The following is a 72,089-nucleotide window of genomic DNA, read 5'->3' as shown; positions in this document are numbered from 1 at the left end:
CAAAAACCTTGCTAAAGAGCTACACAACCTCAGAAACACAAGAATATTCTAATCATTGTTAGAAACTCAGAACCTTTAGGTGGGACACTTTAAATAATAACAAACCCAACATTGCCTTCTAATTAATAATGTGAAACATTTGATTGAAGATTATTAATAAAAAATATATAAGCTGCTTCAAAAATAAATCATTTTTTTATTTGGATTGTGAGTAGCACAAAATTTTCTCATTTCGGTTTATTGGTCACAAGGGCTTGGGCTTAACGAGAGAATGTTATATTGAAGTGGAAATGCATGGGTATTGAATTTTAATCCATGGTTGGTGTCGAAAGGAGAACAAAAGATCAACTATATTCTTAGTACTATTCCTTCATTGAGAACATAACTGGAAGAGACACACACAAAAACTTCAAACATCAAATGAATGAATCCCGAGTAAACCCATTGAGTGAAGAAAACATTGGAAATTAAAAAAATTAAGAAGTAGACCTAGAGGTCGAGTAGGAGAGGAATGTGAAAGGGATAATAGCCTTCAAAAATCAAAACATTGTGCACATCTATTTTTCTGGCCAAATTCTCTATTTACTCCAAGCATAGCAACAAAATTCAAACACAATTATTTTTTTGGCCAAATTCTATGCAAAGCGAACCCAAAATCAATTTAAAATATGTTTTTAGGTATGAGGTGAGGAATTCAGATCCAATTCAGAGGTCTAATGATTCAAAAATTTAATTTTGTTATTTTCAGGCATGATGTGAGGAAATCAGATCCAATCCAGAGATCTGGATGATTCAAATATTTGATTTTGTTTCAAGATTTGGTCTCATTTGATAACTATTCAAAAACACTAGTTTTGTGAGAACCCACTAATTTCATGTGATGATTATGAAAACCAACCCAATTAATTTCATTTGATAACTCGATCATTTCTAATGACAACTGAAAGCTGACAGTTTCACATCAACCCATTAATTGTTTTACGATGTGAGACAGGTTTCAAGCAAAACCCCATACAAAATGTAACCTATCAGCTAATAATGCAGCAATATTTTGATCAATTCAAGCAAATTATTATAACTTGTTAGGGTACTATCCTTCTTAACTATTCCCGATACAGGGATTTGTCTCTAAGTTTCTATCATGGCTTGTGCTCTATCAAATCTCCTCTATTTGAGCTACCTTGAATGCATGCCTACCACTGTTTGAAACTTTGATAGTATATATCCTCTATGTTGTAAACATTGAAAGGCTCCTTTATCACTATGAATATTGGATTAGGTGTATGGCTCTGTAATAAGCATAGGATAGTATTTATATTGATTTGATACAAAAATTCTTACTCACAACTATCTTTGCAATAGTGAATGTCCTTATTGTCATATATAATGAGTATGATGGCATCCTTGTCATCTTTTAAAAATGATCTCTTATCTAAGTGTTTTCAGCTTTTGTAATAAGCATAGGATAGTATTTATATTGATTTGATACAAAAATTCTTACTCACAACTATCTTTGCAATAGTGAATGTCCTTATTGTCACATATAATGAGTATGATGGCATCCTTGTCATCTTTTAAAAATGATCTCTTATCTAAGTGTTTTCTCATATTGTTTTGATTATCTCACCACTAAAAAATGTTCATCAGTGTCATTTACTAACTATCTACACTCATGGAGAGTTATTTGACCGCTCCTTGTATCATCTATGGATCTAGGGCTTTTGGTTTGACTAGAAACTCTTGGTCTCTAACTTTGTATGACTTCTATTGTCACTACTCATTCTCTTCAAGTTGACATATACATTATTGTTGCTATATCATTTTTTACTATATTTTGGAATCGATAAGCTTTTTTTCATATTAAACTTATCATTGAGATCTCATAATGCATTGTGCCTACAACTTCTTGGATATATGCCATGATAAATATTGCCATACTTTTGGTTTCCTATTGTTTACTCTTTCTTTTATCTATCTCAAGCCTTATTGTAAATGCTTGTGTTGCCTCTTTCTTGTGATTAAAAGCTTTGATATCTCAACTATAATGAGATTTTACTGTGAATGAGGATATTTCATGACACCTTTTGTGATAAGTTTCTTTTAGATCAAAAGTTGACCTAGATGATCATCAAATCAGAACTATTGGCTATCATAATCACTATGCATAATGAGTTTTTGTTAGAGAGATCAAGTATTCCTACTTTGATGCATCTTATTCCTACCTCCAGGAGGTAGCAACTTTTTGTTGTGCACTCTTCTAAATATATGTTAATTCAAGCTTCTAATAGATTGAGGTTGTCTAACATGCACATAGATGACTCAAGCATCTTAATTATGTCTCTTGGAGGTTGAGACCTACAAATGGGTCATTGTGAATTTCATTGTATCTTGTTTAGTATTAGAAAGAGTTGTTCCTCCCCCTATTAACAAATGTTGAAAGGTGCCTATGTGCTCAATGGGTCTCTTAACTTGTAAAAATTGCCAACATTCATGAAGAAAAATAAAAAATGTCATTAGTGAAATGATTACTCATTGAGATCATCTTAAGATGACTTAAAACACAACCATCATAGCCCACAAAAATAAATACTAGCCAAATACACCTTAGAAGCCTCTAATTACTTAAAAGTTAATACTATCCTCTAGATGTCAAAGGCAATTTGGTCATGGGCATTGACGACTACAATTTGGAGTGCAAAAGAGGGAATGTACCTGACAATCCGCTAAAATTTCAAGACCAAAGAGACTCTATGGCATTGAGAGGTTGCAATCATAGCCTATGTTGGCCATAATCCCTATTGCAGCAATAACGAGATGTGAGGTAATAGTTATAAAATTTGGATGAACTCAAAGAGATATTTACAAATACATCCTACCCTTTATAATACCTAATTGAAAAAATGGATGCAATGCAAGTCCTTGTATCAATAATGTCTAGTAGATAGTAAAAAACTAGAACAATAAATTCCATATAAAAGTGGTTAGACTTAAAATGATAAGGAAAATTAAAAAAAGCTAAAGAAAATGTCAACTAATATAAAAACTTACAAGGACAAGGCATATTCACAACTTTTGTAGTCATGCCATGGATATCACCACTAGAAGAAACTCATAGTGTTAGTGTACATACAAGACAATATGGGAGTTCATTATACCCAACAACTTGTGGTGTTGTTGTCCGTGTTGGACCCTACAATAAGTGGTTATCTTGTTACAAGTGAATCTTGCAACCATTATATATATCTTCCTTTGATGGTGAGATACCTTCTCTCCTTCACCAACTCACTTCCTTGCTTCTCTTCACCTATTGCTTCTCTATTGGTAAGCCCTACCAGTTTGTCTCTCTTCTATACCGCTCTCACTTAATCTCCTCCTCACTGCTCTGCTCTTCACTAATTCTACTCTTAGTTGGTTCTCTATTTATCTTCTCTACAGTCTCCTTCACTTATGCACTATTAGTATGAATACTACTGGTTCTTCTCTCCAACTAGTTGAATGCTTCAACCAGGCTCTCTCTCACTCCCACTCTCTTCACAGATGCTCGTTGAGCACTTGGCTGATTTTCTCTTACTTGCAAAATTCTTTAACTTTGCAATTGCCCAATATTCTTCTATTCAACAGCCCCAAACATTCTCTTTGGCCCCACACTTATAGCCAAGTTTTCCCTCCAAAAACCAATTCAAAATCTAGGCGATTAGGGTTACCTCACCATCCTCGAGGCAAACCAAATCCAATTAGATCTTGCACGATCTGATCTTTCTAACATCCAATTGCACAACTCCACCATATTCTCATCTCCTAGATCACGCCTTCCATCTCTGACGACTTGCTTTTTACCTAAATAGTTGATCCCTTAGTCAATCATGAAAGAGCTATCATGTTGTTTCCTCCGTCACCTCTATCTTCTCAATCACTCTTAGTTGACTCATAGTTGTCTTTCAGACCTTGAGCCTCAAACCCCTACAATCGCTCTTCAGCATGTCTCGTGATTTGTGTGACATTTCATTAAAGTCGACAAACCCTGCAACAACCTTGTTGATGTACATTCCATCTTTATCCAAACACAGGTTTTCCACGTTGACTCCATGTGGCATCCATATTGACTAACTACCAGCTTGGCACATCATATTGGTCCAAATGGGATCATCGATCAGCCACTCAATCGGTTCCTCTTTCTTGTCGGTTTGCTAACCCTATCGATATCACACACTGTATTGGTAACCTCATCATGTCTGCATTTTGCTGAACTATGGGTGGAACACCTTGACCATTCATCAGACATGCCTTTATTTGAGCAAGCTCAATTTCTAATTTCCCCAAGGTGGAGAGTCATCCGCATCTACACCTTGCTCATATTACTAGTGGGCTTACATACTAGTTATCACTCTTCTTCAGGATGCCTTCATTGTTAGTCCAGTGCATAACCCTGATCTCATGCACTTAAGGAATTCCCTTAATTCACCAGTGGATCTAGTGTGATCCTTCAAGTCCTTGCCTTTACCTCTTCACTCTTATCTCACCAAACTATAATACACTCAATGCATATAGGAGATAAGCCCCACTTACTTGGTGGAGTAACACTTTGTCATCTGCTCATGTGAGTTCCCTGTTTGTGCAGCATATCTTCAAACAAGCACATGTGATCAGATGTGGACACACTCACTGTTTAGTCATTACTCCTTATGATGACTAGCTACTTCTTCAACTAGTGGGAGTCATGTTGTTCTACAACCTTATAGACCCATTCATTGTTCTCTTCCATTGTTTATGTGATTCAGATATCATTCTGCCTCTTCATTACAAACAACCACTCAAACACCTCTCTATCTCATCACACAAGTCAGGAGCTAACTTGTGTATTGGTGACTCCTGAGGTCATCTTCCTTACCTTTACCAGTGTTTTGCAACACAAGGTGATATCCAAGATATCAAATCTTGTACTTCTTCATTGCAAAGTTGCACATAGATCTCATCTACCGGTGGTCATCCCATATCGATTGATGTAAATGACTACCGGTGGTCATCCCATATCGGTTGGCATCAATGGCAACACAATGCCAACAATCTCCCTCTTTGGCATTGATGTCAACACATGTAGTATCCAGCATACTACATAATCCTTCTCCCCCTTTGACAATAATGGCAAAGGGCACTGTCAGGATGTCATTCCTCCTTTTCTTTTTCAATACCAACTGAACACTTTCTCCCCTTTTGTCTTCATTGGATGTAACACTTCCTTTGATACCAGTTGTTATCTTGTCACCAGTTGTTACATCTTCTCAAGTCACAAAAATTGAGTTGGGGAACTTAACCATCAAGTGACACTAATTGATGCACGTCTGATGCAATTTGAACTCAATTTGTAGAAAGAATGATACCAATTGTTAGCATGTCAGTGAATACTAATCACCTGTTGGTTATCCTGCAACACCTCTGCATTTTCCTTCTCCTATAGTTTGGGCAGTCAGTGTCCTTGCAAGTTCAAGCAAGCCATCTCTTTATCATGAGCACTTGAACTCCCCTTGAGTCATATATCTCAGGTTCTTAACTCTGGTCAGGTACAGTACCGAAACTCCAATCTTCTCCATATACCGGTTTAGTTGTGCATATGTGATCATCTAATGATCCTTCAACTCCATTGTATCAACATAGGCTATGACATGATCATGAATTTTCCCAATGCCAGATAATGATATTATCATGCCAAGAGACAAACCGGTTAGCCCTAAAACATGCAAGCCTACATGATCAACAACTGGGACCAACATATGTCTTCCAGGTCTTCATCAACACCTCCTGAGGCATAATTTCACTCCATGCTATTGGGGCTAATGCAATGGTCTCCAACCTCATTGTCTTACATAACCTGCAAGTACATGTTAGCATACATGCTGGTAACATCCTACACATATTGGTTAACATCTGATGCCAATTGTTAACCTTCACTCTTTGAAACATGCAGTGGTGATCCATCATTGATCTATAGAGGTTTAGTCAAGACAACATCTACACACCTATCTTTACACTTCCATCCTTCATATCAGTAACATCATGTTCTTTCATGTTGCCTCCTTTACTGAGGGGGTGGAAGATAAATTCAATGTGCTACTCCCCCTAAGATCTTGCATCTCCTTTAGGCCTTAGGAGACATCACTTGTGCACTGAGTGCACAGTTCTAATCCATGGTCTTCTTCCTGCATACCTACTTGGTTTCACCCTTCTTCCCATTTCCAGACTCGAGAGAAGGTCTTTCCTTTTTCTTTTGATGAGCCTTTTATTTTTTCACTTCTCCATCATAGCTAGGAGTAGTGCTATAGTAGCACACAACATCCATCCCAACTTCATGTTTTGGAAATCTTCTAGCATGTTGGTTCACTCTTTCTTATATGATCATGCCATTTTGGCTGGTTATCAGTTTCCTTGAATTCTTTGGTTGTGTAGGAACATTTCTCCTCTTGTTCCAATCAGGTCTATATTGCTCGTATCCCCTATAGCTTCTCTCATACTGAGCATGATTGGTCCTCTAGTTGCCATAGGACTATGAGTTCTTCCTCCTACAATCATAACTTCTATGGCCTGGTCTATTGCAGTTATAACATACAATATTAGGGCAAGTGCAAGGTAATGAGTCATAAATCCGTGGAAGTCTGTGTGTTGGAAAATGTGCTCTTATAAACGGGGGCCCATTTATGCTTCGGGCTCCCGAGCCGAAAGGTAACGAGGGTCCAAAGCAAAAAAAAATGGGTCCTCGTTTTGTTCTAAAATGGGGGCCCGCTTTTAAACAAAACGGGGGCCTGTTTTTTAGAAATGGGGGCCCGTTTTTAAAAATGGGCCCCTGTTTCTAAATCACATTTTTCTTTTTTTTTCCACAAGCTGCCCTTGTTTGAAAACAGGGGCCCATTTTGTGGTTGATTCCACAACCCACCACTTGGCTCGGGATTAGGCCTGGGATAGGCCTGGGATGGCCACACCTGAGACATGGACCTACAAATTCAAATCTCCATGAATGAAAGCACAAATATGAACTTCTAAAATAGTTTACATGCCTCTAATAAGAGAATTTTTATACGAAATTAAAACCAATTTCAGATTATACTATCTAGATTCTAAATATATAAATTTATTTAAAAATTGATTATTTTAACTATTTTTCATTTAATTTATACTAAATCGGGTCCATAAATTTGAAATATTAACTAATTTTGTTAATTTAATAACTTTTTTATTTTAAAGAATTCTGGAAAAAAAATTATATGTCATCAATCTACACAAAATTCTTTTGTATTTAAAAAAAAAAAAAATCAAAAAATGTTAAGTTTACATCAAATTATGTGGGTCGTACATGTCAAATTTTAAAAAAGATAATTACGGCAATTAAAAAATTAATTAAAGAAAAATATTAGAAAAGAAAATATAGAAAAATATGCTCATCAATCTTCAGTGTGTTACAAACCATTTCCCAAAACGGTTTGAGAAAATAATTTTAATTGTGTCAAAAAGTGTGGGTCGTACACATGCATGGTATGGTCCTGAAACAGGCATTTTTAAAACATAGTTTTTAGAACTCCATTCAAAAAGTTATTTTTTATTATGTGGGTATTAAAATAAATTACATATTTGGAAATTAAATGTAGAGGGCTATCTTTTATATTAATGACTATCTTTTTCGAAGATTCAATCTCTAAGTGTTTCAAAATTTAAGCTCAAATGAGACAAAATCTGAAAATCAGGGAAAACACTTCCACTTTTTGGCCAAAAAGTGGACTCATCTTCTTGCACTGACCCATTAGCAGAATCAGGAGAGGGGGGATGCATGCTTCTACCCTTAGATGCATCATGCTCATATGCATGAAAGGTATAGCCATCTGATTTATTATACCTAGGAATCACACTCTGTCTATTTCTAAACCTCATTTTACACTCTTCTACCCTATGGCCATAATCTTTACATTCTAAATAATAACCAGAGAGAGGGGACTTATTACTTACAAATTTATTCTACCAACCATGAGGTGTTCTTATTGGTTTGGCATCTATATTTGTGCTTCTTTGGGAATAGATCTAGGGTTGTCCATTCTCTATAGATCTTCCAACTGATCTCTTCTTCTACCATGCTTGTCTAGACTTGGTGGCAGCAACATTTCTTTGTCTTCTACCAGTAGGAGATCTTCTCCTATTCATGCTATTCGTAACACTATCTTCTCTCATCTTTCCTTTTCCTTTCAGATCTGCATTGTTTCTCCATGCAACACCATTCTTCATACTCAGCTTGAGCTCATCTTAACATTTATTAAGTTCTTTCCCAAGGAACTCCATTTCAACTATTATCTGTTGATGCTCTTTATCCTTTGTCTCTAAATCAATCTTTAGATCTTTGCACTTGTATTCCTTGGTGTCTTTTTTTTGAGTCTTTAATTCTGAGATGCATTTCTTAGATTCTTCAAGGCATTTGACTAACCGATTCTACTCCACAATAGCAACATTCTTGAATAGCTTGTATTCCCTTTTATCTCTATTGAGTTCTTCAAGTGTATTTACAAGCTCTCCTTCAAGGCCAACTTAAGCTACTTCTTCATCATCAGAAGGGTCTTGATGGATAGATCTATCTACCATGTCTTCCTCTTCATCATCATCACTGCTCAACACATCTTGTTGAGGGGAACTATTTGCCCAACCACTTTCAGATTCTTGGGCCACAAAGAGTTGAGCTCCTTTTTCATCACTATTGGGGCTGCTATCAGATTTATCTTCATCATCCAGATAAATATGAGAGGTGTTTCTCATATTTGCTTTAATTTATGGTTCTACACTTGAGGGTTCATTTTCATAGAGCTTCTTCAATATTTCCCATAAGTTGTTTGTTGTTTTACACCTATCCACCTGTGAAGAGACATCACCAGTGAGTCCACTGAAAATAGCCTTCATGGCTTCTTCATTGCACTGGTTTCTTCTTTCTTCTACAAATCTAGTAGGAAGATTGACCTTTCTAGGGAGACCATAAACTACTGACATCTATACATCAAACCCTAAAGAGGATAGGAAAACTTCCTTTCTACAACTCCAAATAGAAAAGTTTGAACCATAAAATAATGGAGCAGAGATAGACACTAAACAAACCATTGTGTCCTTAAGCTGAAATCTACCCAAGTTGGAGAACACTCTTCTAACTGGGAACCTAGGCTCAAATACCAATTGTTAGACACAATGCACCACTAAGAGGGGGAGGGGTGAATCAGTGGCTCTTAATTCTTTTTCTCTTTTGCAATCCTTTGTGAGCATACGGGTTAATAGATTTAACTTAATGTAGACTTACCGGTTAGGGAGGAGACTAACATAAATGCATACACACTTATAAGGGGACATCACATAACACCAACATATACGAGGAAAACCCAAGATGGGAAAAACCTTAGTGAGCAATGTTGCTGGAGTCTACTACTCCAATCCAACCTCACAATAAAACAAAGTTACAAAGTTTTGGGCACCAACCCAAGGAGCACCAACCCCTGACTTTAGGGCACCAGCCCAATCACATCAACCCTTGATTTTAGGGCACCAACCCAAGGAGCTATAACCCCTGCACCAAGCTACAACTCAACGTTCACATTGTAAACATCAAATACATAAGTGGTTATCTTGTTACAAGTGAATCTTACAACCATTATATATATCTTAATTTGATGGTGAGATACCTTCTCTGCTTCACTGACTCACTTCATTGCTTCTCTTCACCTACTGCTTCTTGCTGGTAAGCCCTACTAGTTTGTCTCTCTTCTATACTGCTCTCACTGAATCTCCTCCTCACTACTCTTCTCTTCACTGATTCTACTCTCAATCGATTCTTTGTTTATCTTCTCTATAACCTCCTTCACTTATGCGCTGTTGGTATGAATACTACTGGTTCTTCTCTCCAACTAGTTGAATGCTTCAACCAGGTTCTCTCTCACTCCCACTCTCTTCACAGATGCTCATTGAGCACTTGACTGATTTTCTCTTACTTGCAAAAGTCTTTAACTTCCCAATCACCCAATATTCTTCTATTCAACAGCCCCAAACATTCTCTTCGGCCCCACACTTATAGCTAGGTTTTCCCTCCAAAAACCAATTACAAATTTAGGTGATTAGGGTTACCTCACCATCCTCGAGGAAAACCAAATCCAATTAGATCTTGCATGATCTGATCTTTCTGACATCTGATTGCAAAACTCCACCATATTTGCATCTCTTAGATCACGCCTTCCATCTATGGCGACTTGCTTTTTACCCAAATAGTTGATCCCTTGGTCAATCATGAAAGAAATGTCATGTTGTTTCCTCTATCACCTTGATCTTCTCAATCACTCTTAGCTGACTTGTAGTTGTCTTTCAGACCTTGAGCCTCAAACCCCTGCAATCGCTCTATAGCATGTCCCGTGATTTGTGTGACCTTTCATTAAAGTCGACCAACCCTGCAACAACCCTGTTGATGTATATTCCATCTTTATCCAAACATAGGTTTGCCATGTTGACTCCATGTGGCATCCATATCGACTAACTGCTAGCTTGGCACATCATATTGGTCCAAATGGGATCACCAATTAGCCACTCAACCAGTTCCTCTTTCTTGCTGACTTGCTAACCCTGTCAGTATCACACACTATATCGGTAACCTCATCATGTCTGCATTCTGCTGAACTATGGGTGGAACACCTTGACCAGTCATCAGACATGTCTTTGTTTGAGCAAGCTCATTTTCTCATTTCCCCAAGGTGGAGAGTTATCTACATCTACACCTTGCTCATATTACTGGTGGGCTTACATACCGGTTATCACCCTTCTTCAGCATGCCTTCATTGTCAGTCTAGTGCATAACCCTGATCTCATGCACTTAAGTCATTCCCTTAATTCACCGGTGGATATATTGTGATCCTGTAAGTCCTTCCCTTTACCTCTTCACTCTTATCTCACCAAACTATAATACACTCAATGTATATAGGAGATAAGCCCCACTTACTTGGTGGAGTAACACTTTTTCATCTACTCATGTGAGTTCCTTGTCTGTGCAAAATATCTTCAAACAGGCACATGTGATCAAATGTGGACAAACTCACTATTTAGTCTTTGCTTCTTATGATGACTACTTCTTCAACTAGTGGGAGTCATGTTGTTCTGCAACCTTATAGACCTATCCATTTTTCTCTTCTAGTGTTGATGTGATTCAGATAACATTCTGCCTCTTCATTACAAACAACCGCTCAAACACCTCTCTATCTCATCACACAAGTCAGGCACTAACTTGTGTATTGGTGACTCCTAAGGTCATCTTCCTTACCTTTACCGGTGTTTTGCAACACAAGGTGATATCCAAGATATCACATCTTGTACTTCTTTGTTGCATAGTTGCACATACATCTCATCTACCAGTGGTCATCCCATACTGGTTGAGATTGATGACTACCAATGGTCATTCCATACCGATTGACATCAATGAAAACACAATGCCAACATCAATATATATTATTCAATAAGATTAACTGTGCAACATAATGAAATATTGAAAAGTGTGTTATCTTATTGAGTTTCGCTTTGTTTCGAGAATAGTTTAATATTCTCTACTTAACAGGGCGAACCATGTGAAGGTGGAAGCTCATTTGGCCCCTCCCCATTAACATCACTCAAAATTCCCCGTTAAAATCCAACATTCATTCATTCTTTCATCCATTATTAAAAGATATTATTCATTCATTATCACATAACATTCATTAACATGCAACATTCATCAATATTCATTAACACCTATCATTCATGAATATTCATTAGCACATAATTACATTCATCAACACATAAAAATCAGTCATTATCAAATAAGGTAGATTACAATCATTTTTTAATTTTTTTTGAATCTATGTAAAAACTAAGTGGAGCATCATTTTCTTCATCATTTCACCCATCATCAATTGTTCTACCATCTATTCGTGATCTCGATGTATGCCTAGTCTTATACAGAGGATGAGGACACTGAACCAAAGGGGGGTTCCTTTGCAATAACAAAGAAATGGGTTAAATTCAAAACATTTTTTATTATTGTTACAAGTATTTCATTAATTTAAAGAAAATAATTGTGGCACTCTTTACCTGATGGGGCGACATCATCTTCCACATCATTTTGTCTAGCCTCAACCTCAACATGCTGAACACCCTCTAGATCCTCTGGAGTTGAAATACGAAAGGTTACATTAATCAATACACCAATTGAAATTAAATTTGTTTAAAGGAATAAAAGTGGTCCTCTTTACCTGATTGGGGAACATCACATTCTTGATGTTGTTTACCCAGATCATGATCCACTTGGTCACCATCGACAACACGCTCTAAAATATTAACAAAAAAGGTTACATTAATTACTACACTAATTTAATTTAATTAAGATGTTTAATTGTATTAATAATTACATAAAAAAAATTGAATAGAAAATGAATACCTCGACTACTGGAATGCACATCTGGACCTTCATGTCAAGGTTGTGTTCCATGATTAATAGGTTGCATTCCAATGTCATGTGCATTGTTATCATTGCTTGCTTATTTAAAAAGAATATAGTCACTTTATGCTAGAACTTAACATCAAATAGATTATTGGTAAATTATTCAATTTGAAATCATTTTCATTTAGCTTATTTACCTTTGTGATGCATGCATCAGAATCTCATGTTTTCCCACTAGTAGTTGTTCAACCACAACCGTATAGCCTTGCTGGTAAGCAATTCTCTTGTCATCTTCTGTGGGTGTTGTATTGAATTTAGATTCCTGCATTTTTGCTTAGTATTGTGAATTTTGCTTGTATTGTTTGATAAAAAAAAATTGTTTGTAATTTATAAATATTTTGATGCAATATTTCATTTACTGATTCTTACAATTTGTTTGACAAATTTCATATAACCACCAGAGCTGAGTTTGTGTTTCCCGTGCTTTTCTTGTCTTGCCTTGGTTGCCTTTGATGTGTCACTCAGTCTATGAAAATTTTGAAATATGTTAGATTATATAAATATAAAGAGTAATTAGTACATAATTACATTCTTAATAGTATCACATACCTTCTTCGGGCGTCAGGTGGTGTATTTCCTTTTTTCCTTTCAATTCTCTCCTTCGCATCCAAAACTAGGTCCTTCAACTCTCTCTCTGGAATCATTGAGGGACACTCATACTTTACATTATTCTCTAAATGTGTCCTATATTGGTCCCTCACATACTTTAGATATGTGGCATCTTTTTCAAGGACCTTAGTTTTGTTGAATGTGTCATTTCCAAACAACCCAACCATACGGTTTGTTAGTTCATCTTTTAACTTTTTTTCTTGGTCATTCCACCTTTAAAGAAAAAAAAAACTTATTAGATTCAAAAATAAACTGAAGCTACCTTTGATATAGTTTAAGAAAAGGGTCAAAGGAAAACTATTCTAGCAATGATATGAAATCAAAATAGTGGATTAGGCTTAGGTCACATATGATGTTCCACCTTTTACATATGGTGGGCCCAAATATCTGGAATGCAATGTAATTAATATTTTTATTAAAAATGTCATTTCCTGCAAACAAATCATGGGATCATTAGTCCAAAACAAGTGATCAACAAGTAAATTATAATTATACTATATATAATAATAATTTTAAAGTAATTGGAACCTTTTGTATCTTTAAGGGAATCAACTCTTCGTCGCTCAGCACCAATGTGGCCTGCAACATTCTCATACTAGCAATATGGGAAGATCTAGGAAATGATGGTATGTTATCAGCAGCAATCACTTCTAGTGCATCCTCATGTGTATCTCCTGCTACAGAAAATGAATCCACTATGAAATGCCCCCAAGAAAAAATGCTTCAAGGGAAATAAACACATAACGAAAGAGAGAGAAAAAGAGGGATCTACCAATAGTGGGTGGGTCAACATGATGTGCAGTAGATGATGTATGCATGTTGTGTGTTGCCAACATTGTAGTCAGAAATATAGGTGGGGCTAACCTCAAATGAGGTGGCATTTGCATAGGAACATTGACAGCACCTGAAAAATGATACATTAAATATACGAAAACTGCAAGAATTGTAAACAAGGATGAATATTTATTAAGAATTGTAAAGAAAGATGAACCTTTATTAAGTGTTCAAAGATAATCTTAATGATACAATGATATGAAGGGGGACAAAGGTAGGTAAATTTGTGACAAGAGGGAAATGTAAAGTATGAAGGAAGGAGACAACTTGAAGAACATTGTAATGTATTATGGTTTGATAAAGTCAATAAAATTTTGTGTTTTGGAACTTGTTAATTGCAAATTTCTATGATAGTCACGTTTCATGCACTGTTTCAAGTTTCTTCTCATCAAGAAAATAGATTAAAAATGTCTAATCAAGGATTGGAGGGTGAATTGTAATGAATTAACTTTGTTTTGTGCAAAGTTAGAGCAATGGTCATGAGGATAGTTTGAATTATTTTTCTCTAAATTGTCCAAAACCCTTAGTTCTAGGTCAGTCACAAGGGTTTGTTAATATCCATTGATGTAGTCATTGAAAACTTCTCAAATTCTAGATTCCTATTGTCAACTCAAGTATCTTTCATATTGAATTGTTCTTATGTTGACTGGTTGTACAAATGTCAAGAAAACTAGTGCCCTAGCAGACTGAGACAAAGTTTTCCCTATTTTGGGACAGCGAACCATATTGTTTGATTGAGTGATATCCAATGGGTTGAAATAGGATTGTATTGATTAAATAAGGTTGGAACAACTCTAAATAACCTTCCCCGGTTTGATGGACATTGATAAGCCAAGAAAGTTTCAATCTACTTGTTTGATCATGACAATCGCAATGGATGGTAGTTTGGGTTCCTTATTTTCCAGTTTTAGAATTTGTAAGGATTCTATGAGTAAGTGCAGATTATGAGTTCTTGGGTAGTTGGAGTGGACATTAATGAGATGAGGACTATGAAAGAACATTCTTGGAGGACAGGGGTAAGTATATGTTGAGGTATGATGGTTGAAATACTTGGTATTTTCACAATGTTTAGACTAACATGGATTTGCTTGAACATGTAACTTGTCTTGCTGGAAGCTGAGCTCAAGTAGAATGTGACGAGCTTTAAAAGGAGAGAGTATCATATAGTGAGAGTTGAGTTGATAGTGAAGAACAAATCATGGTATGAATCTCTCAAAAATTATAAGTGATGAAGTGAGACGTTGATCCAAGTCAAGGATCTAGAAAAAGGATGTGTTGGGGGTTTGTTGAGAACAAGTGAAGGGATGTCTAAGGGGGTTTGTTTCCCTAAGGTATGAATGATCAGTCATGAAGAGAATCAACTAGATCCCTCTGCATCAACTACATAATAAATATATGATCAACCCTACCATTAAAAAAGAAAGTTCACAAGTCCAAAGAAGGAGTAGTTTTAATGTACAAAACATGGTCATCACTTGAACTACCTACAATACCCTGATCATGGCCACCAGGTTGATGAGGACGCATAAAATCTTGTAAAAACAACATGTACATATTTTAGTTAATGACATAAAAGAGAATAAAATATAAACCATTATTGAACTTTTGTTATAATTAAATCTTTCATTAATGCTTACTTGCAAGTTATGTATTATTCACATCAATTGTTGCACCCTCTCTTTTATTTCATCGGTCGGCTTATGGATGTCAAAGCAAGAATCTCTCTATTAATTTTTCTACCAGACTTTTTCATCATTTCTATAGGGTTTATGGTAAATGCAATGTCATCATCGCATAATACTATTGAGTCCACATCCCTATAGAGGTGATGAGGTACTGCAAGTCCCTTTCCCTTTCCCCAAACATTCATCTATGACAAGAATATTATTAACACTATCAAAACTACTCCAAAACACTCAAGAAATGAACATAATAATGTAACAATTTGCTTCTATCTAATTTGTACAATTACAATGAGGTTTACCAACTCAATAGAAGTGTCAGGACCTACATCCCTGTCTATGCTATGTGATGGATCCATGTCACCCTGTGACAAAGAAAACATATAAAAAATGTTAGCGAAATGAAACCAATAGACTTAGCAAAAAAACTTAATAATAAAATGGTATATTCGAGTCATTAATTGGAGGTTGGTTTAAATGGTATATAGTACATACCACCCCCATGATAGTAACTTTGTTTGTATCTATACGATTCAAATTATAATCGATTAGTAGCTCTTCCCCTGCACTTATTGATTTTATCGCACATACGAATACACAATTTCCCCCACGTGCCTCAAATATGCAATTGGGTTGCTTATTTGTTGACCCAGGTTGCGTACTATTTATAAAACCTGTAATATTCCTTGTTGCTTTTGGCCTTCCATCAATGTATACAACCACTCATTTACTTTGATCATTATCTTTCTGTTGTATATAATTTTCTAACATTGCATACCTATGCATACTTTTTTTATATCGAACAGTTTGCATCCAATTTTTGTAATTGTAAGAAGGTCCGATAAACTCCATCAATCCAGCAACTTTGTTGTAACAGAACTTTATGTCATCCATGGAAAATAGGCCCAAACCATGTAATGATGAAGGTGCTATGTGATATATCCTCTCGTTAACACAAAAATCAGTGTTTATTGGAGGAAGTTCCCTGGGTACCCATTATTTTTGTAGATGTTTGTCCCTCAAGGGAACCTCAATGTCACCTTTGGCCTCATCATCATAAGAACATGACCCCGCTTGAGCAAGGAAAAATTCCATGCGTTTATTAAATTTTCTTCTAATATTTTGACCTCTAGTTGATCTCCCTATTTTAGATCTACTACATGTCTTACTTTCATCTTCGATTCATGCATTTCCCTCACTTGAAGAAGACACATTTGATAAATACCTATTTGGTGATACCTGCACTCCATCAAATGAGAGATTTAGTTGGTAATGAGAGAGATATTTTGTAAATTAGGGTAATGTTGATGAAGAAGTCAACCCTAAATTTGATGTTGAGATTAAAATTTGAATAAGTCCAACTGGGGCCTCAAGTGTTGATAACTGTATTAGATTTCGTGCTAATGTAAAGGTTTGAAAAATTAAGGAAGTTTGTTTTCCTATTAATTTTTTAAAAATAAACCATTTCTATAGGGTGTATTGACTTATACCTATCGATCCATGAGACTATGCAAAATCCTCGTCAAAAAGGTTCAGGTTCCTACATATGTAATTCAATTATCTTATGTTAGCTAAAAATTATATGATACGTATACTAAAAATTACATAGTACATAAAATGAAAAATATGTAATCATCATAATCATTGTATATTTTTTTATTCCTTACCTTTACTTTATGTAGACTATGCAGGATCCTCAACTAAAGGGTTGACGATGTTTGTATTCAATTACCTATTTCCACCAAGGGTGGGAGCATCACACAAAATATAAACATGAAATCAACACCAATGATTGAGCATCATAAGCATTACATTTGTAATTTGATAAACAATAAATACATATGTATCATAAGCATCATAAGAATCACATATGTATCATCATAAACATGTAATCCATCGAATATATATCATAAATCACCATCCATCACATAGGTAATAAACAACCCACATAATGAATTAATTATGTAACCATATAAGTCAAATAAATTTCTATCAGGAAATCAATATTAAATAGATAATATACTAATCACATACCTCATACATTTCATTGATCTTCTTCTTTATCCAACTCATCATCATGACCATCATCATCATCATCATCATCATCATCATCATCATCATCATCATCATCAACATCATCATCATCATCATCATCATCATCATCATCATCATCACCATCACCATCACCATCACCATCACCATCACCATCATCATCATCTTCAACAGCAACAACATCATCATCATCAACTTCTTCTTCATGAACATTTCTATCAGGAACATCATCGACTAACTGTTGACCGTGATCATCATCTACATCATCTTATACTTCTTTGGTATCTTCTTATTCCATCACATTATACTTTATCGGTCTTCCTCTTAGATCATGTCTAACAACAATTGACCAACCCGGTTTATGTGGAACCTCTAAGTAAAATACCTCCTCACATTGGCTTGGAAGAACATAGGGCTCATCCCCAATTGGCTCAAATGACCTTGTATTAACCATTGTAAATCTATTATCATGTTAAATAATAGTTCTATCAAGATCATTTTTATTCAGTCGTAGCCTATACCATTTGACGATGAACAAAACTAATTTCAAGGAATTAAAGTCACACTCAAGTATATCATCCAAAATGCCATAGTATCAATTTTGAGACTCTTGAGGATGTATGTCATTTCTAGATGAAATATTGGTCACCTCAAAGACTACAGTTGTCCCAGAATCACAAGTTTTCTTCGTGTCATCCAACTTTTTGATGTGAAATTTATGACCATTGAAGCACATAGCATTGTGGTGTTTGACCTACAATATGCCAAACATGTAAAAATTCTTGCATCATGAGTTGATAAACATATGGGTGATTAATAAATTTATACATACCTTTTTATCTCTTAAACCATGTGCTAAATCAATTTCCCTTCGTGTAACATTGGAATCTCCATTATGATGAGATTCTTTAACCAATGAAGACACACCTTTCTATGTTAATGTGTGACCAGAATGTTGACATCGTTCAATCCATACTATCATCCAATCAAGATTGTTTGCAATATACAAATGTAGTGCATCCCACTCTTGACCAACTATATAAAAAATAAATAGATGACTTACAACCGATTTATTTTGAAGATTAAGAATTAGTTAACTACAACAACATCTTAGAATTCCCCCTCACTTTCCTCAATCTATCTTTCCCCATCAAGTACTCCCCTTCAAATTTGTTAATGGAGTTGGGATCCCAAATGCGATCTAAGTGGATCTTTGCTACAAACTTAGGAACATATTCAGTAATGTACACCATAATCTGGTATACCATATATCCCTCCACCATAGAACCCTCAGGATGTGCTCTTTGTCGAACCAAAGCCTTCAAAAATTTCAATTGCCTCTCAACCATCCACATTGACCTAGTGTGTATAGGTCCACACAATTCAATCTCCTCAACTTGGTATATGAGGTAGTGTTCTTGTGCATTGAAAAAAGTTGAAGGTAGACAGTTTTTCATTTCACACATTAGATGAGGAATTTTTCTCTTCCAATATTTTATATCTTCTTTATGGATTTCTTTAGATGACAACCACCTACAAGAGATTCAAGATGCAAAATATATAAACGAGACTTTACAAAATAATATACAATATATTACATAACAAGTAAAACAAATCACAAATATAATATCTATACAACAAATTGAACAAACATCACTACTTACCTTAGGTATTTTCCAAGATCATATATGACTTGCTTGACATTATTGTCGAAGTGGTATGGGAGAGATAGAGGTAGAACGTACTGCAATAATTATAAAATGATCTTTTCATTATTTTCTAACATAATACAATAAAATAATATGAATATTATAGGTGGTATTGATAATCCTAACACTAAGGAGGATAAATTTATATATAAAAAATGGAGATTAAAAGCTCAAGAGAGTATCCAGAGTAACCCTAGAGAGGGAGTGATATGGACCAGTCCACCTAGGGGATGGATGAAAATCAATTTTGATGGGGCCTCTAAGGGAAACCTGAGGGTTGCAGGATGTGGAGTTGTCCTAAGGGATGAATGGGGAATATGTAAAATCATAAAATGTATTCCTATAGGAAAATAGACCAACCATGTTGCCGAAGCCATGGCGGCTTATAATGGGATTATCCTTGCCAAAGAAGCCAAATGCACTAAAGTTTGGTGTGAAGGAGACTCTTTAAACATTATCAATTGTTTAAATATGAAATTCCCACCATCATGGTCAATTAGTAATGCTATTAAAGCAACAAGGAAAATCAGCGAAGAGTTTGAAATGTGTGTTTTTACACATGTTTATAGGGAGGCCAACTCTTGTGCTAATTGGGTAGCCAACCTGGCTTGCCAATTGGAAAACATCATCACTAGTTATGGCGAAAAGGAGATTGCAAGTGAAATGAAATCCTTGCTCAATCAGGACCGAAGCTATATAAGGTAATGTGGTACTTTTAATCATTATTTATAATGACCTTTCTGCCTTTTTCAATGCAGGGCTTGCTTGAAGATAATGAGCTATTAAATAGGTATCATATCATCATCATTTGGCATGGATTATGGGTGCTCTTACAAAATAACCATAGAAACCAGAGGAAAAGTTATAAAAAGAAGAGAAGGCATTGCAAGGAAGGTGCTAGAAAAATGGGAGGAAACAAGAAGAGATTTGAACTTGCTTCCTTCTTTGAATGGAGAAAGAACGAAGAAGTCTAGAGTATCCTTCAGTAGGGGGGGCTCAATGTTTTCATGGAATGACTAAATGGGAAGGACCCCACAATTACCAGCTTTTTCATAAAGAACTAGAAAAATGGAAAAGTTTTGATTGGATCACATATGATGAATGTAGACGAAGAGGTTATCGCTGAGGCCACAGGGATGACTACCGAGGGTATGAAATTTTACAGGGATAGAGGGATATCAGATAAGGCTGCAACAAGTTTCCTATTACAGATGGTGAGAGAAGAAAGATGATCAAAATTGACAACTCCTACCACTCCCTGAAGAGAATTTGCAGGCCATGGAGGTTTTTCTTATTTTCTTCTATTGAATATATTACCTTAGACAATAGGTTTACCAGGGCTTATGGGCATCACTTCATCCTTCTTAACCATTTCCATCATGGTGAAAGGGTTAGCCTTCCCTATTACCTAGCCTGTTCAGTGGATCATACTATAAAGGAGATCTAGAAGGACCCTAAAGGTGATCATGCCCTCCACCAGGGGCTCATGGTCTTGGTTTACAAAATGCTAAAGGGGAAGTGCATTGAAAAGCCTAGTAAAGGCAAAAATGCTAGAGATGAGACTACGGAAAGTAAGGATAGTGGTTTCAACTTTGATTCTGAGACCGAGGGAGAGTGAGAAGAAACTAGAAAAAAAGGGAGGATTAGGGCTAAGAAGAGGAGGATTATTGTGGAATCTGAAATATCAGACTCTGAAACTGATTCCCTTGAGGAAAAACCTATTAAAAAGAGGAAAGGGAAAGCCTCTGGAAAGAAGGCTCATAAAAAGAACACTAAAAAGGGTAGTAATTCTGATCTCAATTATGTTCTGGTTGAGTCTAAGGAGGAGGATGATAATAATAAGAGGATGAATAGTCAGGACAAAGATGGGGAGGGTAACCCAGTTAAGGATAATTTGGATACCGTGGAGACCGTGAAAACCACTAGATGACATAATGAGGAAAAGGGGGGTCAAAGTGATAGTGGTGACAAAGATACCATTAAGGCTTTCTATGAGACCATCACTACTCTAGTGAAGGATATTAATAGTTTGAAAATAGATACACAGGCCATGGAAAGAATTACAGTTGGTGACAAGCCTTTGGCGGAGCATGTTAAAGAGCTAGGGGCCGTTCTGAATAATGTGCAAGCTATTGAATGTATGGCTGGTAAAATCTTAGCCATGAAGAAAAAGGTCAATGAGATGGTAGATAGAAAGGAAATGGACAACAAACTAAAGATTTTAGCAGCAGAATTGACAAGCTAGAGCACAATGTCAAGCAGCTTGCTGATCAAAATTTCCAAATTCTTAAATCTTCGGTGGACAACATGAACATCTTTATCAATAGGTATGAAAACAATGCAGAGAAGGAAGGTGACAAAGAGTAGGTAAACAAGAAGGGTCATGAAAGGAGGACCAGAGCCAACACAAAGAATAAGGTCGACATCGAAGGTCGTGAGCTGGAGGATATGAAGACCTCAACAAACAACATGAAACAAATGGTTGTTCACGCTGAGGAGATCTTGAATAGTATTTAGTTCCAGTTGTTGTCCTTGGTTCTATCTCTTTTCTGTCTGCTCTAAGTTTTATGTAATTATGTAATGTTTTTTTAAGTTGTGCCCATCTGGTGGGTTCATTTTGACTTTTTGAAGTGATCAAGCACTTTTTTATGCTTTTCTGTTCTCCTAGCTTGTAAAAGGTCTGGGTACCTTTCAAATACCTATTTTTACTTAATCAAAACATAATACAATAAAAAGTACATGCACAGTATACAAATATATAGTAAATACTCAAGAACATGAATTATCTTAATAAAGGTATGTCAATCATGTGTTTTCATCCCTGGCCCAAATTCACTTTTCTTTGATATGAGATTGTTTATTTTCGCAGCAAATCCTGTGGGAAATCGAATTTTTCGTATGACTTCTTTTATAACATTGCTTTGTTGCTCTATTAACAACCAAGGAAGGGAACTTATATTAATCTAGTCTCCATTGCTATTTGATTGAATGACATTTTTCATTGTATGATTGGATTCCTGAATGTCACTACAAACTTTGACAATTTTTTTTTTGTCACGCCTTCCATCCAATATTTTTGACAATGTCTTTGTTATACTCTTTCCAATATGCATAGTATCAAACAAATGCACAATTTGTAGTTGCTCGTAGTAGGGCAACCTACTAAATTTTCTAGGATAACTTTTTAGTCCCTTTGGAAGGTGGTCATCCATGCCTTGACGACCTTCACGATCATCAATTACATCATCAGTAAACAAAAAATGATAGAAAAATACAAATTCAAAACATAAATCATTAGATGGAATGACATTACCTTGACGATTAATTCTATTATATTCCAACTTCCATAGGTGAGGCGTCATTCTTCGTGGCTTTGATGTAGTCTCTTCTTTCCTATTGAAAATATATTTTTCAGTATTCCAATACTTATGTTTTTTGTGGAGGAAGTGCCTATACTCATCAAACATCTACTTTCCTAAACTTTTTGAATGACGAGATTTCATCTTTGGACCACAAAATGGAAATGCAAATTTTCCATTTGTTTAAAGACCTAGAAGATAATGTATAATTCGATTAAATATTTAAATTTTTATAATTATAATTATCATGCGCAACTTGAACACTATAACATACCATGAAAATGTGTTAGCCCTGGGGCATCATGTATTATCCATACAAGGATTCCATGGAATTGAAATTGTCTTTGTCCTATTGGTCTAGAGACGTCATACATGGTGACACCATTCCATAACTCCAGCAACTCATCGATAAGAGGCTCAATATATACATTCATATCTTTAACTTGGTAACAAAAACATTAAATAATTATTATGACCATTTTACTACAATATTTATAAATAAATGTAGATGATTATTTAATGAGAAAAAACTAGAACAATAATTTCCAACATTGTGTGCTCCCTCTTTATTCACATCCATGGAGGAATGCTATTGTTGATAACAAAAATAGGCCACACCGAGTAAACATATCTCAACTCTCCAAATGGATTGACACTGTCTGCTGCCAATGAAAGCCTCAAATTACGAGGTTCTTCTTTAAAGTGTGGTCACTTTTCCTCTATATCCATAAATGTTGAACCATCTATAGGCATTCGAATAATGTCATCTCAACTTCTATTGCATGCATGGTAATCCATAAATTATGCCAAGCTAGTGCACTTGAATAATCGTTGCATATGTGGAATAAAGGGAATATAATGAAGAACCTTGTGAGGCACCTTTTCTGTTATTTGATCTGTTCGATATCTATTGATATGACATTCAGGGCATTATGTTCCAAATTTATGTTGTTTATGATATATAATATGATCATTGGGACAAGCATATATTGCTTGATACTCTAGTTCAATATTTTTCATAATGGCAGATAATTCTTAGTATGAGTGAGGTAGAATATTTGATGGTGGTAACAAAAACTCACCTATCAATCTAAAGAAAAAATAATAATTTGTTAATTTAAAAAATATTAATGGTACATGATTCACCATTTATTAAATATAATGACATATATGACATACCTTAACATACGTGAGATTGTTATGTTGGATAAACCATTTGTAACCTTCAAGCTCACCAACAAGAATACAATGGAGAGAAGAGTTGTTTGGGAGCCTTCGTAAAGGGCCTCATATGCTTTCTCAAGAAGAGCTAACTCATGAACAACATCAAGGTCATCTTGATCATTGTGATCACCTATGCTAGTACTAAATATGTCATGGATCAATGTATTTGTACCATCATCTTCAGTTGTTTTTTCTAGCGCATGATCACTGTCTTCCAAGGGATCATTATCTTCAGCTTCGATATTCACACCTCCATGTTCCTCCACTTTAAAAATCATATTTTTTAGGTTGTGTTGGTCCATATCATGTGCCTCAGGGTGCTCGACCTATATATAAAAAATGATCAACATAAATAAACCCTGATCATGATCTCATCATCAAGTGATTTCTTATGTATAAAAATTGTTAAAATGATATAATGAACAACTTACCAATGGATGATAATTATGTCCCCCTTCAATGTGACCATGTTGCCTACAATGTTTCTTAGTTTTTTTGATTAGAAGTCTTTTAGTCTTTAAGCCCTTACAAATTTTGCAGGGACAATAACATTTTCCATCACCTTTTCTTTTCAAGTTAGACCACAATCTAGCAATTGTCTCCTTATTTTGTTCTTCGCTGATATTATTTGACATGGTCTTTCTTCATAGGCAAAAAAATCAGGCTATGGAAAAATTGCAAATCGAACCAAAACCATTTAACTCTTATTTTCATCTTAAAACATTGAACTTAATAGAGAACATATTTAATGTAGCTAGTGGTCACAAATTCTTTTGAGATATATGTTCAATCATTAGATGTTCAACATTTTTTTTTTCCTCTCCCACCAACTCTTCCTCCCTCCCTCTTTCTCTCCCTCCCAACAAACGATGTTGAGTACAGATGCCAAATGGCATCAACAAGACTACCCTCATCATGGTGTCTAAAAAAATACTTAAGGAGGCAAATAGTTGTAGTGAGATGATTATAAGCACCATCAACTGTGCATTGGAATTATTTTGAGTGTAGTCAACTTGAGTGAATTAGGCATATTCATTCAGGACAAATCATTCAACAGTCAAATTTGCATCCATTGGATTAGGCACTGAACACAAGGCTTCACATTATACTTCAGTTAGTGACTGTGATTAGTCACCAATCAGGTAAGTATATTTGGTATCTGCTCATGTAATCCGAACATTAAATTGAAAGATTTGATCTAAACTTAATGCTGGGTTTTTCCTCCAATCTGGAGGTTTTCCCAAGGTAATCTACATGTGTTGTCTTGTGTTTATGCTTGTATTGTTTATTTCTAACTTTTATTATTTCTTCTAATCACTAAAATTAACACCTTCTATATAAGTGACAGGGTGCCTTAAGGTGTTCATAGTGATCCTTGAGAATGGAATGAACTCATAATTTTTGTAATTCACTATGTTACAAGTAAGACAAAATTACTTGGAGAAGTGAGGACACCTTTGACTTTTATAAGGTGTCTAGAGTTTCTTCCTAGAGGGGATCTTACTAGTATATTGATGATAATAGATTATTTATTAGAGTTTTTTCCTAATTCAGTTTTCCACAAGGTAAATCACTTGCATTATGTCCTTGTCATGTGGTGTTTCTTTTATATCTAGTATGTAATTGCTAACTAAATTTTCAATTTGAATAAAGGGCCTTTTCACCTTCCCAATTTATTTGATTCAAGTCCTCTTGAGGTAAATGCCATGATATTTTACAATATGAAAAAATAATTAGAACCTAGGTTCCTAGAAAAATGAGCAAACAATTTAATCCCATAATAGTCACAATCCACGTTTATAAACTGCAAATTTATCAAAAATCAAGGGTGAAAATGCTTAAAATTGTATGATCTCCTTGCAGTTACCCAAAAGATGTGATTTTTTTAATGACAGATTTATTTCCTTTACTTGGATTGATAGTAACTTGCTTTGTAATGTTAAATCTATTTCTATTTATAATTCTTTGATGTACAATAAGAGTATTGTTAATCATGTTAATATTGTCTAGTATTCTAATTCATCCCTTGCTCAATGGGGCAAGTTGTTTAAGGATATTTGGAACTCTCTTGTTGCTCCTAAAAAGAAATATTTTAAATGGTTGCTTCTACTTGATAAGCTACCTATCAGATCTAAACATTCTAATGATGATTTGTGTAACATTTGCAAGGTTAAAGAGACAATTAGAGATATTTTCTTTGACTGGTCTGTAGCTAAGGAGGTTTGGAAGTTGTTCGGGCTTATTATTCCCTGGCATATTAGCATACTTGATGTTGTATCTAGTTTTATTAAAGGACTACACTAATCAGTTATGGAATTTGCTTTCATGTGAAATTCTTTGGTACATTTGAAGGATTCAAAATTTAGAGAAGTGTCAAGGGATAGAAAGGGCCCTTATTGAGTCTTTTTGTAGACTCACATTCCATACTTTCTTCTCATAGGTCACAACGGTTATTAGACTCAAAAAAGAAAAATTTCATAGATTTCTTGAGGATAGACATACCAGGATTTTTATCTATCAGGTCTCCCATGGATATACATGGGGAAGGTTAAGTGAAGAGAGAACTCCCTTTGTCAACACCTTAGATGCACTCATGAAAGAGATAAGAGGGAATGAAGTGACGGCTCACCAGAAGATGATTAGTAATGCAAGGAGGTTGGATGATCAGAGGTTGGCATGGATGGAAGGCCCCCTTGGCTAGGTTGCCTGGTTCTAGAGTAGACTTCTATTTGTGGCACCCTGTTCTTTTTTGACCCCATACAAAATCCTGGTTACTATTTTGACATATTCTACTGTTGGCATTTTGTACTAGGCTTTGATTCATATTGATAAATGTATATGGTTGTAGCTAGAAGCCTAGGTTTGGTATTAGGGTGTAATGTAATGTAATCTATGACTAGTATATTGGCAAGTATTTGTGGGTTTGTCTAGATTCTTAGACTTTTGCACCTGTGAACTCAGATTATACTTCAATGTATTTCAATTTTTACCATATAATCAACAAAAAAAAAAATTGTGTGATAAATATTCAAAATTAATAAGCCAAGTTCATGGTTTGTTGACACAACCAACTTCATGCAGAAGAATCTGTGGTAGTAGGCAATAAATGGTTGATGAACTCTAGATAAACCCTACAAATGGTTGATACTCTTCATAGACATATTCAATGCCCAATACAACACCAAAATGTAGGAACAAACAAAAGATGATCTCATGGAAGTAAACTTAAAAAGTGTTACACCATAAATGCCCTCTATGTAAAATGCAGAGAGTAGCTACCAAAATCAAGGAATGTAGGAATGCATATAACCATTAGAAAGTGCAAGATTGTAGACAACGTCACATACCGAGTTACCGTGAAAATATTAAGTGCCCAAAAAATGTGAACATGAATAGCCGACCAAGTTACCGCAAAAATATTAAGTGCCCTGAAACTGCGAACACAAATAGCTGGCGGATAAAACCCTTATACTTAATTATCAATTCTCTAAAAATTCTAAGAAATTAGAAACTTGCAGAACCCATAGCCAAATAAAATAAGAGCCCAGCTACAGGAGCTACATTTGTTGAGTAACTGTGTGTTGCATTGTGTTTATGGTTAATTATTTGCATGTGTAATGTCATATTTTAAGTATGTATAGAAAAAACTTCATGTTAATGAAGTGTCTAACAAAATTTTCATGTTGATTATGGATAAACAAATCTATGAGTGAAGTATATATCTCATTTCCTTAATCTTCGATATACAAGTATAATTATATCAATTTGGATACACCCTTTTACAATCAAGGTCATAATGTGTGAATAAATAGATTATAAGTGAATAAAAAATTCATAAATATAATATGTAGTGCTCATAATGTGTCTCTAATGTCATTCAAGTATATTTCTTAATGTTAATTCTCACACTTGTTGGTGGGTTGGATGATCAATATCTAAATGATGATATATTAACCATTAGTAGCATGGAGTGATCGAGATATGTTATACATCACAATATGATAGATTACCATGATCAACATAATTTTCATGATAAAACAATAAAAAATGGCACACTTTCCAGGGGCGGGAGCAGGAGAAGGAGTTGATGCGGGAGAAGGTTTGGGTTTGAATTTGAATGGCTCTGGTATTGGGAGTCCAGGGGATTCCCCCGTGATTCACCCCACACAATCAGTCCTTGATCCCTTGGATGGGCCCTCAAATGATACATGGGATGGTGGTACCATGCAAAATACCACCAATGGTAAATCTGTCATCTCCGACAAACCTGGTGATGTTGAGGGCCCCAGTAATAAGATTCCCTCTATGAAATACAACAATAAATGGACTTCTCTATTTGCAACTAAGCTTAAGAGTAAGGCCATTTTGCCGGTACTGCATAAAGTTAACGGGGATTCTGGCGCTTGCTCCATCTCTATCCCGGACTATATTGTGGATCAGAATATGGCTCACATGAACTTAAGTCTTGGTGGGTAAATTTGTTGGACCACGTCCTAATATTGAGGCTGTTAGATCGTGGGTGTCTAGGAAATGGAAAGGTAAGGGTCAAATTGATGTTGTGGCTATGGCTGGTGGCTTCTTCTCCTTTTCATTCACTTGTGAAGAAGATCTTCAATCTATTTTGGTGGGAGGTCCCTGGATGCTAGGCAAAGCCTTGTTGGCCCTTAAAAAGTGGGAACTGGGTTTTAATCCCAAAGACTGGCAATGTAATGAAGCCCCTATTTGGGTCAGACTATCAGGTTTACCCATGGAATTATGGGGAGAAGAAATATTTGCAGGTATTGTAGCTTGTTTTGGTGAGCTAATCTTAGTCGACCCAATGACTATAGCTAAAAGACATCTGGTTTATGCCATACTGTGTGTCAATGTTAAACAATCTACAAATCTACCTTCCAAGATCGATATTTTCTCTAAGATGGGAAGATGGGTGCAGAAAGTGGAGTATGAATCCATCCCTTTTGCGTGTTTCCATTGTAAAAAAGTGGGTCATTGGGTTAGGCAGTGCCCGTTTAAGCCAAAGAAGCAATGGAGAAAGAGGAATGATATGCATCTCTTAGAGAAGATGGATGCCCTGCCTGTAGAACCTCCTTTGAAAGATTTGAGGAATGATTTGGATGGATCTATTCTCTATTCCTACCCTGATTGTGGGGGATGGAGTTTTTCCTAGATTTGACTTCTCTTCAAAAGTTCCTATTGTCCTTGACTTGAACCTCTCACCCCTTGAGGAGAATATTGGGGAATCCCCTGCTGTGGATGCCCCCTATGATGAAGAGATTATTATAAATTTTATTGGATCTTCCTAGGATATTCCCATTCAACTAGTTGTTGATATGGATAACTCTATTGAAATGAAACCCCTGACCTCTCCCATGTTGGAATCATCCCTAGAGGACTCCACTCCTTTTATTGAGGTCAAACCCAAAAATAGAAGAAGGAGCTCCCTTATTGACCAAAATACTCTGGTCTCAGGGGGGTCTTAACCAGAAATAGACAAAAAATGGACTATGGGTCAGATTCAAGGGGAGTGGGGAGACCACCCAATGTGGTTAGTAGAGATAGGTAGAGTCAGGTTTCCATTGCAGACGGGACTCAGAGAATGTTACCTTAAATGGGGATGGGATCCCCCTCTCATGCTAAATGAAAGTTATCTCGTTGAATATAAGAGGTTTAAATCACCCCCGCAAGCATGACCTGCTATCTAATTTGGTTAGAGATCATAAGCTAGATATTTGCCTTGTCCAAGAAACTAAAATGCCCGGTAGCAAAGTGGAAAAAATTAAATTGGCAATTTTTGGAGATTGTGGTGTTTATTGTGTGGATGTAGATGGTGCTTTAGGGGGTATCGCCATTCTTTGGAATCCAAGACTGCTATGTGGTAAGGTGGTTCTCTCTTCTCCTAATCACATTGCTACTATATTCTTTAATCTAAAAGATGAATCCTCTTGGATTATTTCCATCTATGCTCCTATTGGGAGATCTTCTACGAAAGCCCTCTGGTCTTCCATTTTCCATGCTAGATTTCTCTTCCCTAATGAGAAATGTGTTTTTGTGGGAGATTTCAACTCCCCACTTTCAAATTTGGAGAAATTCGGGGGTATGCCTATCTCTATTGATAGTAGACAAGACTTGGTTGACATGATCAACTCTCATTCAGGTTAAGCTGGCCCTTGTCTCTCCTGATTGGATTCAAAATGCTTCTTGTAGACTCAATTCCTTGCCTCGTGTTGGATCATATCACTTCCCTGTTTTTCTTTCGATGACTTTGTTGTCTTGAAGAAAGGCGTACTCCTTCAGATTTGAGAAAATGTGGCTGATGGCCCCTGACATCCAAGATAAAATTATGGAGTGGTGGAATATTGATATCCAGGGTATGGCCATGTTTCATATAGCCAAGAAGCTATCTAATGTCAAGTCCAATATTCAACATTGGAACAAGTCCTCTTTTGACAATATCTTCGACATTAAAGAAATGCTCAAACTAGATCTTGAGAAGGTTCAAAAGCATACCCAAGTTTTTGGGTTTGATAAAGATGTCTCAAACAAAGAAATTGAAATTTTGACTAAATTGCATGATATTATTTCCAAAGAGGAGGAATTCTAGAAACAAAGATCTAGAGCTTAATGGATTAAAAGTGGTGACAAAAACACTAAGTTCTTTCATACTATAACCCTTAAACACAGGGCTACTAATAGAATAAATAAAATTCAGATTGGCCAGAGATGGGTTGATAAGCATGAATAGATTTGCGAGGAAGCCATCAGTTTTTTCACTAATCTCCTTTCGGTGGATGATCCTCTTGACCCTCTAGCTCAAAAAGAATTCTTGCAGTAGGTTACCACCATTATCTCTCAGGATATGAACTTGGAGCTTACCAGAATCCCTTCTCTTAATGAAGTTCACAATGCGGTCTTCTCTTTTGAAGGTAACAAAGTCCCTAGCCTTGATGGCTTCCCTCTGTTTTTCTTTCATATTTTTTGGCAGATTACTTTCTCTGATGTGATCATTGCGGCTCAATAATTTTTTTGATCCTTCTCTCTCCCAAAGGAGTTGAATGCCACCTTCCTTGTCCTCATCCCTAAGAAATCTGATGCCTTCTCTTTTCAAGATTTTAGACCTATTAGTCTTTGCAATTCTTTATATAAAATTTCACCAAAATCTTGGTGGTCAGACTTAAGAATTTCATCCCTTCTTTAATTTCTAAGCATCAAAATGGGTTTGTTCCTAGGAGGCAGATCCTGGATTCCATTATTGTGGTGCATGAGAACATCCACTCCCTATCTATCAATTAAAAACCTGGCTTTTTTTTTCTGAAATTGGACCTTTTGAAAGCTTTTGATAGAGTCAATTAGAGATTTCTTCTTTGAATCCTTAGGGATTTTGGATTCGGAGATAACTTCATCTAGATTATTGAAGAATGTTTTTCCATCCCCAAATTTGCAGTGTTGATTAATGGATTTGCCTCTAGTTTCTTCTCCACATCAAGGGGCATTAGACAGGGGGATCCTCTACCTCCTTTCCTTTTCATTTTGATGAATGAAGCTCTCAGTAAAATTATCCAGAGGGAAATCATAAAAAGCCAATATTATGGGATTACGACCCTCCTCCCAGGTCTCCTCATGCTCTCACCAACAATTTGTAGATGTTACTTTATTGATGGGGGGAGGCTCAGTTAAAGAAGATAAGAATTTAAAAAAGACTCTGGATACTTATGAACAAGGCACTGGGCAAAAAATTAGCCTGGCTAAAAGCTCAATTTTTTTCTTTAACACCCCTGAGCACAGGAAAAAGAATATTGCCTCAATTCTAGGGTATAAAGTTGGAATTCTACCCGACTCTTATTTAGGTCTTCCCCTCTGCCATGGTTCAGCCCCAGACTCCTTCTGGGCTAACCTTATTGATAGATTCCATAATAAGTTGGTTGGGTGGAAAGGTGCTTTATTAAGCCAAGATGGTAAGCTATAGTTGCTCACAGCTTCACTCTAGAGCCTCCCAGTTTATGCTATGAGTTTATTCAAAATCCCAACTAAAATTACTGATAAACTAGAAAGAATACAAAAAAACAATTGTGGACAGGGGCTGAATCTAAGAATAGATTAAATCTTGTGGCTTGGAATCAGGTTTTCCTTCACAAGTCCATTGGGGGATTGGACATTAGAAATCTGAGAGATTTCAATAAAGCCTTGATGGCCAAGCAACTGTGGAGATGTCTTAAAGAGAATAATGAATGGATTGACATTTTCAAACATAAATACCACATTCTCAATATCCAAAACACTCTGGAATCTTATGACCTTCCCAATGTTGTTTCTGATTTACGAAGCAACTTCTTTGGCTCCTCCAAAGTTATTTTATATGTTTGTAGGTGGGTCCCCTAGAATGGTGCAAAAATCGGGTTTTGGGATGATTGGTGGACTAGTGATGGTCCCCTATTGGATTCTGTTTGGAATCCTTCTTTCAAATAATTATGTCTCAAAAAAATTGGCTCTTGGGTGGCTGATTATTTTAGAGATGGAGCCTCGTTGTATCTCAATTTTGTGGATAATGCTTTGATACCTATGCAACCTTAGTTGAATTATATACACATCCCCTTCTATCATGTGGAGGGTGAAGTGTTCTGAAATTTATCCTCTTTTGGGAAATTCAAGGTTGTCGATGCTTATAAGTTCATCTCCAGAAACTCGCCCCCCCTTTCTGGGTGGGTATCTAGAATAAGCTCTTAATTCCGAAAATTAACATTTTTTTCTGGTTGTTTACGCAGGGTAAGATCTCTACCATTGACAATCTTTGCAAAAGAGGTCATCCTCTTACTAATAGATGTTTCCTTTGCAAAGAAGCAGAGGAAAATGCTAGTCATCTGCTACTTCACTACTCTTTTGTCAAGGATATCTAGAATTTTTTCCTTAATGTCTAAAACACTAATTGAGTCTTCCCTGTTTTAGTTCAAAGGATGTGGTTTGAAGGGAATTGCCCCTTTGACAATCAGGCTTTGTGAGTTCTTTAGAATTTGTCTCTTCCTCATATTGCTTGGGGTATTTGGAAAGAAAGAAATAATAGAGTCTTTAGAGATTTGGAATCTTCTATGCTTGTTGTGGCTACTAGAATTCACATTTCTACCAAGGAGAACTTTTTACACTCCTGCCCTAGTAGAAAGAATGACCATCCCCTCCCTACTCTCTAGGAGGAATGGGATACTATCAATCAGTGGCAAATTGATTGGAATATTGCCATTCCAGTGCACAAAACAAAGTAATGCAGACAAAATGTTCTTTGGCATCCCCCCTATGGGATGGATCAAAATCAATATGAATGGGGTGGCTAAAGGGAATCCTGGGCTGGCCAGGTGCGGGGAACTAGCTAGGAATCATATGGGTCTGCTAGTTTTTGTGTTGGTGCTATCTCTGGGCACCTAGTCCAACCACTTTGCGGAGGCCAGCGCTACCCACATTGGGTTACACATGGCTAAAAGAGAAGGTTTTAGAAAAGTCTGGCTGGAGTCTGACTCACTAAACACTATCAATTGTCTGAATGGGCACACAGATCCTAGCTAGATGATTGCTAATTTGATCACGGATTGTTGGGATATAATAAATGATTTGGAAGATTTCAAATTTTGTACATATTTCAGGAAGGTAACAAAGTGATAGATCTAGTGGCCAATATGGCGGTGGGCTATGTGGTCACTAAATGGTGGAGTAGTAGCAATTCATTCCCAAAAAACTTGTGTGATCTAGCTTATGATGATTCTACCCACTTGTGTTAATCAATGATCTTTAAACATGATTTGAATGAGTTGTTGGGGAAAAGACTCCTTTTTTATTTTCCCTAATTGAAGACTTCATGGCCTTTCTCCTCTACTCATAGAATCCTTTGTCAATGGGTGGAAGAAAGGGGTTATGAGGGCTTATGGTGCTGATTACTAGCTGGATGAAACCTTGGTGGCAACGGTTACTAGACTAGTGATGAATGGAATAAGGTTCTATAGAGATAGGAAAACTAGGGAGGAGGACTTGGCGAATTTTTTTGACAAAGACAAGGAGCGCTCAAGAGTTAACAAAATGGCTGATGGTGGCTACAATAGGAAAGATCTTATGGCTCCCTAGGCGGACAGGGCTAAGTTCATCATGAGGTATATTATGCTCGATGGAAGATATGCCAGTATTTTTTCCTATCATTTTACCATTTTGAATAATTTTAGGCATGGTAAAAATCATTTCTATTCCTTTCTATTTGGCCTCCTCTTTACAAAATAGTCTTGAAAAGCATATGGAGAATCCAAATAATCACGTTCTTCATGAAGGGCTTATTATTCTCATCATGGAGTAGGCTAAGACCCTTGAAGTAGTTCCCTCTCTATCTGAGAAAGGCCAACATACTAATATTTAGGATGTCTCTAACTTAGAAATGGATTTGGAGGATAGTGGGGGTGTCATTACTTTTGACGACCCTGATTATAAGCCAGTGGAAGAAGGTGAGATGATGGTTACCCCTAGGACACTTAGCAGTAAGAATCCCCCCAGATGGGCGACCAGCAAATATAAATCTACCAGCAAACTGATTTCCAAGGCTAAGCCCATTTCTAAAAAGAAGAAGCTTGCAGCTAAGGACTATGGTCCGAAGACTTCAGACTAGGAAATTAAACTGGACATTTCAATTAACGTCCTAAAGGAAAAGTAGGGGACCATGCCTAAAGAAGAGGACTATGGGTTACAAAGGAATAGTACTCTGATGAACCTGGTGATGGAAGTGACTAGAAGCCAAGAGAGCTATTGGAAGTGGGTGGAGAGAGAAATTGATACCCTCAAAGTGGGGGTAAAGGAGATTATAAATATCTTCATAGCCTCACTAGAGACTAGCAAATCTAAGAAGCTCATGATTATGACCCAGAAGCTCTCTCAAGATGTTGAGGTTATGAAATGCAACCATGAACAAAGAATTGAAAAGGTGGAATAGTCTATGGTGGAGATAAAGAAAAAAATCAAGAACTTGGTCAACATAAGCAAGGACACCATGAATAATAGCATAGGGGGGCTTGAAAAGATCAATGTCATGGTTGCGGAATATAGATCCATTCATAGTGAACCTGAGAAAGATCCAATAAGGGCACCTCTAGATTCATTATGGAGGAGCTGGAGGAAATCAATAAGATTACCATCTAGAAGAACAAGAAGTCAGTGCACTCTCTTAATTGAGTGATTTTCTTTTGTTTTTTTTGTTGTCTGTGTCTCTTTTGCTTTCGTGACTATTCTGAGGTGCTCCCCTATTTTTTTGTTGGATTATATATGTTTGGTTGATGGCTGACTTTTGTAAAACTTTATGTTTCAGGTCCTTGTAAAACCCGTTTATCTTAATCAAAAACATAATTGTCATGATGAAATAAGCACACATGTGTACTATCATTTCAAATGAGCTATATCTCATTTCATAATATTATATGATATAAATATGGAATACATCATAATAACAAGTTACAACATAATAAGTGAGATATGAGAGATCCATATAGGTACGTAATTATTAATAAATTATTCATCTTGTGCATATTGGCCCAAATAACTTCTACTTTATCAAGTAGGCACAATGACCAAATTTTCTTACCGGTTAACTCTATCATATAATGAATACAAAAGGTTCAAGAGTTCAAATTTAAAATAGTTTATATACAAACTATCAAAACAACTAATTTTGTTATGGTAACTCAACACAATCATTAAACATTAATCATCATATATAACAATCAAGAGTAATAATCATAGGTGAATACTAAGGAATACAACATAATCAATTTGCAAAAGAATGAACATTCATGAGGTGCAAAGCCATTCAAATCAAATGTATATAAGACTAGAAATTGCATTTTTGGTGTGCAATGGGTAGGCCGAAAAGGTTTCGAAGGTTAATTGGGAAAATTTTTGATGTATTGTTTTTCATACATGTGTCTAGTACATGAGGTTAATTAGTGGGCCCTTCAACAAATCATGTTGTTTTTGCAACAAAGGTTTCAATGGAGAAGCGATAATTTTAAATCAACTATGTATCCACTTGTAGAGATCCAAAGATGATTGAAAATGATAATCAAGCTCATGTTATGTTTGCAATAGAGATAGAGAGGGAGAAATAGAGTTGGGAAGAGTGAGAGAGAGATGGGGTGAGAAGATAAAGGTTGAGATGGAGGAGAGAGGGATAGATTAATATATAGAGAGGGGGAGAGAAAGGGAGAAGGGGGAGAGGGAAGATAGATCAACATATAGAGAGGAAGATGGATAGGGAGAGGGAGAGATATAGAGAGATAGGAAGAGATAGAGAGATAAAGATAGAGAAAGATATGTACAGAAAGAGATAGAGAGAGGAGTGAGAGGGAGATAGAGAAAGAGATAGATATAGAGGAGTGATAAAGATACAAAGTACGAGAGATGGAAGAAAAAATAGAGTAAATGAGAGAGATGGAGGAAGTCATATAGATAGAGTGAGATAAGGAGAGATAAAGAAGAATTGGGAGATAGATAAATAGAGCGAGAGAGAGAGAGAGAGAGAGAGAGAGAGAGAGAGAGAGAGAGATAAATTTAACAAGAGATGGATACAAAGAGATATAGAGGAGTGAGAAAGAGATATAGAGCATGATAGATGGACCAAACAAAAGAGAGAGGTAGAGATAATAAAGATATAGAGTAAGGGGAGAGAGATAAATATAGATAAATATATAGAGTAGGAGACATGGAGGGATAGATGAAGTTAATTCTATAGAGAGAGGGAGTGATATAAATGAAGATATAGATAGATAGAGAGAGGTAGAAAAAGCCAAAGATATATGGATACAAAAAGATAGAAAAGAGAGAAGGAGACAATAGAGAGAGAAATATAGAGCAATATTCATGGAGTTAATAAGAAAGAGATGTAGAGATATAGATAGAGAGGAGGTGGAGATAGTGAGTTAGAGATAGAGTGGGCATGGGTGAGAGAAAAAGGTGACATAGAAATGGGGAATAACTCTTGTAAGAACAATGGTCATATGAAATATTCTATGAAAGGTTCTCTTCCTAGGTAAAGTGTAGGATTAAGAGGTGGTTGGTAAGTGACATATCAATTACAATAGTCCAATTCAAATGAGAGCGCAAGTTTAAAGATAACTCTTTTTTTGATAGATCGGTTTCTCACATCCTTTCCATTGTGGATTCTATTAGATCATAGACTACATACATTGATTAAATAAATTAAAAAATAATGTAGTAAGGAAATTTGCAATTTTTGTCTTTCAATTTTTTTGTTATTAAATATCCAAAATGAATTGAATAAATATTACAAATAAAGGTTTTGTTGGTTCCCAAAACCACAGATTGGAAACCAAAGAGGTTTTCCACTTCTATTAGTGGTTTCAAATCAGTTTTGGCCAACAAATGGAAACAATCACTTTGATCAAGTTCCCCTGCACTTCAGGCTTCGCTAGACCTAGGCAGGTGAACCTGTACCTTGAACCTAAGGCTTTTCTATAGAAAATTTAAAACTTCATGATCTTCTCCAGATGGAAAATAAATCTAGAGATTTATCAAATTACACTTCTTATCACAATCAAACAAGTGTTGGAAATTATGAATTATTTACTTGCATACAACTGCCCCGAAACATAAATTGCTTTATTGATAAATTGTAAATATAAATCTTACTTTCGGAAATACTTGATTGACCACTTCAAAATCATAATACTTGATTGCAGTTAGTCTTGTTGTTTTTAACTTTTCTTTGAAAGACCAACTAGACATAATGGAACTTGACAACCAATCTTCCACAGTGATATTGTAACTGCAATTTACTTAAAATCATAAAAACATAAGAAAGCACGTTGAAGTAATCTAAAGAAAATAGATTGATCTCGAAGAACTAATCAAATGATTGAACAAATAGATGTCATATAATATAAATAAAATATCTGATCTTCATATAAAATAGAGAACATGAGAGAATCAACTGATAATATACTTCACTAGTGTAGCATTTTCAAAAAATAAAACACAAAGTATTACATTAAAAATGTCTTCAAAGATGATAATAAGTTTTCTTTTGTCCCTTCTCTCAAGAAATTCTCCATATATATAAAGATAATTTTGTTTGAAATTAAAAGGGCATACCCTTTCATTAAGACTCAAACTAACTAAAACCTAATTACAAACTAACTAACTAACCTAACTGACAACTGACACAGAAAACATATTAAATAAATCTCTTAAAGAAACACAATTTGAATCATTAAACACAAGGGCTAACTGCCTAGAACTTGACCGCACTTGTGAATATGCTCCAAATAATTCTCTAATTTGATAGTATTTTCATGAAATATGACATCTCGAACAATAATTTCCAAAGTGATAAGACACTCCATTTGTGTTGTGGTCTCCTTTAAATCAATCCCATCCACCCGAGCAACATTAAGGGAAACATTAAGAAGGCTTTGACATTCAAAAATCCATTTATCTTTATCCTTAATTTCCCCTCTCTGATCGACTAATGCTTGAATTCCATGTTTAACCATCGCCTTCCATTCATCAAATTATGATTGCAATTGGGCATCAAATTTGTCATGTTTTGCAAGGAGCCTGTTGATTTTATCCATCTCTTTTGCATATGTTCCTTCCAAAGTTTTCTCATGTAGCTTCACACCCAACCTGTTCTTGATCCTATTGTGAGACACAATATTGTCCATGTTCTTTTGAAAAATAGTCCAGAACTCCTCTGGATAACCGTTTAATTTTTCAAATCTTTTATTTAATAAAAAGGAAGAAATATCATATCTAACGTTTTGCATTTGTTTGAGAATCCTTTGATTCTCTTGCTGTAATTCTTCACATTTCTTCTTCCATCTTGAGCTACCTGGGGAAGGCAATAGGGGAATAGTATGACCGCCTCTTATGAGGATTTCTTCATACATAGCTTTGTATTGATCTCTCTGTCGAACTACTCTTGCCACTTGTTCTCTATTAAACTTTGAAATATCCACTCCAATGTCTGCAGAGACAATAGGATCAATCTCACCAACTTTTAACTTCATCATGTGACCAAATGCCTTGTCAACGTCAATGATTGTTTGGTGGGTATAAAGCCCTCAACAACAAAGCTTCTTCATCTTGGTCAAATCTAGAACCAATGAAAACATCCCTAAATATCCAATTTGAAATCTTTATTTTCAGAATGAAGTAAACTATCAAAGATAAATGAGTCACTCATATCCCATCCTAGAAAAATTATTATTCCAGTCTCTGCTAATAATTGTTTTCCCTTTTGAGGAGTCATTGTTGACAATTTTGCATCAATGTCTTCTCTTAAGCTCCTTTTTAATTCAGCCTCATTTTTAGGGGTCACATTAGGGATTGACTCTCTCAGCCTTCTACCTTTAAAATTATAAAGAAATGTTTTAAATTCTTTTGATTTAATAAATACATCATTGAACACAAAAGCAGTATGCTCCTCCAACCTCACATCTTGGTTAATTTGCAATGTGGCCACAATTTGATCATCCTAATTTTGTGTCTTTTCTATTTCCTTTGCTTGTGACAGGGAAACAAACTCAACATCCTCAAGCTCATTTTTTGCAGTTTCTTCTTCTTCCTCTAATTTCATCTCCCTTAGCTTTTTCCTTCTTTCTTCCAATTTCCTATTTAAATCATCGATGATAGCCTAGGCTTCCACTTCCTCCATGTTTCTAAATACATCCTCTGTCCCCAAACCAATATGAGGATAATCACCCAGATTTTGCTTATTTTTGCAGGAATGAATATACCCCTCTAGGTCATAGTTTTTTCTTGATAAGTTCTCAAACAAATTATATTCTTCTATCAACTTTCTATCAATAATTTAATAGGCTTTTGTAGAAAAAATTATAAAATCCCCAAAACTAAGAGTACCAGGTAGAAAAGATTGCTTACGCAGATCTCCAAAGTGTTTCGTATTGGAAATGCTCAATTGCCTCACGATTTCCAAATAGACAATTATGTTAGGAACACACTTTGGCAGCATATATGGGCTTCCTTCAAACCCATAAATTCGAAAGCATGTGAAGTATTTTTTTACCAACCAATCACCCATATTATGCTCTACTATCTTTCTGCTATCAAATTCTTTTGGTCTCAAAAAAGCTTTGATTTCATCTAAAATAGAATAATCACATGGGACAGTGTATATTTTGCAAATAGGCTTAACTATCCATTCCTCAAATTTAATATAATTGGACCTCATGAAATGAGAGTCCCAAATGGATGTCCAAAACTAGATTGGTTGTTCTTCACCTTCTTTGTTTATAGTATGCAAAATTAGTTCTTTGGGCCACATTCCCCGAAATCATCCGTAAAACAACACAATGTGCATCAACAATGAATAGAATTTGAAATGAGGGCTTGGATTTTCTTGGAGATGAAGAAAACCCTCATGTAATTTATTTACCAAGTAGGAAACATAATCGAAAGGCATGGGTTCATACATCTTAATATTAGAGGCCAAGACCATCGGTCCAATGTTCATTAAATTGGGAACCTCCACACCTCCCAATTGCCCGCAAGACATGTAATTATATTGAAAATAGTGTCTAAAAATCTCAATGTTGAAAGGCGGCCCATCTTGTTCTCTAAGAATCCCTGGCTCTTTCCTATGAATGGCCAACATCTCTCCCAAATATGCAATGTCCATTCGCCTGTATTCTTCTTCCAATTCTCCAAAAGACAATGGCATGTCAAAACCAGTCTCCAGATTGAACACTTCATTAATATTACCTTCAGAAAACCTTATGAATGCATCCTTGCCTGGGGCCCAAATACATCTTCCCACTGAGTCATAATTTCTAGCCAAGATCTCCAAAACTTTCAAATTTACAAAAACATTAGGAACAATTAGCTTTCTTAAGTTAGTTGACCATGAGTTGCAGAGGGGTATTTCCTTATTCCTTCTTCAATAATGAAATAGGAAAAGCTCATATCCCCTCACCTTTGTCCAGACATCCCCAACATTCTTGTACTTATCCTCTAATTGGTCCCTTCCTGACAAATGTTGCTTTGACCTCTTGGATTTTGGCCTGATTCAATTTTCTAGTAGGGACATCCTCCTCTGCCTTGGGCATTTTAGCCTTTTATTCTGTACTCTTCATCGACCTCTTTCTTCCTGTCGAGCTAGATGATTCCATCTCTGCAACTGAAAACTCTGCCTACCGAAAGGACTCAAAGCTAAGCAACTTTAATTAATTGCATTCAGTATTCAATTGAGAATGATTAGCATTCTATTTATTTTCTTTGTGCGAGCCTATTATGAGCATTCAATAGGAACACTTTGCTCACTTTTAAAATCTTATATAATAACAGCTCATTGGCTTAGGTCTCCCCAATGGAATTTCTCTCTTCGACGCCAACGGTGTAACTTACTCCTTCATTCCTTGGTATAGTGTTTTTCATGGTATGTCTCTCCGATGATTTCATCAAGCATCGAGATAACTAGAAAGTTGTTTTGGTGATGTGAATGACCTTCCCTGATGAATTTCTCATCGGTGTAACTCCCTTTGATACATAAGGTCTGCATCCGTGTATGTCTTACCGATAGCCTCATCGGCTATCAGCAAGATCAAATGTTCCCTTCATGGCTAGTGTAAGTCATGTCAATGTATTTCATCAACATCTGCTACCCCGATCATAGGCTTCTATGCAAACAAATAGCTTCAAAAGGTTCCAATGAAGTTTTCCGACAGACAAGGCATATTGTGATCAAATTTGATTTTTTTACAAAAATGCCCAAGTTTGTCGGAATTCTGATGGAAACGACTGTCCGAATTCCAATGAACTCGGGCATTTTTATAAAAAAAATCAAATTTGATCACAATATGCCTTGTTCGTTGTAAACCTTCGTTGGAATTTGAGGCCAAATGTATTAGTGTGTGGGGCAATTTTCTATGACTAGCCTCTTTGAAATTTTATCCTGAGGCATCTCTCTCCATCCCCTTTTCGCTCGCGGGGTGAAACTCCCTTCACTGATGATTTTTTTATCCTGGAGCATAGACCATCGAAGGTACTTCACTTAAGACCTTAAATAAGCATGTGGGGAAACTTTGAGGGTTTAAGATTGTGGTGTGGGGCCACTCCTTAGGAAAATCAAAGGGGGGTTCGACAAAGAACTAATGCTTAGAAAATAAAAGGGCCCCCTCAATGATGAACCGACCCCCAGCCGTAAGTTAAAAAAGGTAATGTTAAATTAGAATAGGCCTAGGGTTTTTCAACATGACAAGAAAGAAATTCATAAACCCTAAACCCTAAACTCTAAACCCTAAACCCTGAGGTTGAGAACTAGAGAGCAAAACAAATCCAAAATGACCCACATTTGACTAAGGCATGAAATTTTTTGCACAATCATTTTGAGGACTAACACATGATACAAGGAATTTGTTGGGAGAGAGAATTTAGTGTACGAAAAACAAATGTAAGCTTACAAGAATTTTGAATGTACTAGCATGCAATCATATCACAATATATAGAAATAGACAATTCCAAATTTTAGCAAATGTGATAATTGTGTATTTCTTGATATTTACTAGTTGGTTATCACATTGCAAAGAATTGCATCTAATAGATGCTAACTTTCTTGGGCCAAGAAATAATAAAGAATATAATAAATATTTATTCAACACATTAAAATCACAACCTTTAAAAGATAAATTAAATGAAATATACATCAATCAACAATACAAATAATTAATCTTTCTCCCCAAGCACAAAAGTCTTTCCATTTCCACTATGCACTTGTTTCCCCAAAATGCTAAAAATGGAAAAAAAAAATGTTGACATGTTTCTATCATATATGAATTTTATAAAATACAATTTAAAAAATGTATATCTAGATTAATTCTTGACTATATTTAAATTTTCAATTATAAAAAATTTATTTAGACTAAAAATTACCAAAATTGAATATATATTAAAAAATATCTGAAAGAAAAGACTTGTATTTTTCCATTGATGAATCTTTGTGCTAATTAATTAATTACATTTTTTTATTAATTATTATCTTGCTTGGTAGAGGTGTCAATTGAGAAATACATCTTTCCACATAAAAGGTGACATTTGTCAAACTTTGTCCTACATAATATCCCTTATTCTATTTAAAAGGATAATGACAACTACATCTAAGACTTGAATGTATTTTGTCTTCCAATACGTTTTGACAATCAATATTCCAAAAACTCCCCAAAATCCAATAGCAAAGCATGTCATCCACTCAACCTACCAATATCATGGGATTTATCCTCTCTCATCCACTTCTTCTTGAGTAGGTTTGATATGATCAATTGTTCTACATTTACAAGTTTCATTATCAAGTGGAAATCCACAAAGGCTAGGGTTCTCTAAAAAATATGCAGGATCAATGAATGTTGCAAATTGACCCCCTGTTGGGATTCTTCCACAAAGCATGTTATTAGATGGAATGAAAGAGATCATAAATGAAAGGTTTAATAGCTGAGTTGAAATTTCACCTTTTAGTTTATTATTTGAAATGTCCAATGATTCTAACCGCTCTAACATTTCAAAAGTAATTGATTTTTTTCCAGAAAGGCTATTTCTTGATAAGTTTAATGTGTGTAGACCTTTAAGGCTTCCAATTGTTGAAGGAATGACATTTGATAGTTGATTCCTAGATAGATCAATGCAAGTAATAAGTAACGAAATAGAATTGACATACACTTGCTCCAATCCTTTGTTGCTCACTTGGACCTCTTCTTTGTAGGAGAAGCCTGAATTAAGATTACTACTATTTGAGATTTTTACTTGTGCATCCATCATAGCTTTCAAATTTCCCAAATTTGGTGGGATGGCTCTAGTCAAATTATTATCTGAAATATCCAACACATGGAGGTTGGAAAGATTGCTTAATTGATTTGGAATGTTCCCATGAAGATCATTTGACCTCAAAACAAGTATCATCAACTTAGATAAGTGTGCTAGTCAAAGGGGTATATTGCCCACCAATACATTTCAGTCCACCTCTAAAATTTGAAAGCTAGGACAGTTTTGAAGACTTGATGGAAATTTTCCCTTTATCATGTTGTCACTGAGCTAAAGAGTCTAAAGAGAACTTAACATTCCAATCTGGCTTAAAATGTATCTGTCAAATTATTCTTTCCCAAGTTCATTCCTGTCAAAGAGGAGCAATTAGTTAGGCTCGATGGTATTTTACCAAATCTATTGTTTGAAAGATCCAAAACATCCAATTTTTGTAGAAGACCAATGGAAGAAGGAATGCCACCACTTAGGTCATTTGTTGAAAGTGACAAGAATTGAATGCCAAGTAGAACTTGTCTACCAATTTGTATTGGGATAACACCTACAAATCTATTTTGTGACAAATCTAATAGCTACAAATTTGTAGAAACTATTTAAGGAATTGGAAGGTAACCACTCAACATGTTATTATATAAATCTAAACGTGAAAAAGAGATCATGTTCAAGGTGAATGGAATTTGACCTTGCAATTTATTGTATGATAGATTCAAGTATTACAAATAGGGTGAATCTCCTAGCCAATATGGAATGTTTCCAAAGAGACTATTTTGTGATAGATCCAAATCTTGTAATTCATATTGTGTTGATAAGAATGGAGCTAGGATACCTTCAAAATGGAGGTATCCATTTTGGTCAATTTGGATGCTTAACTTATTATAAGACAAGACGAGGTCATCAAGTTTACTATGACTTTTGAAAGCATCAAGAGGAAAGTGGCCTTGTAGGTTGTTGGAGGAGATATCAAGATATGTCAAAGATGAAAGTTGAATAATCAACAAAGGTATAATGCCACTCAATTCATTATAGGAGAGATCAAGATCTTCCAAAGAGGAAAGTTGACCAATAAACAAAGGTATATTGCCACTTAGTTCATTATGGGATAGATGAAGCTTAACTAGGGTTGCCCCTCAACTAGAGATGAAAGTTGACCAATAGACAAAGGTATACACCGCCACTCAATTTATTGTAAGAGAGATAAAGATGAGTCAAAGGTTGACCAATAGACAATGGCATACTCCATGATGTTATATTTGTATTTGATAAAGAAAACATAGTCATTTTTGGCCATTTTCCACACAATATTTGACCTATATCTCCATCTAATTTCGTATTGGAAGACAAACTAAGCTATTGCAATTGAGGCATATTCCCCAAGCATAAAGGCATTGTGGAACTAAATTCATTTCCATCTAAAAGGAGATGGGAGATTGACGTTAGATTTTGGATAGGATTGGGCATTATGGTTAGAGAGCAAGATGAAAGGTCAAGGTCTTGGAGGAGATGTAGATGAGAAACGGATACATCCCATTCTTGACTTGTCAAATTCAACAACAGCTCACTAAGAGACAAATATTCTAACTCTTGCAGCTTTTGTATCCACCTTAAACTAGAGTTGTATAATCCAATACCTGAAAGATCTAAAAATTGCAGGTGAGAAAGATTCTCAAGCTGCCACGCAACTCTACCTTGGAATCCACTACAATACAAGTTAAGGTCTGTCAAGGTGTGCAAGGAGCCTATATCCATGGGAATTTCCCCTTCAAAATAGTTGAAGCTGAGATCCAAATATCTCAATTTTTAAAAGCCAAAAAGGTTCTGAAAACAATTAAACAATTTAATATCAATAATTAAAAATAAATTGTAACCTAAAAAATAAAATAATTATATATTATTTTAACTATAAATAAAATGTAAAACGACTAGTAATAATTTAACCGATAAAAATAGAGCACAAAATATATTTATTTATATAAGATTAAAACTTTAAATAAGTACCTTTGGGTAGAAGGCCACCAAAGGAATTGAAGCTTAAGTCCAAATACTTCGTGTGCCTCAATTGAAACAAAACTGGAATGAGTGTTTTGTAAATATTATCATTGTAGGGTTCCCAACCATTTGAGTGGAGAAGTTGAGTTGGATGACGTGGGAGGAGAATTGGCTGCATTGAACACCATACCAGTCGCAGCAATTAAACCCTCTCCATGACTCATTATATTGCTCCGCTGCATATGAATCCATGTAATCGTCATAATCATTCTTGAAAGCCAGAAGAACATCTCTTCATTTTGGCAACTGATTTATCTCACCTGCAACAATGTTTGGTTGAAAAGAATCAGACTGACTGTAAGTAATAAAGAAGGAAAGAAAGAAACTGTAAGTAAATAAAGAAAGAAAGAAGAAAGAAATGGAGAATGGAGTTGAAAGGATACCGAGAGCAGAACAGAACAGAATAGAAATGTATGATCGGTGTGCATCATAAGAAGATGGGTATTATGAGAGTATTTGTAATACTTTAGTCAACAATAATGGGGGAAAACAGTTCAATTTAGAAAGTGATTTGAAGTATGGTTAAGAGCTAAACAGGGTGAAGTGACAAATGATGTATTTATTGACTTGACTGAGAACAAAATTACAAAGCAATCCCACACGAAGCAAAGCAAGATCGCTCGTCATTTTATGAGGTAAGGCAGGCAAGATTGAACAATTCAATTTTTATGCTGAAGGCGTCTCCTTATGTGAGATGAATCGGCTGACTTTAAAGATCAATGAGTCAGAATGCTCCTTGTTGTTGGGCCGCAAGACGATTAAAATTATATCAGCCGTTCATTTTCTACCACCAGTCTGAGCAATGGGTTTTATGGCATATAAGAGAACGGGACAAATTATGGGTTTCCACGGCTGCCAGGCTGCCACCAATTTATTTAAGAAACGAGAAACTTGTACTTTCCATGAAACAATAATGGTCTGATTTGTGAAAAGAATAATTGTTCCAGCTGGTGTAGAGCATCCATTGGTTTATATAAAGTTGTTTAAAGAATACGGGCAGTCCTCTCCTTCTGTCATAGAATTTGGACAATATTTCTGCGTTGTAACATCCACGCAACGATTCTTTTATGGTGCACCCTACCTCCAATAAAAAATCCTCATAAGTCCAATAAGTCACGGTCTTCGACGTCAGATTTCACGTATGGGGCTTAACAATACATAAATCACAAAGGCTCGCACTTCAAAGAGCAACAATGGACATCGGCAATATTGATCGGCAAAGCTTGACATTCACAGCTATTCTCTTCTTTATTTTTGGATTCGATTGTGTATGCAATTTTTATCATCTAGAAATAAAGAAGAGAATTTCAGCATGGATTGTGAAAATCTCATAGCATTAATTCGATAGCTATTTCAAGGGTTTGCAAACTTCCAAGTCTTTGGATTCACCCTCCCTTCACATTCCAAAGATATGCATGCAAGCATACAACACAACCCATATGTTGCTTGAAGAAAAGAAGAAGAGGCATGCTTGACAACATTATCAAATGCAAACTCTTCAAGCAATCAACCATAGCTACAAAAATCCAGGTTTGTTCTATCTTCTATTTCTACAATAATTATACCAATCTTCTTAATCTTACCAACCATGTACTATCAAACATGAACAATTTTATCATGTTCTCATGCTTCTATATATAACAAATGTCAATCTTTTATGAAATTTTAAAATAAACCTCTATTTGACAAATTTGTGGTGTTTGTAACAGTGAGTGAGATGCTCAAAATACTTGATGTTGGTGATAAAAGAATGATTTCTATCTGATAAATTATTCAACTCATTCAAGTTATAAAAAATTAATTTCACAATATGTGATTTTGCCAAATATTGTTTTGGCCTCTAGTCTTCTTCATAGTGAGAAATCACTACACCCATTTATTATTTTAGTTACTAGTCTTCTATATAGTTTGTTAGGACCAACTCCTTTATATGTTAATTATGCATTTCCTTGATATGTTCCAAGGGAATTTCAAATGTAAATAAATGCAGCTGTAATGGGAATAACAATGATAGAAAAGGACTTTACAAATTAAGTTTCACACATACAAGAATTAGCCACAAGATCTTAGAAAGAACTTCTTTAGAGATGCCACTTGTACACTCATATAGTAAGTAATGAGCAAGGCATCCTTATGATGCAACTTGGATTAAGTTTCGCACATACAAGAATTAGCCACAAGATCTTAGAAAGAACTTCTTTAGAGATGCCACTTGTACACTCATATAGTAAGTAATGAGCAAGGCACCCTTATGATGCAACTTGGATTGAAATGAGGAATGATAAGTGAGAGTATGTATCATTCACCCCTATCAAGTGGAGCGGTGAAAAGCCTCCACAACATGCCTTGTACATGGACATTATTATAAAAGAGTCCAAAAAATATTAAAACACATTTCAAAAGTCCTGCAAAATTGAACAAATTGTTAATGCAACAATACAAATCACATATTTAAAAAGAAGTTGTTAGAGTGTCATCAAATATGACACTTGTCTGCGCAATAAATTGTTGCTAACTCCTCTTCTAATAATTAAATATCCTTTGTAAATCCCTTCTCCGAAAATGAAGGCTCACAACTTTTACTGGCTAAGGCATCTCCCAGTGCATTCGCCTCTCTGTAGCAGTGGAGAACCTCATACTCTGCAAAATTGGAAAGGAGTTCCCAGGCCTCTTTAAGAATATATTTGAGTTTCCATTCAACAATGTCCATTTTCTTCAAGGTTGAAATGATGACCATTGAATCCCCCTCTATAATTAATTTATCTGCACCCAATTTGGTAGCTAACTTAAAACTGGTAGCTAACTTAAAACCTGATACTAATGCAGTGGCTTTTGTTCCATTAGGAATGTGAACTGCCCTAGCTAGTAAAACTGAACATTTCCGATCTCGAATCACTGTGGCAATTCTTGAGATCCCTGAATTATCTTTTGAAGCACCGTCAAAATTAAGTTTAAAGAAAAGAAAATCTAGGGGTTTCCAGTGAATATCCTTTCTATTAACTTGGAGTGATTGATTATGAAGCAAGGATCTCTTGAAAAGAAGACACATTTACGTTTATTTCGTTCCCACCAAAGGCTCTAAACCAAGGTTACTGGTGCTATTGTCCATAAGACAGCAAAGAAATCCTTCTTATTCAATCTGGGCCATGATTGAAAGACTTCAATTAGAGTATTTTGAAGTGGAGCAAACTATTTTAACTTGTTCATCAACCAAGACAAAATCAAATAAGAAAATGAACAGTTAAGGAGCAAATGGTCTCTTGTTTCCAATTTACTATTGCAAAGCGGGCAAAGAAAAGGTATGGTGATCGATAACTTGAATAATATATCACTTGTTAATATTCTTCTTGAAAGGTGCCAACCAAGTAAAGGCTCCAGCTTTAGGATCTAAAAGATCATACCCCTTCTTAACTGAATATTGTCCTGACTTAGAAGGCAATCAAATAAGCGATTCACAGTTAGTAGAGAAATGAAGCACTCTGCTATGAATAATTTCTAGAAGAGCCGCCACTTGATGAAAAGGAATAATTCATTTTTGAAAAATATTTCCAACCAAGACATACAGTATTATTAGAGAAGGAGAGGTAATAAAAAAACTTTTATTCCCCAAGCATTCTGTAATATCCTTTTAGCGTCTGGAAATTGATTGAGGTAATCAATCGGAGGATAGGCATTCCATGATTCTTCCCAAAATAATGTTGTTTGTCCATTATGAACAATCCAAGACAAGTGGGAAGAAAAATATGCCTATAATACACCATAAAATTCCACATATGAGACCCCTGGGAAGGATTTGCAATAGTGAATTTTTTTGGGGTTGAGGTGCATCTAGGTATTTAGCCCAAAGAATTCAGGATCATAATGAACTATTATTGCTAAATGCTTTGCAATAGTGAATTTTTTTGGGGTTGAGGTGCATCTAGGTATTTAGCCCAAAGAATTGAGGATCATAATGAACTATTATTGCTAAATGCTTTCCAAACTAATCTAGCTCCTAGAGCCAAATTTTGTTTTGCAACATTTTGTATTCCGACTCCACCTAATGATTTTGGAGAACAAATAGAATCCCATTGATTAAAGGTATTTTTTTAGAATTATCCTTATTATTGAACCAAATGAATCTTTTGAATGACTTCTCTAAATCTATGAGAATTTATTTGGGGATCTTTAAAACTGGTAGCATGTAATTTGGTATGGTGGACAACACTGATTTGATTACAGTAAACCACGAATTTTTCCAAGAAGCAACCCTAGCCTGAATTGAAGAAAAGATACCAGCCAAAAAGAATTTTGATTTCGACCAGTAAAAAGAGGAAATCTGATTAGTTGTTAATAATTTTATTATTTATCATTAGTTTTTACTTTTTTATTCAATTAATTATTAACTTAATAAATTTCGTATTTAATTTTAATTTTTTAAATTATTATTTTTACAAATATTTAAACTTTGATATATATTTGACTTTACATTTTATTAATTCTATATATTATTTCTTATATATTTATCTTTCTATCTTTGCATCTTGCTCTCTTATTGTCTCTATCTTTCTTTCCCCTTCTTTCTCTTTTTCTCTCTCCTTTCATCTCTCTCTCGCCCTCTCTCTTCCCAAGTTATATATATCCTTTCTATCCTTATTCTCTCTCTTTCCATCTCTATTTCTCCCCTTCTATCCCTATCTCTCTATCACTCTCTTTCTATATCTCTCTATTTCTATATCTCCCTCCCTATCTATTTATATATCTATCTCCGTCTTTATCTCTCTTTTACTTATATATACAATCTCTCTCTCTCTCTCTCTCTCTCTCTCTCTCTCTCTCTCTCTCTCTCTCTCTCTCTCTCTCTCTCTCTCTCTCTCTCTCTCTCTCTCTCTCTCTCTCTCTCTCCCTATCTGTCTCACCCTCACTCCCTCCCTATTCCAACATCTTTCTATCTCTACCTATCTATCCATTTGTCTTCTTCTTCCTCTCTCACTCTATCTTTGTGTCTACCTCTATCTCCCTCAATCCCCCTTTATATCTAGGCATGTTTCTATTTCTATTCATCCATCTATTTTTCTCCCTCTTCATATTCATATACCTCTATATCTATATCTATTTGCATCATCATCTTACATAGGTCTTTGTCTCTATATGATTATCTTGCATCTCTCTCTACCCCAATGTATCTCCCTCTCTATCTCTCACTATATATCACTTCTTATATCCCCACCACAATATATCTCCCCCTCTCTACCTCCCTCTATATATCACTTCCTATCTCTCCCTCTCTAAATACTTCTCTCCCATCTATATCTATATATATCCCTCTCTCCTCTCTCTTTAGTCCTCCTCCTTCTCCATCTCCATTTCCATCTCCTTACCCCTCTCTTTCACTCTTCCCTCATCTATCTCTCCCATCTTTCTATCCTTCTTTCTTTCTCTCCCTCTACCTCTCTCTATTGCAAACTTAAAATGAGCTTATTGGTAATGGAAACTCATTATTTTTCTAATTCAAAGGATCTATTCTAGTCACATTTGGATCCATGCAAGTGGATACATAGTTGATTTAAAGCTATAATTTCTCCATTGAGCCATCTGTTGTACAAACATCATTTGCTAAATGAACCATTGCACACCAAGGTGCAATTACTAGTTTAGTTTCAATAATATTGACTAGTGATAGAAAATTAGAAAATTATACACCTTATTATTAGAAATGAAGTTAGATAATGAAGAGGTGAAGCTAATTTACAAGAGTATTATGTAGTGGCTAGTAACATAAGGTTTGGAAATCTAAAAAGTTAAAAAATATGATCTCTCTTTTTTTGTTAATTGTTTTGAAGTGCATAAAGATGGGGATAAAAGAGGGGGTCTTAATTGTATCATTTATCTACTTATGGATTCAATCGTATCTATTTTTTCATTTAGCTACTGCTAAGTCTTAATTATCCATTTTTGTTTGAAATATTGAAATCTATACTTCAACAAATATTTTTATCATACAAATATACTAGTAAAAATAAATAAAGATCAAAACATTAATTTATTTAGGTTATAAAAAAATTATATCATTTATTTAAAATAATACTATGATGAAATACATAAATGAGAATAAGAATATTGTGATGAATGAGAATTAAATATTTTAATTTATTCAGATCATAAAAAATATATAGTTAGAAAAGTAACAATTAACATGATGTCATAATATAATTTTATAAAGGTCTAAATAATGAAAATATTAGCATTTTCATATTTTTTAAAACATAGATTTTTTTTTATAAGTAAATTATAGACCAAAGACCTATACCCAGTTATATTATACAAGAAAAGAATACACACAATCAATTCTAGAAAAATAAACTAGTATAGGAATACATAGTTCTATTACATTGAATAATCCATGACTACCCCCTAAAGATTAAAAAATGAACTCCCACTGCCCTAGTATTTGTTGAAGATACGTTATTCAAAATAGTCTTAAACTATTTACATATTACATCATTAAATCCAAATTTATATTAATGATTATAAAACACTTAGTTCGCATCATCTTGAAATTATTAATGATTTAGTTGCTTTGTGTCAAAAAGTGAAATTTGGGTGAAAAGGTTGATTTCAATGTCCTATATTGGCCAAAAAGTGGCACACTATTATGAGTTAACCAACATACTTTGTGCTATATTATCAGTAGACGTCATTATTTAATAGAGAGTTATAGGAAAATATAGTGGAGAGAAAGTTTGAACTATGTTAGGGGATCTCCATAGAGGTAAATCATGTGTTTTCCCATGTGGTGAGGGAGGAGGGTGAGTGAGGTCTAGGAGTGGACTCATAGCTAGTGCAGGTGAAATAGAGTTACTTGGTACATGTTCCATGGGACCTATGAGAATGAATAAAACCTACTTGGCTTGGTAGAGATAATAAAGACAAGTTAGTTTGATGAATACACGCAAGGAAAGGGAGTAAGATTAAAGTGGGAAGATATCCTTCATAACTGGTCTCTTTGGGCTCGAACCAAGCTAAAAACTCAAGTTTTCCCAATATAAAAAAAAAACCTAGCAACTCAAGTTGTTGAATAGCCATACATAACACCTCCTTCAAGTATTATACTTCATCAAGGTCATGGATAAGATAACTTGGCTAAGGAGTAGAGAATGCTTCCACTATCATAGATGTGGAACATTTCATAGTGAGACTAGAAAATTATTCTAATCATTATGTTAACATTGGGAAATGACATGCAAACATTATTAATTATTGTTAGTTCTATAAAATTACTAGAGATCCTATCCCTATATGGATCTATTGAATGGAAAGCCACACAATATTCTCTTTGATTTTTTGTTTAGAGGGGATGAAAAACTCTCATTTAGACCCAACTTTTCATTTAGGACTAATATATGTTACTTGAATTCTATGTCTACCATCTAAGGTGAGGGCATCAATGTCTAAAAGAGGAACCACCCTTATCTTCTTTAAGGGAACTATATGTAGGAAATTTGTTTCTTTATAGGAAGTCTAATTGAGATGATTTTGTATGACTGGGTCATTGTATAAAGATAATTAATATATACAGAAGCTATTGACATGCCTCTATGTTCTCTTTAATATTCCTATAATGTACTTACCATTCTTTATATGTATCACATATATTCACCAAATTATTATATGTAAACTTTGTTTGAGGCAACATAGGATCCCACTGAGTAGAATTCTCCTAGTAAGGCATTTTAAGAGATTTCTTAGGCTTCTATTAACCACTTCAGCCTTACCATCAGTTTGGAGATGATATGCAAAATTGAAACTAAGATTAGTGTATAACTTCTTCCACAAAGTTCTCCAAAAATGACCAATGAACTTACTATCCCTATCTGAAACAATATTCAAATGCAAACCATGAATTCTTACCACCTCTTTAAATAAAAAACCTGCAATGTAAGAGGCATCATTGGTGCTCTTTCATAGGATGAAATCATCCATCTTTGAAAATTGGTCAATCACCACATAAATTGAATCAAATCCTCTAGGTGTTCTTGGCAACCCCATCACAAAATCCATATTGATGGACTCCCAAGGTATATGTTGAATGGGAAGAGGTTGATACAAACCTACATTGGTACTAGTACAGTTCTGTAAAAACTTTCGTACATCAACTTGCATCTTAGGCAAAAAATAATGTCTTCTCAACTACCCAAGGTCTTATGAAAACCAAAATGACCCGCCAAGCTTCCACAAAGCTTTTCTTTTATATTATTGTCTCTCATTGAGCACTTATCTACACAAATTTGTGCCCCTTTGAACAACAAATCATCTTGAATTAGAAAATCATACCATTTTTCATTAGTATTGCCCAGGGTTGCTTACAAAAAACTAAGTTTAGCTACAAGTTTATGATAGAGATGGAAGACAAAAAAGTGCCCAAGATCTAGAGACAGAGAACCACTACAAATTTGGTCAGAAATTCTCATGACAAGGGCACCTAGCATCTTTGACCTTCAGGAAAAGGTTGCCTAGCATCCTTGACCTCCAAGTTTTGGATTAGATTTAGTAGGAAGTAGATTTAGAGTCTCAAAGTCCTAGATACAGTCTTACTGTTCAATGATTCCTCAATCAAACAAGGATGCCTAGCAATACTAACCTTTAAATTTCATCTCATATTATAGTGAGAAGTTTCTCTCTACATTCCCTTTCTAAATGTGTACTTGATATTTGTATATCTATCCCACATTTGTCTATTTAAATGTTGTTTATTATCAATTTTGTACCTTCTAGCCTAGTTATTTATATCCATATCAATTTAATCAATATAAATCAATCAACTAAGGATCTAACAATCAAAAACCATAGGGCTCAAATCTACCAATAAGTTTGTAGTTGATACCTAATTGACTATTCCTCAATGTAATTGATGGGATTGGTTTTTATTCCTAGTTTTTATTTTAGACTAGTGAATCTCTATTTCGTGTCATTACAAGAACAAAAAAATAAAGCCATTGAGGCTAGGAAATTTTTCCTTAAAAACATTCCAAATAAGGTTCATAAGGAGGATGCAATTTTTTTGGATATATATATATATAGCACTATTAGGTCCCTTTATAATGGTAAGTCACCTAGTGTTGATGGACTTACAACAGAATTTTACAAAGATAATATTGAATGGATTGGGATTGGGCTACTTGAGGTCTATAATGATACTTTTTAGAATAATTCATTGTCCTATTAATATTATTAAATGGATTATAAAATTGATCCCATTGATCCCCAAGGATGGGGATAAAACTCTTATAAAAAAGTAGATGCCCATCACACTTTTAAATGTCCCATACAAAATTCTTTCCAAAACTTAGATGAGTAGACTAACCAAGATCCTTGGGAAAATTTGTATCAGACACTCAAACAAGCTTTATTAAGGATAGGTATATTTTGGAGAATAACATTACAAGTTGGGAAGGAATTCACTAGGCCAAGTATGATAAACAAAATTTGGTAATGGTTCTCTTAGGTTATTTGTGTAGTCACAGTTAGGAGGGAACTCAATGAAATCTATCTGGACCATGTAGCAAGAGTAAACACAATGAAAGTAAGACAAGATGATGGAGGCAAATGTAGAACTAATTGTTTATATCATGAAAACTAATTACAAATGACTGGTAACATCCGAGCTACAAGATTTGGCTCACTAACTTGCTACATACATGCTCAATTACATAATTGGTCAACTCCAGACCTCTAAATCTTAAGGTACATCTTATGTATTCTCTCTGATGATTTATGATGCTTAATTACATTGATTTATATGGTCTAGAGGGATCTAGTTGGCCCAAGAAGAACCAAACAATGATGAACATGATGAAACATGTAAAACCACTAAGTCGGCCTTCGCCATTTAAAATCTGTTAGAAAATCCAAAGGAAGAAGTGTGGATTAGAAGAAAGGTCAGCCACACGCCAAGGAACATTGGAATCAATAAACTAGGGCTCCACAAGCTATGGAAATGATCTACAAGATTCGCCAATAGCAAATAGGTCCAAGCAGTTTCAGTGTTCTAAGCCAAAAACCTATCTCAATCCAGAATCAATAACTTGTCAAAAAAATATCCAAATGTCCCACGATTCAGGAATAAGGAATATAATCATGATTACAAACAAAATCTAGATCCACAAGCTCCGGTGAGAAAATGCAAGAAAGTGCAAAAAGAAATGTTGAAACTGCAAAACAAAAAACAAACTGAAAATAAATGTTTTTGTTTGATGCAAGATTGCCAAGAGGGTGAACCCACAATAGTGGGTTACACCTTTTTAGCAACTTTGACACTGAAATATTCATTTTTAAAAAAAAAAAAACTTTAGATTCAAACACCTATTACTTCTAAACGGTAGGGAATTTGTAGATGATGTGAACTAGTGATTTGTGTCATTTTGTATGTAGATTCTAAAAATATTTTTTGATAATTTTTGGAATCAATTTGCTTCCATTTTTCTATCTCCCTTGAAAACTAGTTTTTTTTCAAAAAACAACATTTTTAAAGAATGGCACTCACTTTGTATAGCATAATTTTTTTTTCTATAATAGATATGAATGTGATTCTTTTGAATTTGGTTTTAGAACATCCATATCTAGTGTTTTCAATTGGTTTTGTAACATTATCTTCAATATTTCATATTTTATTAAGATTTCAAGTCAAGTTAACTGTAATTTTGACATATGTCCATTTGATATTACATAACTTGTTGTATATGTAGTGAAAACTAATTATTATTTTTTTGTTGGAAAGAGGACTTCAATACCTAGTGTATAAATATTTTTTCAGAATTTTTTGGGTGACGTTTACTATTTTACCATAAGCATTGAACAAAGAAGTTCAGGTTCCGTGAAAACCCTACATTCATAAGAAATAAAATAAAAATATTATAATGAAATTAAATATATAAAAAATTATACAATTTGGAAAGATTATAATAAGGGCTAAATACTTTAAAAAACAAAACTTCTAAATGAATTCATTTGACCCCCCAAAAGCTAATGTAAAATTAGTTTTTATCAGCATTTGATAGATGCAAAGGAGACTCTATTGCAAGTATGATTTAGAAGTAGAGAGGTTCTATCCAATAAATTTTTATCTAAGAGCCTTTGATCTAACTCTCTTCATTTAATTACTTCAAATGGGACCTCTTAAAGCTTAAACCATTATATTTTCTAAAAAATGTATCATTTCAGCAAAAATCGGGATGTACGAAAAAGTGGGAACCAACATTGTGAGTTAACACAAGAACAAGGGATGCTCCTACATCAGTTATGAAAAGGCCTATGATAGGATTAAGTAGCATTTTTTCTATATATGATTCATGCATTTGGTCTTCCCCATAACATTTATAAGAGGATTAATATCCTCTTCATTGACTCATCCACTATTGTGGATGTTAATGGTGAACTCATTGATCCAATCATACTACAAAGATCAATAAGATAGGATTTTTTGATTGCCCCTGCCTTATTTGTTATTGCAGCTCATGCTAGACTGGGTGAACTCACAATAATGGTTCCCACTTTTTTGCCACTTTTGACATTGAGATGAACATTTTTAAAATAATCTTCAACTTCCGAGAACTATAACTTTTAAACTATTAAAAATTTGAAGATGATGTAAATTAGTGATTTGTAAAAAATTTTTTGTAGATTCTATATACTTTTTTTTCAAAAATTTTTGAAGGATTTTTTTTTAAATTTTCCATCTCCCTCAAAAAGTAGTTTTAACAACAAACTACATCTTTTAATAGTGATGTGCCTCCCGAAATGCGTAACTTTTTTTCTATAAATGATAAAAAATCAATTCTTTCAAATTTTGGTTTGTAACATCAATATCCAAGGCTTGCAATTGGTTTGATAGTGATATGTTCAATATTTTTTATTTTATAAAGTTTTGAAGTCCGACTAGTCATAATTCAGACATAGGTTTAAGTTTGAACACATAACTTGTTCTATATATATTGAATTTCAATTTTATTTTTTTTGTTAGAAAGAAGACATCAATACCTAGGGCTTAGATATTTTTTAGAATTTTTTTGAATTAGTTTCCTATTTTTCCCAATGTGTTGAATAGAGAAGTTCATGTTTAGTGAAAAACCAATATTCCATAAAATTAAAAAAACAAGAACATAATAAATTCAAAATGTAATAAAATTGTACTCATCGGAAAGCTTGCTCCAAGTACTACTATCTAATATTTTTGGGTTATCTTATTTCATTTGTGCCTTGAACCAGAGGTCCGAAGTCAGAAATTCCTCAAAGCTCTGAAAATATTTGGGAGAAACCTCTAACAAGAGGGTTCAAATGAACAGGGATTCGAGCGAAGGGGGGTTCGCTCGAACCATAATGGGTTCGAGTGAACCCCCTTTCACTCAAACCCACATGCTAAATTTTGATCCACACTTTTTCGTAACAACCGGGTTTGAACGAACCCGACCTTTTCTAACTGTCGGCGTTCATTCGAACCTTGGCCAACACAAAAAAAAAAAAATTTACATTTAAGTAGAGTTGTATAAATAGACATAATTTTTTTCATTTTTTAACACAAATGATTAAAATAATTTGCATTTTTGGATGAGAGAAGACATTTCAAAATTATTTTGAGGGCAATAATTTGAAGATATTTGAAGGTTTTTTTAAAAGCATGGGAAACAAGAAGAGAAGGCAAAATAAGACTTCAAGGAATTATTCTCCCGAAACGGAACAAAGATATCAAGAACAAAGAAGACAAATATATCATGATGCAAGTATGTATTTTTATTTTTATTTCTATTTAATTTTATATGTATTATGTACCAAAAATAGTGTTTATTTGTTAGTATTAAATAGTTCAATATTTTTTATCTAATATTTTTAATGAAAATTAATTTAAAAAATCTTAATTAAATTAATTGGAAATAGTAGGATTAAAAATAATCTCATTTTAATTGGAAAGCATAATTAATTTGAAATAATATGTGTATTTGCAAATTTCAAATTCCATTAACTTGCTTGTTGTGTAATTGACATTTTCTCCTATATAATTAAGTCCATTTATAATAGATAAGACCTATTAAGTCATAAAATTAATAAGACCTATTATGTCATAATTTATGTTCTAACTTATATTGAATATTTAATACATGTACTTAATTTCATGTGATAGGTCCTTTAATATCACATAATATATTTATCTTAAGGGGAGTCAAGTATATTAATGTGAAATGTTTTTTCATACGTGGTCATATTAATTTTAATAATAAGGCCTATTATGCGATAAATTAGGACTTATTACATTGATTATAGGTCTTAAATGTGACATAAATTTAGAAACTATTATGTCATAATTTAGGTTCTATTTATATGACTTCACGTATGCAAAAACATTTCAGATTATACTCAAGAGTCCCCTTAAGATAGGTATATTATGTAGATCTCATATTAGGATAGATATTACATGTGATAAATTAGGAGGTCTATTATGCAATAATAGGTCTTATTTATACACATGTGACAAATTGTAGTCCACATGTTATGACATAACAAATTAATATGACCACCTTTATCGTATGCATGCATCAAAATATTTGTACTTTTAATTTTCAAAATTGGAATTTATAATATCAAAATTTCATTTTATGTGTTATTAGTGAGAGATTGAGGTTTTCAAAATAACTTATCAATATTTCTTTCCACTTTATATGTTTATGTTTCTTTGTTATTAACGCAAAAAAAATTTTAACCGTAACACTATACGCAAGGAATAACATAAATTAAACGATAATAATAAACTAATTATAATTCTTCATGTAAATCTAGATTTAAACATTAGAAAAAAAATTATTAAAATAATTATCATTTTCTTGAAAAATTAATTACTGAACAAAATTTAACTCTAACTCTAAACCTACTTGCACACTAAATAAATTTGAGCCCTAATCCTAACCTGAGAACAAATTGAACTTTAAACCTAAACCTAATTTAATTAGAGTTATAACACTAACCCTGAAAGTAATTAAATAATAAACCAAATTGAACCCTAATTTTAACACAAAGCTTTAAGCCAAATTCACCCCTAATCTTAAACCTAATTGAATAACCTATCAATTTGAACCTTACACCAACTCTACACCAAATCAAAATAAAAAACTAAATATTGAACCCTAATTGTGAATGTAAATAAAACCTATCTATAAGATTAAAGCCAATTGAACCTAAGCCTAAAACTATCTAAACAAAATTGAATCCTAATTGTATTTACTTAATTACATAGTAACCCAAACTAGACCTAAACACTTATTTATATTGAATAATAGCCCTTTTCCTTATTGAAAAGGGAAAAAAAATTAAATGATAACCATATATAAAATTGAACATAAATTGTAAAAAAATTTGAACCCTCACACTAAAATAGATTAAAATTTAACCATAAACCCTAACCTTTATATCAAACCATAATAAAATGTAGTTTACATTATTGAATACTAAGCCAAATTAAGCCCTTATCCTTAACATCAAATAAAAATCCACATTGAATTGTAACATTATGATTAATTGAATAGTAGACTAGATTGAAACTTATCTTATTTCCTATACAAAATCAAACCCTATAAATATTGAATTCTAATTGTGATTATGTTTTAATTGGGAATTTATCGGTCAGGATGTCCTTTTGGCCTTAGAGGAAGCTAGGAGGAATAGGTCTATCCTCAAAGAATTGAACACTACCTTGATTGTCATTTTACCTAAAAAGGATGATCCTAAAACCTTCACAGATTTTCGTCCCATAGCTTTATGTAATACGGTTTGTAAAATATTTTCTAAAGTAATTGCTATGAGGTTGGCTAAGCTATTACCAAGAATAATTCCCTTGAACAAGGAGGTTTTGTCCCTCATAAAGAAACTTCTGAAGGGGCTATAGTTGCACACGAGGTCCTACATTCTATTTCTGCCTAGAAATCTCCTGCAATGATTCTTAAGTTAGACATGATGAAAGCCTATGATAGGGTTAAGTGGAAAGCATTAAAAATTGTCATGACAAGGCTAGGGTTCTCCCTGGCCTAGATTAAATGGATTATGGCCTGCATCTCCTCTGCAAGATTCTCAATTCTTATTAATGGTTCCCCATGCGGCTTCTTTCAATCCTCTAGGGGTTTAAGGCAAGGGGACCCGATCTCACCATTTTTATTTATTCTATTAGCTGAAGTTCTAAGTCAGGCTATTGGGTCAGCCCGTGAGAGTGGTTCATGGAGGGGCATTAAAATTCATAATTTTGATCAGAAGATCTCTCATTGCCTTTTTGCTGATGATACTCTCCTATTTGGTTATGCTTCCTTGAAGGAGGCTCGGGCTATTGATCAAGTAATAAAGGATTATGTAGCCTTTTTGGGTCAGAAAGTTAATGTTGAAAAATCTAAGGTTTGTTTCCTAAATACACACTCCCTGCTTCGAGATAAGCTTCAAAGGTTTTGGGGGGTCCAACTCGGGACTCTTCCCTACACTTATTTGGGTGTTCCTTTTTTTGCTAGTAAGGTTAAGGTCAGTTTTTGGGATAAAATAGATTCAGGGGTGTCTAAGAAAATTTTGGCATGGAATCACAAATGGCTTTCCATGATGGGAAAAATTGTGTTAATCAAGTCAGTCTTAAATGCAGTGCCAACTTATTTAGTGTCAATTCTCAAAGCTCCCAAAGAAGTTGTTGTCACTTTATAGGATACTCTTAGGTCTTTTCTTTGGAACAACAACAAGGATGGGAAATCTAGGATACCCTTGTTAGCCTGGGATAAAGTGTGTCTTCCTAAAGAACTTGGGGGTTCTGGAATTCGTAGCTTGGAAAATCAAAATTTGGCACTTGGGGCCAAATTAGTTTGGAAATTATATGATAATCCAGCCTCCCTTTGGGCTAGAATCATGTTCGCCAAATACCTATCCAATGGTGCTAGGGAGTTTGTATTTTGAGCTGAGTCTCTACCTAAGGGGTCGGCCATTTGGAATTTTATGGTTAAATGTAGAAGAGTCTTGTTGCCGCATCTTTCTTGGATTGTGCATAATGGTCTGAAGGTTAGATTTTGGGATGATACTTGGAATGGTCATTGTCCTATGGATTCTATTAGGGATTGGTCACCTTTGAAATCTATCCTTTTGGATAAATGGGGGGCTTGCTTATCAGATTATTTCACTATAGTTCAAGATGGCAATAGGAGGTTGGCCCAATGGAAGTCGATTGATTTTCTTCCCATTAGTTCTGCTCTTAAAGCAGATTTTTATTCTACTCTTAGAAATAGAACAATCATCTTGTCTGAGCTTGAGGATGAGCTGATTTGGACCAAGAACTCTACTGGAAAGTATTCAGTAAAAGATGGTTATAATTCCTTTATATCGGGCAAGGATCTCTCTTCTTGGCCCTACAAATTATTTTGGCATCCCTCATGTCTGCCCAAGGCTGGAGCTTTTTCATGGCTTGTTGTGCAAGACAAAGTTCTTACTGGGATGAGATTGGATAGGATGGGTTTATTTGTTGTCTTTCCTTGTGTTTTATGTAATCAGAAATTGGAATCATCATCTCATCTTTTTCTTCATTGTGAGTTTGCTTTAGGTTGTTGGAACTGGTTTTTCAAGAAGTTAGGTCTCTCTTTTGTTACTAGTGAAGACCTCCTCTCTCACTTCAGAGCTTGGCCTCTTTTGTTCCCTCAATCTTTTTATGCGTGCCTTTAGATATTAGCTCCATCGATCATTGTTTGGAATAACTGGTTGGAGAGAAATAATAGGATCTTCAAAAAATCCTCCACGTTGCTCTCTGACTTATTGGTTAAGATAGAAGCTTCTATCTCGGAGGTGGCTATATCATATATTCATAAGAATTTAGATCATTTGACATCCTTCTCCCATTGGGATGGCATGATTACAAGAACATGGAAAGCTTTGTCCATTATTCCCTCCCATGGGTCAGTCTCAAAGGTTTTGGCTCTAAAACATAAGAGAATCATGGCCACCTAGGTTCCTCCTCCTCGGTGTCACTTTAAACTCCACTTTGATGGTGCTTCCAGGGGGAGTCCAGGTATGGTAGGGGTTGGTATGGCTGTCCTGGATCACAATGCAGTCTTAATATTGGCTCAGTGTCATTTTCTTGGGTCTCAGTCAAACAACTTTGCTGAATGTCAAGCTCTCTCACTCAGAATTGATATGGCAATTTCCCTTGGGATAAAACACCTTCTCATTCAGGGGGATTCAATGGTTGTTATTCAAAGTGTTTTAAATTGTAAAAGTAATTGTTGGCACTTGAAAAATTTAATTGACCTTATTTTGAAGAAATTATCCTTTTTTGATACCTATTTGTTATCTCATTGTTTTCGAGAATTGAACAAATTGGTAGACTATCTGGCTAATTTGGCAATTGATTCGGCTACTTTCCATAAAATTGTAAAAATAGATGACATTCCTCATGATGTCCTCCTCGAGCTTGTGCCCCTTCCCAATTTATAATTTCTCAAGTATGTAGTGGGTTAAAAGGCTGTATATGGACTACTTAAGGTTCGGGGAAGCTGTTCAGGCTACTGGTAATACACTAGACTTTGTACCTTCTCTTTTTTCTTCATTTCTCATTGAAATATGCATATTATCCTCTACCCAGTATAGTCGATATTAGTTCTTTGTGTGCTGAGCGGAGTCTTACTTCTTTCTGCATTTGAAGTACTCATACTTCTCTATTCTCGGGGTAGATGGTATTGTGGGTAGCTTCTTTGAGGCTTGGAGGGCTTTGTTTAATTGTTTAATTTTTTATAATTTAGATACACAGTGCAGTCTTAATATCAGTTCACTATCATTTTCTTGGGCTTCAGTAAAACAACTTTGCTATATGTCAAGCTCTATTACTCGGAATTGGTATGGCAATTTTTCTTGGGATAAAATACCATCACATTCAGGGGGACTCAATGGTGGGAAATCATAGTGTTTTGTATTATTGGCTGCTTTCCTTAAGATTGGGAAATAGATGACATTCCTCTTGAAGCCCTCCCCAAGCTTGTGCCTCTTCCCGTCAAATTAATAACAGGTTAAAAGGGTATGTATGGACTATTTTAGGTTTGGGGGGGCTGTTAGACAACTGGTAATTCTCTAGATTTTGTGCTTTCTCCTCAGTTCTCACTGAAATATTCATAATATCCTCTATCCAGTACAGTTGGTATTAGTTCTTTTTGTGCTGAGCGAAGTCTTACTTCTTTCTGCATTTGAAGTACTCATACTGCTCTGTTCTCAAGGTTGGTGGTTTTGTGTGTATCTTCATCGAGGCTTGGAGGTTTTTGTTTTTTGTATTTCACAAGTTACATATGTCGCAGAAATATATCTGGGTCAGGCTACAGGTTATGGCTTCTTTTGGTTTTTAGCTTTAGCCATGGGTGATTGTTATTTCATTGTTGTTACAATCATGCTCCTTATGTTATTCTCTTTCAATCTGTTATCTCAAATTGGTGGTATATTTTTGGGTTATTGATGCATTATTATGTCATAGTGTATTTCCATTTCGGGCTCTAGGTTTTTGCTCCCTTTTCTGAATGGTCTTATGGTGTTTAGATATCATTTTTTATTGTCCCTTATTGTTTTGGTGTCACTTTCAAGTGTCTTTTTTTTTCTCATGTGCAAAAAGCTTGTTCTATGTATAGTGACTGGAAGTTTAATCATAGGAATGCTCTTCGATTTTTTCACCATGCAAGGTGGCATTATTGAAAGTAATGACAGTAAGTTTGGGGTACAGGGGAGTTATTCTTGTACATGGATTATCCTTCCCTCATTAGTTTTATAATTGTTTTACCTCTTTTGAGATATGCACGGTTTTGTTTTCCTCCATGTTTCTTCAATGTGGCAAATGTTTGGGGATCCTTGCGATATTTTTAGTTCATGCGGATATCTTGAACCATTAATGTTTGGCATTCTTGGTATCAAGTTGTTTTGAAGTTATCATCATTACTTGTTTAGGGTGGCAGATTGGACAATGACACATTTTTTATTCAATGTGTCATCCTCTTGTGATTGCTATTACGGTCTTATGATGACATTGGGTTCTTTTATGTTCCCCTCGGCTCTTCTGGTTTTGTGTTGCTTTCTGATGGAACCAGTGAGCTATCGCATTCTTTTGCCCTGCAAGAACTATGATTTTCAAGACTCTTGTGAATTGGATGATGAGAAGCTTGGGCATTTGTTTCAAATTCACTCGGTGAATTTTTCTCTGGCTATTCGCAAAGTTTTGGGAAAGAGATGGCTTGTGGATAATCTAGGTTGTTTCCTTGCTGCTATTGCATCTCAGTTTCTCACTGTATTTATGGATGTGCTTTTGGATCCTGCTATGGTTAGGGCAATTTGTGATACATTTTTCAACCCACATGTTTACTCTTCAATTGATTTGGATAATTCTCTTTCTAATTACTGCTTTGATTTTGATAATTTTGCATATGCTGGTTTTATTTCTCGTTCTCAGTTGTTATCCTTGAGATGGTATGAGGAACTACTTTCAGTTTTGAGGAATGGGCTTATATCTAACATATATGATGACACAATATTTGAATTGGCAGCTCTTTTAGATCACATATCTCCAGATGTTTTGGCCGAAGCAGTTAATGTTTTTGCAGGTTTGCATTTTCTCTTGGAAGCTTTGGCTAATGCTCAACCTGTGCCAGTTTGGATTCCTCCTATACATATGGTGCCTCCTTCCTCTCCGCCATTAGAAGGGCCTAGCTCATGGTTCTTAGTTACATGACAGCATGTTCTAGTGACTTTGTTTTGAGAGTAACAAGTTTTTTGTGCAGGGGTATGCTTCCATATGGTTCTTTCATCCTTTGTCATGCAGTATTGTTTGAAGGATTTAAGGGATGGTGTCTTGTCTTCACACATACTGGTTATATCTGGTGATGGACGGGTGCTATAAGTTCTTTCAAAGCACGGAAGCGGACTGCCTCCCTCTTTTTTCTACAATCTCATTTCTTCAAATCTCTTTCTATATTATATGGAGATGTTAACCATCCTCGAAGAATCATGTAAGGGGAGGGTGTTTATAGCAAGTATGTAATGGGTTATGGGGTTTTTTGGTAGATGTCAAGTATATTCCGATAAAGCTTTGTAATAGGAGGGTGGTCAAAATGAGTTTTTGTAATTGGGTATATGGGGATCCAAATTTTAGTGTTCTTTTTTCGGGCAACAACCGAAGGTTTTCTTGCGGGTTCTTTCCTGCCGGTATGCCCTTTTTTGAACCCGTTTCTATATTTCAAACTTTTAAATCTAATATAATATAGTTTAGTGGCATGTCCACTTTTATCAAAAAAAATAAATTTAAATAATTTAAATAAAAAATATTATTAAATTGAGAAAAGTTATTATTACTATTATTCAACCGATGGGGAAATTTTGATCTCCTTCAAGATATATGTAAATTGGTTGCCTTGAAATTTGGTTTCAAATTAAACTTGGAATTCCGTTGCATTAAAAATATTCTCTATCATTTTAAATTATGTGCAGAATGAGCTCAAGAAGAAGGGAGTTCTGAAGTGGGAGTCGAGGAAAACGAACCTATTGAAGAACACAATATAGTTGAACCAACAGAGGTTGAAGGAGAGGGGTCAGGCTCCTTACCTCCTACCACTGGTATGGATGACCATATTGTCGATCTAGCTAAATAGGTGAAGAGAAATATTTCTTATAAAAATTTAGATCATTTACTTGAAATGGATGTGGATGAGTTGAAACTTCTCAATGAAGAACCTAGACATACTAAAAGGAGGTCAATGAATAAAAGTGCAAAAGAAATAATGTCTCATTTCAACAATCTTGATACTACACTAGAAAAAAACTCAATTGTTATCAATTGTACTTACTCATAAAGACTTAATAGATCCACTAAAATTGTTGGGTATAGATACAACAAGTCAAAAGATGAAAACTTCTCAGCTACAAAAATCTATTGTTGATAATGTTAAGAAAGGTTTGGTGAACATTGGTAAAAAATATCAAACAGTAGATAAGACCATTTCAAGAAGAGTGATGTTGACATCTTTAGTAAATGAAATATTGTCTCAAAAAAGACAAATCTCTTCACTATCATCTGAGTTTGGTTTTAGTAGAAGGAGAATATCAAAATATGTTAAAAGGAGAAAGAGTTTGGATGATACTACCTCAGAAGGGAACTGGGCAATTATGTGTAGAGCTCCTCATTCTAATAGAATTGAAGATGTTAGGAACTTTGTGACATGTTTTTGGAATGATAATACTCATCCTTTATCAAATAGTAGAGTTGTTATCAAGCAAAGGATTGGTCCTGATCGTTATGATCTCCATGTAAAACATTGGATAGACACAACAAAACATGAATTGTATGTGTGGTTTACTAAAATAAACCCTCATATAAAGATTGGACAAACCATGTTTGAACAGTTAACGCCATATTATGTGAAGTTAAACAAAGTTTTTGAAACTTGTTGTTGTCGTTATCACATTGAATTTGATTTGTACTATCAGGTGTTTCAAAATATTAGAGAAGATAGTAATGGTTATGAAAATGCTCCTCTAAACGAACAAGTCAATTCATAGCATCCATCTTATGTGATAAATCAGATGATAATGCAACCGGTCAAATAAATTGCATAAGAGGAATTTGTGGAACATGCGGGGACTTGGCTAAATTGCCTTTGAGAGATGAAGATACTGACATGAGGAAGATGGTAAATTGCAAGAGTTACAAGTACAAAAAATTTGAAACAAAATTTGGAAAGGAATCTACAAGGTTAGATTATGTAGAAGAGGAAATACCTATTGGAACATTTATGGAAAAATTTTGTAAGTTGATAAAACCATATATATGCCATGGTTTTTTTGCCAAGTGGCAAGCAGAACAATTTAAAAGATTAAGAGACACTTTCCCACTTGGAACTATTCTATCCATAGTGGACTTCACAAAGAATTACTCTTTTGCACATCAAAAAGAGATTCAATCAGAGTATTACTTTTCAAAGCAAATCATTATTTTGGTGCATGTGTGTTATCGACATGCTCAGATGAATTTGGTTGGTGTTGATAGTACATTTTAAAATCATGTCATTAAGAAAGAGTACCACTTCTATATCAGTGATGATAAGGAGCATGAGACACTTTCTGTACAACATTGCTTTAAGAAGTTTTTTGAATATTTTAAAGAGAGAGGCATAACAATAGTTAAACATTTTGTTTGGTCTGATGGATGTGTGACACAATTCAAATATTGGAGGCCATTTTATCCACTATGTAGATATCATCAAAATGACAAAGTACCACATGTTTGTAGTTTTTTTTAGAGTGGTCATGGAAAGGGTGAACATGATGGTGCAGGAGCTTGTATCAAATGTGCTCTAAGAAAGCATCAAATAAATTACATAGGAGATCGTATAGAAGATTCACATGATGTTGTTGAATGGTGTAAGAAACACTTTGAGCAACCTAATTATCTCGGTGAATCATCATCGAGAACATACAGACCCATTCCATATAGAGTGTTTTGGGAGATAACCGGTATGTGTTCTCTTTTAGTGTTTTATTTAAATTTTTTTAATTTTTTAAAAATGTTCCTAGTTCAAATGTTTTAATTTAACAACTTGATCTACATGTACATGTTCGTGTACACATGTATATGTTCATGTGCACATGTATATGTTCATGTGCACATGTACATTTTGCAGATGTGGATAGAATATCAATGCATGGATGCAAGAGAGTGGAGAGGACAAGATCTTTGCATTGTGTCATGAGTACAGATAATCGCCTATGGAAATTATACACTAGGGATTATTCATGTTTTTGTTATAATTGCATTTTGGAAAACTATGTTGATTGCAAGAACTAAGAGCTTGGATATGTTAGTGAATGGAAATTGGTGCCACTAGATGTTTCTGACACATACGAGGATTCAAATGAGGATGAAAACTTTGAAGACATTCCTTTGATTTCTAGTGATTATGATCATATTTCAGGATTGATTAAAAAAGGTACATATGACGTACACATATATATTTAAAGTATATATATATATGTATGTATATTTCCTTAAAAATGACATGTTTAGAATTTATTTAACTTGTTTCAAATTGCAGGAGATATTTTTGTAGTCATAGCAAAAGATGGAAATATAGAAGGTGTTAGTTATTATTTATTGCATTGCACTGAAGAGAGAAAGAAGTTATTGAAATCTAAAAAGAGTGATGGAATGTCATTTCCCACAAATTTGAACTGATTTGAATATGTATGTACAAATCGCTTACATGCAAATTTTTAATTTCTCACGTTTCTTATATACATGTACATGTAGGCTCAGTTGTAGTGCAAGGGACATATTTCAAACAAGTTAAAATTGTTCAACATGGGATTCATTTCACTAAATACCAAATTGACAACAAGGTATATCAGTATAGCCACTTAGTCATTGTTGTTGGCCTAATTCTTCAAACAGTTCCACATCGCTGGCGGTCTCAAAAGTGGAGACTAGATAGCGAAGATCATGACAAAATATTAAGTATTATTAAAGAGCGTTCTGAACCACTTGATGTGGTATGAACTATATATATAAGTTGAAAATGTGTTAAAAGGTAGGAGACGTATGTAGTTGATTAGGATGTATATATAGTAGCTATCTAATTCTAAATGCATGTATATAGTACTATATCTAATTCTAAATGCATGTAATTTGTAAGTCACTAGTTAAAATAACTTAATTAAAAATGCATATTTAAATTAGAATGTATGTACATGTGTAAAATTGATATATGGAATTAGGACATGTGTAATTAGGACATGTACATGTTGTCAACTATTTAACTTGTATACATACCTAGAAGTACATACCATGTGATTTTTAGTGAACTATTTAGTACATGGTATTAAGTTTAGTTTGTTCATTTAATATTAATTAACAAGTGTGATTTTTATATTGTTCATTGGAGTGGGTATACTCTTTTGTTGAACATGTTCTTTTAAATTAATGCATATCTACTATATGTACATACATTACATGTAGTAAAATTAAAAATTAAAAATTAAAAAATTATAAACATAATCAATCTTTTTTTAATCTATCTACATGTACACATGTAAATTCAGTCACACATATATATAAATTTGAAAGTTTTAGAGAACATGTGCATTCTTGATCATATATATTTAAAGTGTACATAAGTATTTCTAACATGCACATGCATTCAATCATATATATATAATTATCTTCAAATACAAATGATGCGATATATTTAATCCAGGATCAAATGCACAAACTATACGTGTATATATAAAGTATAATCTAACCATAAATGCACATGATATATATATAATCTAGTCCATCGAACATAAAGTACATATATAATCTAACATGTACATGTGCACATTAAAAATATATAATCTAACATACATACATGTGCATGAAATATATAATCTGATCAAATACAAATTGTATAAAGTATAATCTAGTCTAAACTTCATGCATGCATGGAATATATATAATCTGATCTTGAACACAAACTAGGTATAAAGTATAATCTAGTCTAAACTTCATACATGCATGAAATATATAATCCGGTCAAACATGTAAATGAGGTATAAAGAATAATCTAGTCTAAACTTCATACATGATGCATGAAATATATATAATTTGATCAAACACAAACCAGGTATAAAGTATAATCTAGTCTAAACTTCATACATGCATGAAATATATATAATCTGATAAAAACACAAACAAGGTATAAAGTATAATCTAGTCTAAACTTCATACTTGCATGAAATATATATAATCTGATCAAACACAAACCAGGTATAAACTATAATCTAGTCTAAACTTCATGTACATGCATGAATATATATAATATGAAAGTTTATAAAAAGATAAACAAATTAGCTATAAAGTATCGAGCAAATCAACAGGGATCATGTCGGCCACGAACAGAGCAACCATCTGAAGGAGAGTCCTGGTGAGAGTCTAGATGTCCAATAGACCCCTACAAAAGTAGAATTTATTTAAATATTAAATATATCTATCTCTCTAGACACATGTACATCAAATCCGAGTAGAGTTAAGTAGAAATTTAAATATAAATTGTAATGCATGTATACATGTATATATATGTACAAAAAACCATAACTAACCTGTCCACTAACAACATCGAAAGAATCTCTCATACGCACACACTCAGAGCTCAAGGTAGGAGTGACATGAACTAACCATTATACATACATGTGTGTGTGTGTGTGTGTCTATATATATATATATATGTACGTATGTATGTATGTATGTATGTATGTATGTATGTATGTATGTATGTATTTAAGGATTAGTCCAGGATCAATTTAAATGATACAAATTAATTTAGAACTAGATTATTTATTAAACATGATTTATATATAGATTTATCCTACATTACAACATGTATACATATCTTCTAAAAATTTAAACACACATGTACATGTACATACCTGTGTATCAGGAGTAGGTTGTATAGTTTGATCATGTCTTGTGATCATATCAACAACATCACTCGTTCCTGCATATCTCTCTCTGGTTGTATGTATCACTAAGGAGTGCAAGGGGCTAACTGTTAGGATTCCCAAAGATACTGAGAGAGGGGGGGGGTGAATCAGTATCTTGCCGGTTTATAGATTTTCTAATCTTATTAAACAAATTGCATTCCAAAACAGTGTACTAGTAAACAAGAATTAATGCAATAAATAAGAACAATAAGCACACCATAACATAATATTTTTAACGATGAAACCTGGTGTGGGAAAAACCTTGGTGGGATTTGTGACCCACAATATTCACTTACTGGCCAATAAATGAATATTACTTACAATAGGGGCCTGCACATGCAAGAAGGCCAACTGCATAAAGCTCACTGCTTAATTACAAAAAGGAAGTCTCACTGACTTACAAAAATGGATTATGCAAATCCAATATAATGTACTGCTTTAGTTGAGCATCTACTATGCCAGGTTCAATACCAGTTTAAGCTCACAGAATAGCCATAAACCTTACTCCAAAATCTGCCTTAATATTCGCATATTACTTCTAAAAAAATTTGATCATGTCCACATTCTAAATGATCTACAAGATCTCATACTTATATATGAGTCATATTGCAATTTTCCTTGTCGGCTTACAAAAAGATATTACAATTAAATACCAAATTTAATAAACAAAATCTTGTCGGCTGGGGTGTTGGTAATCATCTTTGCCATTGTTGGTAAACTATCTATCGGTGTAGAGTTTGTC

At 34.5% G+C, this 72,089-nt stretch overlaps 1 protein-coding gene across 1 annotated transcript; it reads right to left on the bottom strand.

Annotated features, from left to right (window-relative positions):
- Positions 1 to 48,365: 48,365 nt before the first annotated feature.
- On the bottom strand, positions 48,366 to 48,884 carry LOC131874889 (uncharacterized). The gene has a single exon (XM_059218824.1). The coding sequence runs from the start codon at positions 48,882 to 48,884 to the stop codon at positions 48,366 to 48,368; it is 519 nt and encodes a 172-aa protein (XP_059074807.1).
- Positions 48,885 to 72,089: the final 23,205 nt, after the last annotated feature.

The sequence above is a fragment of the Cryptomeria japonica genome, chromosome 4 (genome assembly GCF_030272615.1).
Source record: "Cryptomeria japonica chromosome 4, Sugi_1.0, whole genome shotgun sequence".
NCBI lineage: Eukaryota > Viridiplantae > Streptophyta > Pinopsida > Cupressales > Cupressaceae > Cryptomeria > Cryptomeria japonica.
The sequence above is the reverse complement of the archived record's forward strand: the minus strand, read 5'-3'. Positions and strand labels throughout refer to the sequence as shown.

Excerpts from the sequence above, each read along its gene's own strand:
- LOC131874889 (XM_059218824.1), bottom strand. The coding sequence starts at position 48,884 with ATGTGTCTTCTTTTCAAGAGATCCTTGCTTCATAATCAATCACTCCAA.